The sequence below is a fragment of the Salvia hispanica genome, chromosome 2, assembly GCF_029641045.1.
Source record: "Salvia hispanica isolate PSC_SH4W2 chromosome 2, Shi_PSC_v1, whole genome shotgun sequence".
Lineage (NCBI taxonomy): Eukaryota > Viridiplantae > Streptophyta > Magnoliopsida > Lamiales > Lamiaceae > Salvia > Salvia hispanica.
In genome coordinates this window covers 46,480,599-46,552,687 of record NC_142693.1, presented here as the reverse complement: position 1 = coordinate 46,552,687, position 72,089 = coordinate 46,480,599, and the positions used below count along the sequence as shown (strand labels likewise).

At 35.0% G+C, this 72,089-nt stretch overlaps 1 protein-coding gene, 3 long non-coding RNA genes and 2 pseudogenes across 47 annotated transcripts in view; 4 read left to right on the top strand and 2 right to left on the bottom strand.

Moving 5' to 3' along the window:
• Positions 1-6,331: 6,331 nt before the first annotated feature.
• On the bottom strand, positions 6,332-9,683 carry LOC125201672 (putative metal-nicotianamine transporter YSL7; annotated as a pseudogene). Its single transcript, XR_016135258.1, has 6 exons — positions 9,204-9,683; positions 8,400-8,563; positions 8,228-8,325; positions 8,014-8,148; positions 7,749-7,935; positions 6,332-7,512 (listed from the first exon to the last, which is right to left on the bottom strand). The product of XR_016135258.1 is annotated as a putative metal-nicotianamine transporter YSL7 (transcript).
• Positions 9,684-19,175: 9,492 nt separating this feature from the next.
• Positions 19,176-21,341, top strand: LOC125202358 (uncharacterized). Its single transcript, XR_007173085.2, has 3 exons — positions 19,176-19,332; positions 20,095-20,297; positions 21,062-21,341. It is a non-coding gene; the product is annotated as an uncharacterized LOC125202358 (long non-coding RNA).
• A 14,984-nt stretch (positions 21,342-36,325) lies between these two features.
• Positions 36,326-38,066, bottom strand: LOC148932533 (uncharacterized). The gene is made up of 2 exons (XR_016135156.1): positions 36,670-38,066; positions 36,326-36,584 (listed from the first exon to the last, which is right to left on the bottom strand). It is a non-coding gene; the product is annotated as an uncharacterized LOC148932533 (long non-coding RNA).
• Positions 38,067-42,203: 4,137 nt separating this feature from the next.
• LOC148932532 (ATP-dependent zinc metalloprotease FTSH 6, chloroplastic-like) lies at positions 42,204-44,527 on the top strand. Its single transcript, XM_089065139.1, has 4 exons — positions 42,204-43,298; positions 43,370-43,683; positions 43,794-44,034; positions 44,186-44,527. Exons 1-4 carry the CDS (start codon positions 42,204-42,206, stop codon positions 44,525-44,527), a joined length of 1,992 nt encoding a protein of 663 aa, XP_088921265.1.
• Positions 44,528-53,096: 8,569 nt separating this feature from the next.
• LOC148932531 (uncharacterized) lies at positions 53,097-58,395 on the top strand (annotated as a pseudogene).
• A 10,730-nt stretch (positions 58,396-69,125) lies between these two features.
• The window catches only part of LOC148932530 (uncharacterized), a 16,091-nt gene continuing 13,127 nt past the window's right edge, over positions 69,126-72,089 (top strand). For 40 of the 43 annotated variants that reach the window (XR_016135730.1, XR_016135733.1, XR_016135766.1 and 37 more), the window contains exons 1-6: positions 69,126-69,416; positions 69,833-69,957; positions 70,043-70,373; positions 71,038-71,137; positions 71,219-71,359; positions 71,562-71,668. This is a non-coding gene — a long non-coding RNA (uncharacterized LOC148932530). The remainder of the gene's footprint in view (positions 69,417-69,832; positions 69,958-70,042; positions 70,374-71,037; positions 71,138-71,218; positions 71,360-71,561; positions 71,669-72,089) is intronic. The other 3 variants (XR_016135763.1, XR_016135760.1, XR_016135740.1) reach the window with 3 other exon arrangements.

Below are 72,089 nucleotides of genomic sequence, written 5' to 3'. Positions count from 1 at the left end.
AGACCGCTCAGGATAACCTACAAAATAACAACTTACCGTTTTAGAGTCCAATTTATGCTCGTGTGGCCTATAAGGCCGAGCTTCAGCTGGACAACCCAAACATGTAAATGACCTAAGCTGGGCTTTTTGTCCGTCCATAATTCATAAGGGGTTACGGCAGTTGCTTTAGTAGGTACTCGGTTTAGGATGTATGTTGCGGTCTTAAGTGCCTCTCCTCAAAGGGATTCTGGCAAAGTAGAATGACTGATCATGCTTCTAACCATATCCTTGAGGGTTCTATTTCGTCTTTCAGCAACACCATTCATGGTAGGACTACCAAGCATAGTGTACTGTGGGACGATCCAACATTCCTCAAGAAATCTAGCGAAGGGTCCTGGACGTTGTTCACCCGAGCCGTCATATCTACCATAGTATTCTCCACCACGGTCAGATCTAACGTTCTTAATTCTTTTGTCAAGTTGATTTTCAACTTCGGCCTTATAACTCTTGAACGTATCCAGTGCTTGAGATTTTTCACTTATGAGATATAAATAACCATATCAGGAATAATCGTCTATGAACGTAATAAAATATCATTGACCATTCCAAGAAGCAGTAGGGAAAGGTCCACAGATATCTATATGGATAAGTTCTAAGACGTCTGTAGTCCGATTGGCTTCAAATCTCCTAATGTTTGTTTGTTTCCCCTTAATGCACCCAACACAGACTTGAAATTCTGTCATATTGGGAATGGTAAGAATTCCACCTGACACAAGTCTTTCTATTATCCGTTTGGAGATATGACCCAAACGTTTGTGCCAAATTGTTGCAAAATTCTCACTCATTAATTTACGCTTTGTACCTCGTGAGTTCACATGCAGGGCTTCATTAAATGAAGTAATTGTTTCAAGTAAATAAAGATTATCACCATAAGAAAGAGAACCGGTGCCAACCAAAAATTAATTTAGATAAAGACTAAATTTACTATTTCTAAATGAACAAATATAACCGAATTTGTCCAATACAGAAATAGAAACTAAATTTCGTCTAAATGACGGTACAACAAATGTCTGTTCTAAATCCAAATAACAATCAGTTTTTAGTAATAATCTAAATGTGCCTATAGCCTCCACTTCAACTTGTTTGCCATCGCCCACATTAGGGGTGTCGAAACGGGTACCCACGGGTATCCGCACCCGATTTTGCAGGTACCCGCACCCGAAAATCCAGAAATTTTACTACCCGCACCCGACCCGCAAGGCTATGCGGGTGTCCCGAAACCCGCATCGGGTATCCCGACCCGCAATGGCAGGTACCCGCACCTGTTGGATGCATTATTATGAGCACAATGATCACCTTTCAATATTTATATAGATAGCGGATAAATCCTTTAATCTACCTTCGATGTGGGATTTTCACTTTTTTCTTCAAATTTCTTTCCTAAAGACTATTGGTGCTGTGTGTTGATATATATATAGCAAATTTCTTATTTCTTATTTTCTTATTTCTTATAATTGTAAATGCCTTCTCATTTATCTTTATATATTGTCACTATTTTTATTTATTCGGAATGATTACATAATTTATACACCACTAATTTATCAATTTTTATTCAACGTGGTATTCATAATTCATGTATTTTGCAATGATTCCTAATTTATGGTTTTTATTACTTGATTTTTTCTTTTTGACATTATAATAGAACAATATCTTTAAAGGAGTCGGGGAAGCAATCCCTTTACAAAGGAGATGGATTCATTATTTAATTATTATCCCAGAAGCAGTCAGTATCCTTGTTAATTTACCAGAGAAAATGAGTTCAGATTGTGAGGATAAACTTGCATAATATTAATATGAATTGTAGTGACAAATTTTTATTCGGCAGACCTTGCAAAAAGTTAAGAAACAAAACCAATATATATTCCTTAGTAATTCACATTAATGTGGTTGATTGGTTGCATGATTTGGATCACAAGAATACGTATACGTATAAATATATTAGCATTTCTGGAAGATCATATGAATGAACAAATATTTGTGTTTAAAAGTTAATCCTTTGGAAACATTGACTTTATCATAATCGCTTTCAAAGATGATGCATTATTGCGTGAATTTCGAATGTCCCACATCGATGGTAGATGGATGGTTGTTTAAATTAGTGTAGTATAAGTAATAAAGGCCATATAGTATTAATAGCTTGCAAATCGGGTGTTGCGGGTATAACGGGTATTCCCGATACCCGACATTCCCACGCATAGACTACCTGATCCTGAACCCGTACCCGATTATTTCAGGTAGTAGGTGTCTAATACCCGTCGGGTATCGGGTTGGGTTCGGGATTATCCGATACCCGCTATCCGTTTTGTCACCCCTAGCCCTTATAGATGAATCTTTCAGCATCAATCGGCTTTCGGTACTAGAGGCAACCTTGCATGGACTCACTTATGTGAGTAGTAGCACCAGAATCTATCCACCAAGTATGTCCAGGTACAGAAGCTAAATTAACTTCTGAACAAACATAAGTGAAAAATGTATCCTTCTTCACGCGCCAAGCGTGATATTCTTCACCATCATTCTTCTTGTGTCCACCTTTCTTGCAAAAGAAGCAAACTGAAGCTGATCTTTCCTTCTTAAATTGTTTTGCAGATGGACCCGCAACATTTCTGGAGGAATCGGGGAAGAATCCTCTTCCCCTTAGCGAACTCGGAAAGAATCCTCTTTCCCTTGTCTCTTCCTCGTTTACCCCTATAGCTTGTTGCTAAGTGAGCACTTTCTGTCTTACTTTGCTTCAACCTCTCTTCCTCTTGAACACAATGAGAAATCAACTCATTCAATGACCATTTATCCTTCACAGTATTGTAACCAACTTTGAAGTGCTCAAATTGATGAGGAAGAGATATCATAACCAAATGACTAGTTGATCATCACTGATCGTCAAATTAAGTGCCGTAAGTTTTGAAGCAGTGTTTGACATTTCCATAATGTGCTCCCTAATTTCCCCTCGGCCATTATACCTCATAGTCACAAGTTTATGCATCAATGAAGCCGTGTCGGCCTTTTCATTGCTTGCGAAACTCATATCAATGGCCTCGAGAAATTCCTTAGCAGTTGCTCCTTTCGGGTCAGTACCGCGGAAGTTTTCAGGGATGGCATGTTGCATAATCATAAGACTCATGCGATTAGAGTGTTCCCACCTCTCAAAGTTCCGTTTATCCTCATCGGAACTTTCATTAGTAAGAGGGGTGGGTTGCTCCGTCCGAAGTGCATAGTCTAAATTTGCAATCTCCAAACCAATCAATACCTTTTAGCACATGAATGGAATTTAGAAAACCAATAGCAGATTCTTGAGCTAGTAAAGAACAAATATAACAAAATAGGACAATAATTAGTTCACGTAAATGATAATTAAATAAATTAAATAATGACAATTCCCATTTCAAGATGTCGGCACAACATTAAAATTTTATCTTTGGACAAAATAATTAACTTGCAAGTGACATCTTAATACGTAGTAATCAAATATAGATAATCATTTCCTGTCAAACAATAAGTCTTCCTTTGGGCCGACTTAGTGTCCACAATGACTTAAGGATAATCTCATATTATTACCACAAGGTACACAAGAAACACGGCCAAATAACAATCTTCTTTTGGGCCGATTAACTATTCACATGTATTTCAAGTATACAAATATCCTATATATTCTAAATAAATTAATCTGCACATTAGAGCTCACTTTGGCAAGATAATATTTCAATTAATTTAATTAAAATAATAGACCACATAAACTTTAAGTCATTATTCAATTAATTACTTAATAATCAAAACAATTAATTACTTTAACTGTTTTAAAAAACTTGCGGGCTATTTAGAAAAGTTTTTGCAAATAAAATAGAATAACTAAAGAGATGAAGCTTTAGCCGAAGAATTTGATGGTCTAAAAATAGGCAGCTTAACAAAGAAAATTTTAAAATAAGCATATCCATAATCTGCCACATGACCCAAATTTTGACTTATAAAAAAATAAGTTAACAGCCCACAACAAAATAAGGCCCAGAACCTATCACCCTCCTCAATTCTGCAAAATGAATAGCAGCAGCTATAGTGAAGGAGGAGATGCGACGGTTCGACACGCCGTTTCATTCCATCGCCTGTAACCGCTGCTAACCGTGACGTCACTGCCAACGCCCGACGTCGCCGTATCACCCAAGACAGACAGCAACCAGAGAATTTTCCATAATAATTTTGAAAGAAATTGCTTTCAAAAATACAGAATTTCAGAATGTTTAACATCAAGAATCTAGTTGAAAGTCTTTGGCGAAAAATAAGCAACAGATTTTGAAAGAGAAACTGAATGTTGGAAACAACATAAATATGGATTTTAACGAAAAATTCCATCAACAAAATTACAAACAAGAACCAGTTTCTCACAACCATTCTGTCGGACACAAGGAGTGTATAAAGCAGTAACCAAAACACGTAAACCCACTTCTCTGAACTAAAACCATGATATCCAACAAAATAAAATAATCGAGTCGTGATAAATGAATTCTCAATTTATAGACCAATCAGACATTGGTTTGCGTGAATTGATAATCAATTAACATTGAAACCTTTGTGAATGAATTCAGAAACAATTTGAAATTTTCTTTTCGGAAATTCCTCAATCTTAAAATTTTTTCAAAAAGAAATTCATGTGTTCACAACAGACATCACGAAGAATTGACGAACATCTCAAATAACTGAATCCAGCAGAATGAAAAATCATATTAAACGAATTATCAATTCGTTCCAATATTGGCTCCTATACCAATTATTGGAATCAAATTAATGATTCACATAATTCATCACATAAATCACACATGTGGAATATGATTGATAACATAAAGCGGAAGCGTACATGGATTCAGATTCACGCTCTCTCACAGATTCTCGGTAATCTGTAGAGTCTTGATATTACGTCTGATCAATAGGAATGAGAATCCATTGATCTATTTATAGGTTGCACTTGAGGACCATAACCATGTATTTAGAGAATAAGTCCCTAACTTTATTATAACTTTAATTTCACCTATAACAAAATTAAAGTTATTCAAAGTAGTATCTGCACAATAGTCCTCATACTTTTGTAGATAATCGTTTGACCCTATAAATTATAGGGTCTTAATAGATTACGTAATCGAGTCAATCAATAAATAGCCATAAATATTATACAATCTTTTGACTATTATGTTGGACCATATTAAAATGTTCCAACCCTCCACTCCATACAAAACAATTTGAAATTGAATTTCTGCAGTGTATTTCAAGTTCATAAATAGGTAAGGCATTGGCCTGATTTACGTTTTGATTTTTGGTCGAGGTACGAACTACGGATTCTATTGTTGTACATCTCGAATCACTCTCGGGGTTGGTTGGGGTTCAAACTACATGCTATTTTAATCGTTGTTTTTCTCGCGATTTTGTTCCCTATTCTAGATCTCTGCTACTTTTTTTAATCACTGTTACTACTAAATTTGAAGGAAGTGTTGTGCAAGTCACCAATTGCTTGAATCATGTTTGATTAAGTGTTTGACTAATATTAGGGATTGCATGACTCGTGCTTACACATATATTATATTGAATTGCTTGACTCGTGTTCTGATAATTACTTGCTTCTCCCTTCGTAATTGCTTGATAATAATGGAGTTGTTGCGGTTCTGATTTTTGGTTTGATTTTATCAGGCGATTGCTTGTTTTATGCATTGATATTGCTTGCTTTATGGTTAGTAATTGCTTTCTTTATGTTTGGACGATTGTTCATCATTTTTTATTCTGCATTTTACAAATAATTGTTTTCGTTTTGCAACACATTGTTAGTCACTTTAATGTAAAGAAAAAGGAAGGTTAGACAAGAGTTTAAGGAAAGGGAAGAAGAATAAAGTGGGCAAACGGAAGCTGATCAATCTTTTGGACATGGCAGTAGATTTGTCGATGAAAGCGGTTAGGGGGCACTTCTGGTCAGGTCGAAGGTGTAGTTTCGAATAATCCTATAGGCAAACGGAATATGATCTTATTTTTTATTCTACATTCTTGATTTACAGAATTACAATTAAAAGTTGCTTGCTTCTTCATACGAATTTGCATTTACAATTAAAAGTTGCTTGCTTCTTCATACGAATTTGCATTCTGTTCAAAGTAATTGTTTGCTTTTCAAAACAGCACATTATAGTTTTCCATTATATATGAATTTGCATTTATATTTTGTATAATGATCTTACTTTCCAAAATATATGTAATTGCATATTAGTAATTTTGTGTTGCATCGAGATGGTAATAGACATTGAGCGAGCAGAGCAGCAATATCCCTTCACAAAATTGTTAACATCAAACCAATGAGACCAAAGTTTTAAATTCCATTATTGTATGAGCTCAAATGTATGTCTTGAACTAAGAAGATAAAAAACCTTCAACTCTAGCATTATCGTTTCTGGACAAAAACTTCATGCAAATAGGTGGTTTTACACCTGCAAAACCTAGTAGTGAGCTCGGCAAGGCCCATATCCCGTCTCCGCAGATCAATCCAGAAGCTACTGCAGGCCCGAAGGCGTCGGCCTTTGTCTTGTCAATCTTCTCCCAAATGAACAAAATCAAGCTCCCAACACACATATCAATAGCAAAGTAGCCTCCAAGGTAGAACGGAATTGCCATCGCCATAGGCATAGGAATGAACCTCCCCCGTTTTGGCCCCACGGCGTCTCTTACTACGTTAATAGCCAAGGCCGCTATAAAAAACACACAACACAGAGTAAGGCAATGCTTGGGCAAAGAGGAAACTCCCTCAACGCCCAAGATTGCTATGTTCCGGTACATAAGTGCATAAGGCGCAGGGTATGGCGAAGTGCTGAGTCCGAGATCATCAAAAGCCTTGTAGAAGAGCCAAAACACGCATGGCGTGATCACGCATCCCATAGCAGTACCGATGATCTGGCTCACAAACATGGTCCGTGGAGATGCAAGGGTCAGGTACCCGGTCTTGAAGTCCTGCGTGAGGTCAGAGGCGGTCGACACAATATTCATCATCACACCACACGCGGCCAGCCCTGCGAGGACGCCACCGTGAGACACTCCTGCCCATGCACCAATCATAAATATTGCCAATTTTCCATAACTGGGCGCCATGGACCAATTAGTGAGCCCAGTTCCGTAGGCGTTGCAGAAGGCTAGTGCCGGTGCGAAGATGTATAACAGCACAATGTGGTACCATTTTAGTTGGTAAAATATTTGAGGAATTGTGGCAGATGAGATTGCTGCAATGGCGATGTACCCGGCAATGGCAACCCAATCAGGGACTGGGTCTTTGAGAAAAAAATGAATTCTTCATTGTTCATCGTAAGATAAATCAGGTGTTGGAGGAGAAGTCGTTGTGTTACCAATGATAGAGCTCATGTTTTTGTCACGGAGTTGGTGGTATAACGCAAACAGGGTGCGGCTAAGGATCTTAATGAAGTTGTAAAGGCCATCACCAAGAATCATAGCTATAGCAACGAAGACCTGTCACAAATGTGAAGGATATATGTTAGTTATAGAATGGGAAAGATTGGTCCTGTTAGTTAGATTACTAACTGTTAACTATGTCAACCGCCTATGTTATAGACATGCAATTTTCTTTGTGTTGACATCTACGTATAACATAAGTTGTTGATATACTTAGCGGTTAGCAATTAGCAACTGATCACATCCATACGAAAGATTATATGAAATTGGTTAGCAAAGACAAGAAAAGTTACCCGGTATCCTTGCAAGCCATTAAGGCTGCTGGATGAAAGATGAGCCGAGTACCAATCGCCCTCCTTCTCAATCAGTGGCCACATTATTCCCCATGACAGGACTGCACCGAGTAGCATTGACACGTTGATAACATAGGGACAAATCATGCCTACACCAACATATGTTGCAGAGAAGTCGAAGTAGAACCTGTGAAAATGACACAAGTGAAATACAATTCTATATGAATTAATGAATGTAAGATGGCCAAGGAGGTTAGTTACTGACTTGTTCTGATAGGCTTTAAGGCCAAATGTGGGGAAATTGCTGAATCCACATGTTTCGGTTGCAGCGAAAAACCATTGGAAGAAACCCCACAAGAAGCTTAAAGAGAAGAACTTCCCCAAGAATCTGACTTGCTTCCTGGAGTGAACAAGCAAGACTATGTTGTGAGATCATTCACTTTGGAGTAAGGAATCAAATAAGGGTAGTCACAACTCACTTGGCTCTCTTGGCACCTTTAGGAGTGTGGAAGCTATTGATCAAATGAGCAGCTGCAGTGCCACTTGGAAAGATCAGTTTGAAATCCATGATCATTATCTGAAACATTTTGACATAAAATTTGCATCACAACTCAAAAAACGAAAAAATGAACAAGTTTCTTGAACTCATACCTTTCTGAGGGGCAGAACACAGAAGAGTCCCACAAAGCTAGTGAGGATGAGGAATCCGATCATCCACGAGAGCGAAGGATTCTTGATATTCTCTGGGTTGTTAGCTGAAGTAGATTGTCTTGCCACAACTTGGCTCATGGCTAAAAGGTAACTTCCAAAGCCTCCTGAACATTTTATACAAGTTACACCTTATACAATAAACTAACAACTTTTGATCATTGTATTACTACAAGCTAGTGAACAAGTATTATCAGTTTGTGAAAAAGTCAATGTCAGTTCACTTCTTTCAGATGTACAACCAAGGACATACTCAACAAGACCCACCAAGAACTCTCTTCTATCATTTTTGGTCTTTTTCATACTCATTTTAGTTCACGAATACACTAATATGAGTTTACTGATTCATAAATATTAGTTCCCGACTCAAGATCAGGAATTTATGATTCCAACTAAGTTGAGTCACTTCTTTATTACACTCGTTTTGAAAAAATCATTAAAAATAGTTAAAGTGGATATATAATAAAGTAAAAGCGAGGATAACGTAGATAAGACTATTCTCTATATTCTTCTCGCTTTTACTTTACTATACATCCACTTTAACTATTTATTACGATTTTTTCAAAACGAGTGCGAAAAAGAAGTGACTCAACTTAGTTGGGACGGAGGGATTATGTTTTATGATGTCAACTGTATCAACGAACTAAAATGATTTCAGATCTCATTTTAAAAAAGTTGTCACCCTACACACGAAGTAGTACATTTTATCGATTATATGACATACATAGAGAGTGTGTGTGTACTGACCGCTAAAGGCGATGCCGGCACTGGCGATGACACATGTCTGAACGACGGTATTCTCTTGCCTTGTGAAAGGGTGGTTGAGGAATCCAGCTTTGTGTAGAATCTTTGTCCAAGAATTGACAAAAAGGAATCCAAGCAGGCCAACAGAGACACCGAGAGAGGGGACAATCCCAGTTGTGAGGTTGAGCTTCATCACAATGAAGGTGAACAATATGCTCAGCATAAAGCTCACCACCAAAGCCCTCACTGTCAGCTGATCTTGCCACCGTGGCACCTCCTTCCTCTAAAAAATCTTCTCTATGGACTCATCTTCCATCAACTCTATGCTTCTGCCACTCATATTTTTCAATCTTTTTTTTTGCTGCTTTTGCTAAATGATTATGGCTTACTACTTTCTTTCACTTTTATTTATACTACTATTTCTCCCAAGTCAAAACTACATACCCTTTACACAACATAGTCATAAATAACAATCTTATTATGTACTTTACACTTTTTGTAAAATGGAAAATAGAGATAATTGAGCTGCATATTGTATCATCTGATCTTAATGGTATTGGCATAGTTGGCTCAATTAATGCTATTGAATTATAACCACAATTGCGTCCAGCAAGGACCAGATCTAATTTGACATGTAGTACTCCCTCCGTCCCATTAAAGATGACCCACTTTCCTTTTTAGTTTGTCCCAACCAAGATGATCCATTACCAAAAATGGAAACCCCTTTATTTCTACTTTATCTCTCTCTCTTACTTTACTCTCTCCACTCAACACACAAAACAAAGTTGCATAAAATCCCGTGCCGCCCAAGAAAGGGGTCATCTTGCTTGGGACGGAGGAAGTACTACTTAATACTACCTCCATCCCTGAAAATTTGTCTCATTTTTCCATTTCAGTCCGTCCCTCAAAATTTGTCCCATTTCACTTTTACCATTTTTGGTAGTAGACCTCATATTCCACTAACTCATTTCTACTCACATTTTATTATAAAACTAATATATAAAAGTAGGACTCACAATTCACAAACTTTTTCAACTCAATTTCCATTACATTTCTTATAACCCGTGCCAGGTCAAAGTGGGACAAATTTTTAAGGACGGATGTAGTATTTTTTTTTATTTACTATCACCCTCCTTTCCAATAAATATGAAATATTTGGTTTCCCGTATGTAATTTTATCCAATGTTGTTGTATGAGTTAATGAAGAGAGAGTAAAATAAGAAAGAGTGAAAAAATAGAGGTGGTGTTGTTTCCATCTTAGGAAGAATTTAATTTTTAATGGGACAACTAAAAATGTGAAACATTTCATTTTTAATGAGACACAGAAATATTATATTGTTGTATTAAAAATCCAATACATATATACTGAATATAAATAGAAGGATTAATTTATTTTTATTTTGTGCAATCTTCCATTTAATCAGAATCATCATTCAACAGTCGAATCAACGGAAAATAGGGTTGCAGAATAGGTGATATATGTATGCATTGAGGACCAACCCATTGAATTTCCGATCAGCCATACTCGAGTAGCATGGTAGATGCTTAATAATGTGCGAGCTAATTAGGTTGACATTTTATTATGTTAAAAAGTTTTAATCCTAATCTTAGTATTTAAGAAGATATTCTAGTCAACCTTAGATTCTGAGTAACATTGACATTTGGTAGTCAACATCATATTTTATTTGTTTTTGTTATTTTATGTAATCATTGTACATATTTTATATTTATGATGATATTATTTATATGATATATTAAAATGACAATCCTTTTTTAAAGTGACAACGTATCATCAATCTTGTGATGCCACGTGACACGTTATCCAGCAATATTAGGGGCGAATCCAACAATATTTATTTAGTAGGCATTTACAGATTGCATGATAGTAATAGGTGGATTGTAGTGTAGATTATGAGTATTGCAGTATAGATATAGAATATTTCAATTGCAGTATATATATAGACATATTGCTTTTGTATACGGTTATTTTGCATTATAGACAATAATGCAATACTCAAGTAACTCAACAATCTACACTGCAATCCACGTAATACAATCATGCAATCTGTATAAATCTATCTAAAACGCCTACTATGATATTGCTAGATACACCCCTAATATTGCAGGATAGCATGCCACATGACAGTACGAGGTTGATGGTACATTTGTCACTTTAAAGATGGTATCACTATAACGCACCACTATTATCTATTCTAACTATTAACATAATATTTTATTTGTTTTCATATTTTTATGTATATTCTAAAAATGATTTATTGACATAATCACTACCAAAAAATTGGCCTGTTATTACATTGAATTAGTCACACTTTATTAAAACTGTGAGCATAGATACTCAAACAACACTCTGATCTTTCATCACATTTTTATCATACACTAGCGTTACACTGGAGATAAATGTCATTTCTACAATCATATACTCACACTTCTGCTAAGTAGAATAATGGAAACTTGCTCCTATTATTGCTCAAGGAATATATATTTTCGTAAATGAATATTTAAACATGATTCTAAAAAGGAAAATTCAAATTACTCAATAAGTTTAATTAGTGAAGAAAGTAATCAAAACCACATACTGAAAAGATAATTGATATAAATAAATTAAGTAGAAATTATTTGTTTTATTGTATACTCCATAAATTTATTTTTATATTAATACTTTAATAATAATTATTAAATTATTGATTGATATGATGTGATTTATTTATCTAAATTTGAGTCGTTACATTAATTAACCAATTCATATATATATCGAACTAGGGATGTGTTAAGATGACAACACTTATTATAATGACACCATACCACCATTTTAGGCCATTGGATTTGGAAATCGTGTGCTTATTAAGCTGTCATGTGGCAGCTGATTTTAATTTTTCTGAACCCATTAAAAACGCTGAGGGGTAAAATAGGAATTTTCTATTCCTTATGTGATCACGCTGATTTCCATCCAGATTCTGAATTTCACGCAATATTCAATCCAGATTCTGTAAATCGAAATCAATTTTCAATCCTAAATCCAATTCGATTCTAAATCCAGATTCAGCAATTCAATTTCTCCACAATTCGTTTTCTGCAATTGGATTTCGAATCTTCAATTTCAATCCTAATTTGAGAACCTAGAAATCTCCAAATCGTGTTCTCTTCATAGGTTTCTGCAATTCATTCCACAAATTGATGAGAATATGGGCGACTGGATCATCGATTTTGATTTGGATGTTTTTCTTGAAGGTGAGCATCGACATGTTTAGTTGTAAAATAATGGTCAGTTATTGGACGATTTTGACAACAAATTTGTTGACTGTTTTGACGATTCTTGACCTTTTTTTTGAAGAAGTATGTTTCTATTTATGTTTAATATTGGTTGATGAGTGTTGTTTGATTTTGGTTGAAGAGTAGTTTTTGATTTTGTTAGATTTGTTTTTTTGATGAATACTTGTTTAGTAGAGTACGTTTCTAGTTTTGTTCAATATTGGTAGACGAGTAATGTTTGATTTAATGGCAATACTTTGTTTCTGTATTACGAAATTTGGATGCATTAACCGCTGATTCTGCATCTGTTCAGTAGTTTGTAGTAATTGTTGTCATATTCTGTTTCTTGCTTAATCAAGATTATTGATCTGTATTTTGTATGAAATAATTGCTGGTTTATGTGTATCACATTGTTGTTCACCTAATTGTTTATTGTAGCCAATCGTTTATTAACTAATTTGCCTCATGTTTTATCATTTGATCCAGTTGCATGTGTGCCAGAGATCTCCACAATAAAGGACATGTATGGTAAATCTTGGGTCGTTACCTATACGATCAGTGAGAATTCGTATTCCTGTTCTTGCAAATTGTTTGGGAGGGAGGGAATTCTTTGTAGTCATATATTTTTGGTTTTCAAGAACAGATTTGTGAAGGTTATACCTGATAAGTACTTTCATGTGAGGTGGTTGAAGACTGCCTTAGCCGATGCTATTCGTGGACCAGCTCGAAGTTTGAGAGAAACTGAAATTCCATCAGATCCAAAGCAGCTCTCAAAGAATAAAGCTGTTGACATTTTTTTCAGTTACATGAAAAATTTGATGGTGATAGTGCGATCATTGATATGTTTCAGCTGGAATTGATGAGCTTGGGAAGAGTCTTATGACAAGAATCCCTTAACTATCTTCAGCAGACAAGGGTAAGACAGTTAAAGATTTCTATTTTGCTGAAACGCCGGCTGTGGTTGAAGTACAACCACCATCAGTTGTGTTGACCAAAGGTTCGGCAAGTGATTCTAAAAGCCGTTTGGTGTCCACGAAGGAGAAGGCTATAAAGTTGAACAGCAAACCCTTGCGTCAGTGTAAAAAATGTGGAGAATTTGGTCACCATGACTCTAGGAACTGTGGCCGACAAAAAGGAATATAAAATTGTTAGTTCATTTTTACATTACCATATTGTTGTCGTATACATTGTAAATTGCAGTATTAGGATCGCTATATTGCAGTCTAATTAAGCGAGTGCAGGCACACTATTTGCTTCTTTCTATTACTTCATTATTTTCACACCATAGTAGGATTAAATATTAATTTTATACTATTGTTTCCAAGTTGCCTTTCATTTCAATAAATAGTGTAACTTCAATCCTTTTTAATTACAAATTTTTGCATTACTATATTGCAGTCTTATTCAATGAAGGTTGCAGTGTTACCACAACAATGTTGCAGTTTACATATGATTGTAATAATTTTTCTTTCTGATGTAGTTTAATGGAGGTAAATTGTAGCTCACCACACTATATAGTTCTTATTCATTCATAGAGTGATTTAGAAAATTTCCAAATTTCAAGATTTTATATCATTCATATAATCTTAATACCTTAAATAGTTTATATCTTTAGATTCTTCCTACTTACACTTGTCAAGTGCTAATTAGTGGGACACACCACGTCATCATGCCACGTGGTGTGTCTAGACCACTGAATATTTTCTCCACTTGGTGTGGCTGATAAAAGGGAATATAAAATTGTTAGTTCATTTTTACATTACCAGATTGCAGTCGTATACATTGTAAATTGCAGTATTAGGATCGCTATATTGCAGTCTAATTAAACGAGTGCAGACACACTATTTGCTTTTTTCTATTACTTCATTAATTTCACACGACAGTAGGATTAAATATTAATTTTATACTATTGTTTCCAAGTTTCCTTCCATTTCAGTAAATAGTGTAACTTCAATCCTTTTTAATTACAAATTTTTACATTACTATATTGCAGTCTTATTCAATGAATATTGCAGTGTTACCACAACAATGTTGCAATTTACATATTATTGTAATAATTTTTCTTTCTTGTGTAGTTTAATGGAGCGAAACTATAGCTTACCCCATTAGATATTTCTTATTCATTCTATTAGTTTTCTCATTTCATACCACATTAGGATTAATGTTCTTATTCATTCTATTAATTTACTCATTTCATACCACATTAGGACTAATTTTTACTGTTATAGTAATTCATGTTTATTAGTGAGAACAATTTAGTTTGAGTCGAGATTGATGTACATGGCTATATAAGTTGCAGTGCAACTAATAACAATTTGTTGTATAATGTTTTGAGATATTCTTTACCTGTAATTAATCTCAACCATGCAAGCAGAATACCTGTAATTAATCTCAAGCGTGCAAACATTTTATAAGTAACTGACATCAAAATAATTATTGATAAAAATTCAAATCAAATTAAGTCAGTCACATTGTCTACCCAAAAATAAAACTATAAAACTTAATGTTTCAGTACGAGTTCATTCAAACAGCCAAGACTTAATTCATCATTGCAGCAGCCATAGGCCCTATTGTCATTGTGAGGTAAGCCAAGATGGTTTATTGTTGTATTTTGCGACCATCTTCTCCACATCTATCGGTCCTCTCTTTTTTGCCTCCGCAAACTGATGTGAGGCAAGTCTCAACACACAACCAAAGACCCTATTGTCGTTGTTATACAATATTGATGTACAATATTTGGCTTGGAATCTGTCCCAGGCCCTCCTATAGGTTGAAGGATGCTGCAAGCCAGAACCTCAGTTTGGAGGCATGTAATTTAACTTGAAATTCAGAAGTGCCCCGAAGCCCAATTCTATTATATCCCACTGCTGCTTCACATTTAAATATCTTGTTATAGAACAATACTGCAATATTCTACATGATGCGCTACAATATATAACAATCAATACTGCAATATATATGTATCACAATACCTAAACCTCCTTGTACAGATTGTGGTTCATCTTCATTCATGCTATTGCTGATTTCTTCAAACTCTTCTTCATTCATATTCCATTCACTATTACTTGTTTCAACCTCGTCCTCATCGGGTTCGGTTCTTGTTCTCTTTCTTGCCATTATAATTCTTCTATCACAGAATTAAACCAAGAACATCAATCAAATATCATCCATCATACAAGTAATATCCAAAAACATTCCGTGTCTACATTTTAACAACCAATCAACAACCAAATCATCCACAAATCGAGATTAATTGAGTAAAATTCGATGGCACATCAACCAAAATCGATGGTTACAGTTGCTCACTGATCTAGAGTTTCCTAACCGAACAACACCTCACAAATCGTGATTAATTGAGTAAAAATCTGTGGCACATCAACCAAAATCGATGGTTACAGTAGCTCACATCAACCAAAATTTCAAAACATCAAATTAAAATTTTGTTGATCAAGGAAACATGAACAAAAATCAATAAACACATACATAAATCTGCATACACAAGCAGAATAACATTCTCGAAACCTATTTCGATCAACACCAAACGGTATCCGATTAACAGACCTTGTGAACTGATTTCACCGTTTAGTTGTTGTAGGCGTTCGAAATTCCAGAAATTAATCGTAAATCGCGCGATTGACGGTGTAGTCGTGGCTGGATATCGAAGTTTCACGGTGCAGAGGCGGAGGCGGCTGGAAATCGATTTGTGAATATGGATGCGGCGGAATGAGAGTAATTGTTGTATGGAGTCGGGGAGAGAGAGAAGAGCCGGGGAGAGAAAGAGAGATGGATTTGGAGAGTGATTCTATTTTTGGCGAATATCCCCAATTTAATTCTATATGAAATGACTAAAATGCCCATGACTGCAATTCGTAATATACTAGACTGCAATCTGTATTATGTTAGTGAAATTTAATCTTAAGCGTTGGATTTCCGGATCTAACGGTGTATATTGGTGTTATGTCGTTATCCTAACTATAGTGGCACCCTAATACACCCCTATGGAACTATCATTAATTTTACATTGTAAGTTAAAATATTTATAAAATGTTAAAAAATTAACAATGCGTCAATTATAATAGTACATTGAATACTAATTTTTCTGCTTAAATTAGGGAATTAGCGATTGATTATCAAAAATCTATACTACTTAAAAGTGGCAGTTTATTAAAGTTACTATAATACCCTTTTTGGAGGGAAAATGGTAAAACTACTATTTTTTATGTGAAGAAAGAGAGAGAGGGGGACAGATTAGAGAAACGAGAAGAGAGGGATTGGAGAAAAAATTGGTCTAATAAAATGATAGCTTCTCATAGAAGATTAAACACTTATATAAATACACTTTCACACCATTAATCTCCATTTTTTTTTACTGATTTCTGATTTCTTCATTTTTAATTTTGATTGCAGCAGGGAAGAGCTCTTGGAATCCGGCGACAGCTCCGACGATGGATGACGAGCGCGACAAGACTGAGGGAGGAGGGGTGGTGGCGGCAAGGCGGCGGTTGGCTCATCGTCGGCGTCGGAGGACAGGAGCACCAGCCAGCACAGGCCGTGGAGGTGCCCATTCAGACACAAAGAACTCCACGGCGCCGTTGAAGCAGGGCGGTGGAGCTGCGAGTCAGGCGGCATGGCCGGCGAGGCTGTGCGGAAGGAACGCCGGCGAGGCTGGCCGGTGCAGGCGGGCTGCGAAGTAGCGAGGCGGAGGGAGCACCGATGAGGGAGAGACAGAGAGAGAGAAGAGGAAATGGTGGTGCCTCCGCGTCCTCGGCTGTCTTCTCTGGGCGAGCAGACCGGCGGACAGAGGAATGGAGATGGAGAGTGAGAGCCAGCGCCAATTCGGGGGAGGGGGAGAGGGCGGCGCCGATTTTTCACGTGGGGTCTGTAGGGAATTTTAATTTATGGTGTACTATTATTTGGGCTTTAATTGTGCTGGATATTAGTTTAAGGAGTGTGTTATTTGGGCTTTATTTGTGTTGAATTTTATGATTGAAAATTTATAAAAATTTAGAGTTCCAAATTGGGTGTTATGGCTATATCATTATATTTATGTTTTAAATATTAGGTTTTAATTTGGACTATTAATTTATAAGACTTTGTATTAAATCTTTTTAATTTAAATTCTCTTTTGTAATTAAATTTGTATATTATTATTTTGCCTTTTATTAGACTTTTAATTTAAAAATATAGGTATGATTATTGGAAATTGTTGTATAGTAAAATGAATCTTTAACTTGATGAATTCAATAATAAAGTTGGAGGTTTTCTATCTAAAAATAAAAAATAAAAAAATAATACTTGGAACTAAAATTATTTAGTTATTAATGCATACTCAATTGTTTGCAAATTATGTTTATATTTTTCATAGATTAACTTATGAAAATTCTTTAAAGAGATCAAATCTCTTGAATTATAAAATTCAGAAAAAAAAATACTACTCCCTCCGTGTATTAAATGTTTAATTTTTCATTTTTCGTCCATCCGCCAATAAATGTCTCATTTCAGCAATAATGCATATGTTTTTAAATGTCTTATTCTAATTACATTTTCTGAAATGGAAACATCGTTATTTCTACTTTATCATTATCTTTTTATATTCATTCTCTGCTCAATTTTTTTAATTTTAACATATTTAACATACTTATAAATATATATTTATATTTAAGATATATAATTTATAAATATATTTATATTTAAATTACTAGAAGTACACGTAGTTATAGTTGAGTTGATTTTGATTTATTCTACTACTAGATAAGATCCTTTTGTTTATGACTTTGAATTCTATTTTTTTTATAATTTTTAAAATATTATCATGTACTATTGAATTTAATTTTGATGAAAATGCATTTATTAATTTTGATTTTATTTTATTCATTTTATCATGTTTACTTAATTCTAAAAAAATATGTTTTTAGTTATAAACAATTATTATGTTGCAATTTCAAAACTTATGAACTATAGTGTTATTGTTATTCTTATTTTTTGTTTGCATTTATGAATAGTTATACTTTGTTAAACGAAACAAGTGAACTATTTATTCGTTCAAATAGTTTGCTTTTATTTTTTTTCTTTTGTAAATAATAGTATTACATTTTTCTTTATTTGTATGTCTTATTCTATTTCATCCACACATCTCTTTTGTTATTTCTTTTATTGTACACTATTACACTCATATCAAATATTAAAATAGTACTCATTCTGTTTCATAGTAGTTTATTCATTGTCATTTTGATACATTTCATAGTATTGGAGTCATTTCCTTTTTTAGTAAAGTCACCATATTCTTCTCACTTACTTTACTCTCTCTTACTTTGATCTCTCTCCATCTCTCTATCTTTTTCATTTCTTACTTTATCCTTCATTTACATAACTCACTTAACACAATTTTTGTTAGATTACGTGCCGAAAATAAACATCTCCATTACTATTGGACAGAGGGAGTATACAATCATCTGCTAAAATATGAAATGTTTCATTGAGAGTGGGTTGAGAGGAGTACAAATATCTTTATGTTGTTGTTTATAATATTTTCAATTATTTATAATATTACAAATACTTATTTTAATTAATTTTTATTTCTAGATATATTTTTGTACTTATATACTCTATATTCTTTATTTTAAGTTAATATATCTTTCTTATTTAAAAATCTTTTGTCTTGTGCATAGCACAGGTGTTAACACTAGTGAAAGAAAAAGCGGCAGTCTCGGACTCAGCCTGCAATTTTCCCAAAAAATTTTCTCTACAAACCCAAAACCCTATCCCTCTCTCAAATTTCAACATCTCCTCGTTGGGAAAAAATAGTGGCAGTCTCGGATTACTCAGCAAAGGCGAGGCGAGGAGTGTATGCTAGCATGTTCCGGTATTTTGTCAACCTTGCCCTATCTATAGATCTATAGATTGTTTTAACACTTCTCTTTAATTCTCTACATTTTGCGGTGTAATCGAATCTTCGAATCATTCAATTCGTATATGAATTTTTTGGTGTACGCTATTCTTTTCCAATTGGGGTAATTTACGCATTACACTGCTGTTTGTGGATAGGTGGGTTTAGTGTTTTGGATGTTGATGGTTTGTTGATTGTGTCTAGTGAAAATGAGAGTGATTCATGTCATGGGTGTTTTTGTGTTATTGTTTGATCGGATTTGGCTGTTTCTGATTGCATTTAGTGTTTGTGTGAGAGACAGAGAGTCTTGATTAGGATTAGTTTCACAAGTTTTGAAGAAGTGAATGTTTGTTCATTTTCCAGTTTACCAAGTGTTCATTGATGTTGTTTGATCTTGTGTGTTGTGTGTGGATTATAATAAGTTTCTCAACTCTCAAGAAAGGGAACTAGAAGGCCTGTTGAAATTCCATTTCCCTAAGTTCTCTGATTTTGTTCAATCGTATTGGAAATAAATTTCATTTATTTGAACATAACTTTTTATAATGATATACAGATTTTACTACTAGGACTCCAATACGTAGAAGAATTTATAATAGAAGCATACATCAAGAAGCTTCAAACATAGCCCCTCATTCAGACCATAGCCATTCATCGTCGTCAAACAAAGCTTAGTTTGTTTAATTTGTCAATTATATATACATATTTTTAACATTAGTTTGTTTACTTTGTGTCATGTAGTTACGATTCGAGGTCCTTATCATTGCCGAGAAGTGGGTTTTGGCCTCCGTTTGGGCTTAAATGGAGAACTTGGAAGAATCATTTAAAAATAAGGTATTGGGCTGACGTACCTATCGAGCATTTAATACATGACAGAGATCGATAGAGTTTTTGAAGATCAATGGATCAACTTTCTTGCTTATTGGAGAACAGAAAATGCAAAGGTATATTTAGTGTCTTCATATAATATAATCATTTGATTTAAGCTATGAATTTGCTTATCATTTTTATTTCTATTAGGGCCCGTTTGATAAGTTAGTAATGCCTAGATATAAATACTTATATGACTATTTCTAAGTGTTTGATATCATAGTTAACATATTATGTCAGCCCGTGGTTTTCTCTCTGGCCCATCCGAGCCCGCAAATTTTTCCTTAAAATACAAAGATATGTATCTCACAAATTTGGTCGGATAGCATTTCTACCTCATTTATTATGATTTATTAGTACAAAATCTAGATAATTTCTTGACTACCAAACAACAACGCAAAAACCTTCATCCGAACTTATCATGACACGAAGCCCGCATTTCTTATCTTATTTAACAAATCTTGTTATATCTCATCTTTCTTATCAAACGAGCCCTTAGAATACAAGTAAGAGAAACCAAAACGCTTGAGCGGAAAAGGTAATGGTCATGTGATTGCTTGGATTTCAGGTATACTATTGTTATTTAATTATCTATTTATATTGTTTATGATCGATCTTGGTTTATGCTTTTTTTATTATTTTACTTGTACTATAATTCATTTTACGTCTTAGTTTTTTTCACTAGTTTTATTTGTGACTATTATTTTATATTCTTAATAATCTCTTAAGTGTTATATCCTTGGAAGTTGATTCGTTTGAGGTTTTTATTCTATATAACACGTAACTTTTCTGTTCATGGTAGTAACTCTTTGAAGTTGATTTCTTTGAGGTTTTTCAGGGCACGTTGAAGAGGGACTTATTCTTTTGATAAATAGAGAAGAGGCTCACGTATATAAAGAGAGAAGCATTTTACCTACAAATATGTTATGCTCTTTATATTAGATTAGACTTTAAAATTTGTACTAGTACTCACTTAGTTTAAGAAGAAAATGAATTGACATTTCATGTTGTTTGGAATGCATGGTTAGAGTTAGAGTTTCGTGTAATACCATTGAATATTTTGGATTTTTATACATTCAAATTTTGTGGAGTATTACACAAATTTGTTCGATTATTAATTACAGGAGTTTATAATGCATTTGTATATTGGAAGTACAAAACTAAGTACTCCCTCCGTTCCTTCATAGTTGAGTCATTTTTCCATTTCGGGAAGTTCCCTCATAGTTGAGTAATTTCCATTTATAGTAATTTTTTCCTCTCTCTTACTTTATTCTTTCTACTTTATTCACTTTTTACTTTATTCTCTTTACCTTTTTTCTCTTTCTTACTTTTTTATCTATTTATTTAACACACTCAACATTCATTTCTTAAACTCCGTGCCGAAAAGTTCCGCCTCAACTTGAGGGAACGGAGGGAGTATATATTTATAGAAAGATGCAAATTAAGTATCTAAAGGATGAAATTATAATTTATTAGTATTCAAAGGATTAGTATATAAATTATGGAAATTTATAGGTGGAAAAGGGCAATTGCATACTACTGGAGGGCCGGGTGTAGTTAGAACTATTTGTAGGTAGTATTTTGTAAATGTTCACATGTAATAAGTCAGTGTATTCTCAGATGACATCTTATCACACTTTCTAGTGCCACTACAAGTGGTTTTACTTGACATTTTTAGGTTAAGTAGTAGACACTCTGTCCTTACACTAAACCTATTATTACATCTTATGTTAACACACTTACATCAAGTGTGATTATAGACGAAGTGTAACAAAAATACATACTATATCATCACAGGGGAGGGGATCAATTGCTAACTAATTAATAATTCCAAACTAAGATTAAATCTTATCCATTAGATTAGAAGATCTAATGGTTGAAATAATGCCACATGGATTATATTTTCAATTAAGAAAATTAATAAATAAAATTAGAGGGTATTAATGTCAATTCCCTCTCATTAAAATCATCTTAAAACTTTAAATTTACGTAACTCTCTCGATTTAAATTATTTTTTCGCAAAAAATATATCAAATTAAAGATAATTGTATAAGGATTCCAACAAGATCACAATTGCATATGTTCCGACAACGTTCGGATGATGAAATTTGATATTTTTTATTTTAGTTTTCGTAAATGTTGATAACCAGATTTTTATCAACAAATACATCAAAAAATCTCAATAAATATGTGTTGATATTTTCTTGTACTAGTGTTGATATTCTTATGTCATATTGTTGATATTTGTAATACACTAAGTTGATATAAAAAAACATTCACGAAAATTATCATATGATAACATAATGACGATATTATCCTTTTATTGATATTTTGTCTACTATTTATTAAGACTCGTAAGATTTAATTTCATCCGCTCATTTTAAAATCTAAGGGTTTAGATTTGGTCTTGATTTTGGATTAGGGTGCTATAAGCATTAGAATATGACCCTATGATCACATTTGAAGTGTGATGAAATGATGATTTTCTAGTAGTGAATGACAATGCCATAATGGGGTTGAAATAGTAATTATATATTATATTTTAATTTAAATTAAATTCATATTTTGTGCATGTACTTTATTACCGTTGCATTAATGTGTTTATTATATACATCTGTAGCTTATGCATATGTTATTCACGCAATGACATATGTGTTTCATATACTCTTTCTAAAATATGATTGGATAATATATTTTATCCCATCCCCTAATATTAACTCATATATTTAACTTTTGAAAGCCATGTATTCTTTATATTCTTACATTTTAACTAATTCGTTGATATATGATACATTAAAATAATCTAAAATGATAAAAGTGGATTCATCAAATTATTTTTATATCAAACAATAATTTATTAATTTTTAATTTTTGAAATGTTACACTCTAAATCTCAATAAAAAAATAATTGTATGCTCTTAACTATCTGTTTGATATTTGAAATTTACATATTTATATTATCTTTTTTTAATAAAAATATTAGAGTTCCAAGTTTAATTAAAAAAAATATATATTACATGTAATAAAAGCTAAGGAAAATAACACAAAAATGAAAAAGATAATGCAAAAAGGGTAGTTTTGATGAAATTAACATGAATGCCATTTTAGTTTAGAAGTTATTTATACATATATAAAAGGGGAATTTTGATGAAATTTACATGAATGTCATTTTAGTTTTAAAATTGTTTATTAATTAATATTTTTTTATTAATAGATTATTATGTGAAAGGTCAAAAAATTATGAGGCATTTATCATGAATTTTAGTTTGATAACAAATGACATTGGATTCTAAAAGTATTAGAGAAGAATGCCAAATTAACATCTTTGTGAGAGGATTTTTTGACATATATACTTTGCAGTATTTCACTTGATTTCTCACATTTTGATTCCTTTATAATTTGAGAAGTGTATAGAAGAAGCGTTTACGCCATTTACATGGAGTGTTTGTTGTATTATGTTCTTAAATGCTCCATATGCACTGGTTGTGTTAGTTTCACTATGCTAGCGGTTGGAGCTTTAGTTTTCAATGTTTGTACTTATATGTATCTGTCATATTACTGAGAGGAAACGTTAGAATGCAAGGTGGCTATATTTCTATAATGACAATCCAATGCTTAAGTTTTCAAGTTGGTATGAAGTTTCTCCCAATTCTGGTAAATGTCAACCTATTGCAATTGCTACTACTCAAATTTTGTAAAATGCATTTTTAATTTAATCCAAAAATTAGTTCAATTTGTAATATTTCTGTTTTATTTTATTTTATTTATTTATTTATTTTATCATTTGAATTTGTATGATCAGATCGTAGTTTCCTGCTACTCATATGACAAACGCTTCTCTTATATCGTAGTTTCCTACTGTTGTTGACAGCGAAGTTCATTAAGTTAGATGATACATATCTTTTCTATTCTATAAAATACCATCTTTGTTAAAAAATATAATTTAATGTAAATTGATTTTTGTTATTAAAATTATGGATCTTAATCGGACAGTTTCATATATCAACCTTTTCATGCCTAATAAAAATTATTGATGGTAACTGCTATAGACACGTTTTCTTGCCTGATAAAAATTAATGATGGTAACTGCAATAGACACGTTTTCATGCCTAATAAAAATTAATGATGGTAACTGCAATACACATGTCTATATTTCTTTTTTGGTGAGATAGACTTTGATGCTCAAAATGGATTAGATCATTAGATGCATTCTCTAATATCTATTACTGCAGTAGTAGTTGTGATAAATGATTTGAGGTCGGAAATTTTTCAGTATTATATATCCGGCTTCATTTCTATATATGGAGCATGTATACTATAGAGTATATGTATTGATCTCCCGGAGTTATAGGTGCACGTGAAATTGTAAGGGTGAGCAGAGAAGGTAAACCAAACGACTTTCTAAATCCTAATAACCATTTTAAAGAGTTTTGAGAAAATCTATTTGTAATTTAATTAATTTAATTATAGCCTTTAATAGAGAATTAACCGCTCACTATGGCTTTCAATTCAAATCTTGATGGTCAATTAATGATTGTTATTAAAACGTATATTATGTTAGTACGTTTTTTTATAGCCGAGTAGAGTGAAAATTTTATAAGATTCTTGTGATAAATGAGGGAAATGAAAAGGTTTTGGGAGTCAAAATGTTTTAATATAGGATCATTATAAATATATGATTTTGGTACCTACAAATCCGATCACTCATTATATTGTATTTTATGCAAAATTGTGATGTGGTGTTTCTATTCTTACCATTGGGAGAAGCTTTGCATCAGGTCATGATTCTTTGTATTGATCGGCGTCATTCAAAAAAAAGATGAGTTTTAACATTAATCTTCTTCAACAAGGACTTAAAGGGGAAGAAGAAGGAATGGATTGTGAGCTTCAATCTAAATCTTCTTCAACAAGGATTAAGAGAGGAAGAAAAAGAGATGTATTGTGTGTGGTTGCAACAATTATTGCACCGATAATGGCTAGGCGGCGATTTCTGAGGGGAAAGTTTTTCACCAAGTAAAAAAGAAAAAAAGAGAGGAAGACGTCAGTTTCAATTTTGTGAAGATGAAGGTCGGAACGCTTTAATTTTATTTCAGTTACCGTTGAAATCATACATGCATTAAACTTCCTATCATGTTTTTCACAGACACATGTTCTCAAGGTCCACATCCACTGGCAAGGTTGCATGCGTAACTGAAGAAAGTGCTTGAAAAATCCATTAGAAATGGGCCACTCACCCCTTAAAAGGCTTCATAAGGGGGAGGGTTATCCACACTTATATAGAGGAGCTAGGATCATCACCAAGCCGATGTGGGACAAGGATTTGGAGAATTTAACAAAATCCAAGGTAAATAGCCGTAAATACATTTCTAACTACAAAAGATCGAGTGTCGAATGAGATAAGGATATTGTGTTACCTCACCAACTACAAACTGTTCAACCTTGCTTTTTTACATTTTATCTGAATGGATTGATGGTGCAGGCGTCTACGAAGTGAATACTGATGCAGATGAAGCACACAAGGTGACCGTGTTGGGAAATGTTGATGGCGAACACTAACATATTTTACTTTGTTGGAAGACTATCTTAATGTAGGGTGCATGATATTTTTTAAAATTACTACTACTAATTTTGGAAAGAAAAAATTATATAGAAAATTATGTTGGTAGCGAATTTTGAGGGCTGATTCTAGAGATGTTTTTCTTATTTATTACTATATTAGTTTAAATTGGGCGCTGATTTAGGGTTGGGATGTATTGATCAATTACTTTAAATATGTTATATGCTTTGTGTAAAATTATGGGGTGATTGAGAAATTATTTAAAGTTTATTGTGCATTGAGTCCAACTTACCGCCTATATTAGTTTTTTAACCATAAAAAATGCGCCCATGAGGCCATGAATATAACTTATGTTCCAATTAGTTAATATAAGTACTACTGCTTTTTTATGCTTTACAATACTAATAAAGAACTTGAATTATATTTGATTAATTTTACATGTAGTGTAGTGTATAACAAAGATTTCCAAAATTTATAGTTGATTTCTCTTTTATTTAATTCTTTAATATAATAGGTTTTTATCTCTTAGTATGATTTAATAATAGAATACTGTAGTATTTGATTAATTGTTTCATATATATTATTATATTTATTATATACATTTTTGTTTATCATTTTTATATGATAATATTATTTCTAATTTTATTTAATTAATTACAATATAAAGCAATGTTTTGGAAATATCTCATCAATCCTCATGAAAAACACCAAAGCTTGAGTAAGTATTGATGTTTTTAAATATTTCAACCAATGTTTGAGAATTCATAAGTATTGATATTTTTAAATATTTCAACCAAAGTTTGAGTGATCGACAAAGTAAAATTGAATTGGGGCGGAAAGAAAATTTTATTGATATTTGGCTCATTTGTTAGTCATGATGAGTATATTTTAAAGTTAAGGGTTTAGGATTTAGGTTTCAAGGCTTGGGTTTTTAGTGAATAGGGTCACTATATTGCAATGAAATGAAGCTCGACTAGGAAGTGTCTCACCAGTGCAATCTTAAATTATTGCAACGTAAACTTGCCCCTGCAATTATAACTTAACGGCTAATTCATATTTTCACAGAATTAAAATTCTTTTTAATTTTAAGTCTGATATTTAAATGTCAATATAGTTTATTAAAATGATAACACAAATATGTGTTGAAATTTTAACGTGATCGTATTGACATTTTTAAGAAAAATTAGCATTTAAACACACTTTCTTGTGGCCATGTGGGGTTAATGTGATCGGAAAAGTATAATCCAAAGTAAGAGGATGTCGAATATTCTTTTGTTTATCATTTCACAAACTTTATTTCGCATAATGAAATAAATATGAAGAAATTAAAATGACCCGTGCATCGCACGGGCGTGTAATTTTTCTGTTTTATTTTATTTATTTATTTATTTATTTATTTTATCATTTGAATTTGTATGATCATATCATAGTTTCCTACTACTCATATGACAAACGCTTCTCTTATATCGTAGTTTCCTACTATTGTTGACAGCGATGTTCATTAAGTTAGATGATACGTATCTTTTCTATTCTATAAAATACCATCTTTGTTAATTCAGTTTAGAAAAGAAGCAAATTTTTCTATATGTACAATAAAAGAGGAGTTTTGGGGAAAATAATAGAAATGCTCTTGAAATTGTTTAAATACATATTAGAACTTATATGAAATACTTAAATACAAATTGTAGCCGTTTATGTTGACATTCAACTAAATATGGTATCTATCCGGAGGTACAAAATATTCCATCCGTCCTTCTTTAGTAGAGGCGTTTCTTTTAGGCACGAAATTTAAGAAATTGTATTAAAAATGAGTTAAGTGAATAAAAAATAAAGTAGGAAAGGGAAAAGGTAGAGAAATGGAGAGGGAATAAAATAAGAGAGAGCAAAGTAAGAGAAGAAAAGTGAGTGTTTTTTGCCAAAATAGGAAATGACTTAGCTACAGTGGGACGGCCAAAAAAGGATTACGACTCAGCTAAGAGGGACATAAGGGAGTAATTCTTATAGATTATTGTTGTTTTTTTTTTTAATTTAATAGTACTCCCTCAGTCCCAGAAGAATATGAACTCTTTCCTTTTTAATTCGTTCCACAATAATATGCACCTTCTAATTTCAAAATTCTTTTCTCACTGATGAGTGGGGTCCATTCTCCACTAACAATACTTTAATTACTTTTTCTCTCTACATCTCTCTTACTTTACCAAATTTGCATTAAAACCGTGTCGAACCCAAAGTGCATATTCTTTGGGGACGAAAGGAGTATCAATGCATATATATTTGAATTTGTTAATTTCACTATTAAAAAGTACTACTTCCGTCCCATATATCACATTTTGTCATTTTGATCTTTTCTACAATAAAAATCATATTTGCATGTGAAACACTTACCGAAATATACGTTAAAATTTGTAAGTGAAACTCTTAGAGAATAAATTCCAATTTAAGTTCGACAATTTTACTCTTATATTTCTATTTATTGATTTATTAAATATTAGTAATATTTGGAGTAATTTCTAATTTGCATTAGGTTCTGTAAGGTATCAAAGAATTGGGGCTATGGAATTGGAATTGGAGGCTTAAATATCAAATCCGATGTTTGCTACCGCACAATATCTGAATTTAGAATTAAATTATAATTCCATTTTCACAATTTGAATTCATATCAAAAGTAGGAAATTAGAATTCCAAACAATTATAAAATTAGATATTTTCACACACTACATAAACAAAACACACACAATACACACAGTCATACACAATCACACAACACACACAGTCATACATAATCTCTCACACACACACGCACACACATATACAGGGGTGTGATCAATTGCTAACTCACTTCTTAGTTGCTAACTACAACTAATTTAAGACCATATGAATTAAGAGATCTAATGATTTATAATTTGTCATGTGTAATTTTGTTTTTCATATTTTAATATTAAAAAGATAAGTTTAACTACCACATGTAGGGTTTTGAATCGCAGTGTCAATATAGTGTATTAAAGATATCTACACAATGCATTGGATATGTCAACACAATTTAATAATTGTACACATTTTATATTAACATATTGTGTTATCTATATTGATATTAAGTTGGCCGTCGAAAATATGAAAAATTACGATATTCTTTTTCAAATGTTGATACCGGAACATATGCATTTAAGATTTCATTGGAATCATTATAAAATTATTTTAAATTTGATTTATGTTGTGTGAAAAAATAATTTAAATTGAGATATTTGCAATAATTTAAGGTTTTGAGATATTTTTTAAAAGTTAATTATACCTAACTTTTTGAAAATTGACATTAATACCCCAATTGACATTTTTTTACAATGTATTTATATTCGTGGTTGTATGCATATACTGTATCTGCATACAACCACGAATATAAATACTAATATTTGAGATTTATGCAAAATAAAACATAAACATCAAGAAATTTTAAAGCATGTTTTAGAAATTTAAATATATTTTTTAGTGAATTTGAAGTTTCTAATTTATATATCTATTATTATGTTGATAAAAATTTAATATATAATTTATATATTTAATATATAAAATTGAAAGTTATGTTTTTAGTAATCTATATTATAAAATAATCAATGAAGTGTCGAATTAGAGTCAAACAAATAGAACGATAGAAATTTTATCGGGTTTTCGGGCCAGCCCATCGGGTTTTCGGGTCTTGCCCTAACGGTTTGTAGGTTAATCGGGTGCGGGCTAATCGGGCTGTAATTTTATCGGGCTAGAAATTTTCAGCCCTAACCCTGTAAATTTGGCGAGCTATTCGGGCCGGCCCATGGGTTGCGGGCTACATTGACATTCCTACATATACATATGCAAGGTTACACACACAGTGGCGGACGACGGGATTTTGATACTGGGGGTCCAAATTCCTAGTACTTCTTTCGTCCACAAAATAATAGTTATATCTTTCCATTTTCGTCCGTCCACCAAAATTAGTGTCATACTAAAAATGGAAAGTCATTCCTAATTTATACCTACTTTACCTATTACGAATTAAAACTCGTGTCGTCCACTAATGAAAATATTTTTTACATATGTGAGGAATGTTAACAATTGTTGTACTCCATATTTTTTGTCAAAGACATCATAAACAGTCCAACAAGTACATTATAAAGCTACTACAAGATAGAGATGGATGGTGAAAGATAAATAATTTAAGAATCATCAATATAATTAAGTTAAAGATACATTACTTTATAATTTTACGTCATAAACAGTCCAACAAGTACATTATAGAGCTACGAGATAGAGATTATGATGAAAGATAAACAATTTAAGAATTACCAATATAAATTTAAGATATATTACTTTATAATTTGACAATAACAATATTTATATAAATACACAAGTTTACATAAAATTACTAGGGTGAGAAAATAAAAAATATACTATAAATAAATTAATTAGTATTTAATGAATTAACTATGAGAATCATAAAAATAAATTGATTAATAGAGAAGAAAAATCTAAAAGAAGGCCACATTATAAAAAAAACACTGCTAGAAGTAGTTGATCCCAAGTCCATTGGTTCCCAGATAGCTCAACTAACCGAGTAAGGATGGATTTATATTATTTTTCATGCATATGTATAATATAGTAGCACCAAAAATTGATGGGGAATCCTTAGAACCCCATCATACAACATAGGCCCGCCTCTGCACACACACATACACATAAGCAAACACACACAGACGCACAAATGCATGCACGAAGTTACACACACACTTACACACACAACACAAGCAAACACACACAGCCGCACGCATCCATTTACACACACCCACTCACATCCTCATACACATACACACATACAGTTACACACACTCACACAATTACACAGAGTCACATTCTCACCCACATACGTATACAAAGTTAAACACACAAACAAACACACACAGACGCGCACACACATTTACACATACAAACACACTCACACACTCACACACAGTTACACACATTCACATATGCACACACAGTCACACACATACATACACACACAGTCACACACACTCACACGCACATACAGTTACACACAGAAACACACACTACACATACTATGTGAGTGTGTGTGCATAATTTATATAAATACAATTTCCTATAATTTTAGCAAACAAATGATTTGGAATTCAATTCCAATTCCATGCACCGAGATCCCTAATGGCTTTTGATATGGATCAAATTTAACATGGGAAAGAAGCGCTTAGAGAATTAAGATATGCCAATTTAATATTCCATTTAATTATTGCTCACATATAGGGGTGGGTCGATACGATATATCGTATCGAAAACGTTGTATCGTGTATCGTATCGAAAATATCGATATGAAAGAATTTCATATCGTTATCGTATCGAAAGTTTCGATATATCGAATTTCGATATATCGAAAGTTCGATATATCGAACTTTCGATATAAAAAAATTTCATATCGTTATCGTATCGATATTTCGATATATCGTACCGAAATTCGATATATCGTTAAATATCGATATATATCGAAAATTTCGATATATATCGAAAATTTCGATATATATCGATATATATATCGAAAATAAAATATCGATATATATCGAAAATATCGATATATAGAAAATTTTCGATACATATCGTATTTTCGATATAAAACGATATATCGCGATATAAGGAAATTCATATCGTTATCGTATCGAAAACTTACGATACGATATCGTATCGTATCGAAAATTACGATATATCGAAAATTCGATAATTTTTTGATATTTTTCAATACGATACGAGCGATATATCATTTTTTCGATATTTTTTCCCAGCCCTACTCACATATTTATGATAGATGTACTTTTAATGTCCCACAAATAATCTAATTAATTTAAACTTTATAATACTAACATATACGGAAGGCTTTAGAACTACTAATTACATCTACGATAATTAAAATGACTCTTAAAACTCTTTCACTTCCATTTCTCTTAATTACCATAAGAATAAATAAAACATTTAATTTCACTAATTTTATTAAAAAACTTATAATGGCAATCTTATTATTTGTTTCAAAATTTCAATTTTGTATATGTGTATATATTATTGCAGTGAAATAGATAATCAAATTAAACTATAATTTATACTCCCTCCATCCCACAATAAGATTTGAAACTCCTAAAAGCTTCTAAGACTCTCAAGATGCCTCCACTCTCAATTAACAGTCCCGTTTTAAGGGAAGCTAATTACTGTGTCAACTAAGCTCTTCTAACTCGCCAACCTCCTCTTACGATTATGTAGCAAGTCAATAAATCATCACAGAATGTGTCACTCAAACGTAAAGCGATTATCCAACACTTAGAATAGAAACGAAGTAAAGAACAAAACATATATTAAATAAATAAGAACTGTATAACTAAAGTCGCTACTAACACATTCCTAGAATTCTATGAATTTAGTTACACATGATTGAATAATCTAAAGACATAGTAGTTTTTAGGGGAAACAATAAAAACATAAGAACTAAAGTAATAAAACCCAAAGGTTGAATCCTTGTAGAACTCTTGCACTTGATGAACTAAGTAGAACTATCAAAATATTATTCTCTAGAATTATGCAACCAAAAAAAGATCCTTAATGATGAAGTTTGAGGGGGTATTTATAGCCCAATTTTTGTGTACCATAATTATGGTAAATATTCAGCACAATATGGTAAATTTTGGGGAGAAAGTAGGTCAAATCTGTGCGCCGTATTTTTCCAGCAGACCGCTGCACATTGGCCAGCGGTCACTGTATAATGGTCCGTAGCTTTTGTCTCTTGATCAGCGGTCAGCGGTCGCTGGCAATCATCCCGTAGCTACTGGATCTCGTGGAGCGGTCGCTGCGCACACTCCAACGATCATTGGGCGTGTTCCTCTCTTTATTACCACCCTTTCAGTCATTCTATAAGTTTATGCATCAATCATATTCTTCTTTCATTCTCTCTTTTCACTAAAATATGGTATTGCCAATGAAATTTCTTGTGTAGTCAATTCTTTTATCATTTGCTTAAGCTATTACTAGCATATCATATGCGTTTGATTTTTATAACGTCTTGGAGAGGGAGGATTTCTAATGAGATCCAAGATGTTATTAAAATCAAAGGTTTTGATATGCTAATAATAGCTATGCAAATGATCAAAAAGAATTAACCATGCAAGAAATTTCATTGGCAATCCCATATTTTAGGATAAGGGAGAAGTAAGAAGAATGATTAATGAAACTTATAGAGAATGATTGAACTGACTGGAATCTTGGCAATCCCATAATATGATCAGTCTTAATTGTCATGAAACTCTCGACCAACTCTAAACAAATTAATAAACAAAAATTACTTTTAATTAAGTTAGTTTTTAACCTAAAATTTCAGTTTGATAAATATTCCGAAAACCCCACATAACTTATTTATGGGAAAACTTGATATTTTAACTTTTAATCAATCCTATAACTTATAAAAGTAACTCGTTAAATCAAACACTAGCATATTTATCAATTTTCTTATATAATTAAAATCCTGTGTCATACTAGGTAAGAATCATCTTTTCTAGGAAGGTGGAAGTACAAAATGTTGGTCTACATATATAATTGTTGGTCTACAAAATGTTGGTCTACATATATAATTGTCAGTTATTAATATCGAAAATCACAATACTTATGTAAAATGTGCACGTTTAAAATTTTATTGTATTTAAATATTACTCTATAGGGGAGCAGCACTACACTCCCTATACACTTAGACTTATAACATCCTACTGATAAGGCGTTAGATATATAGATGTGGGGTTGTGATTTCATCAACTGAGATTGCATTTTTTAGCATTTTCATTGCATTAAAGGGTAAAGTAGTCAGTTCATGTATTTAACGCACGCTCTTCTAATTTGATGAGCGAAATTTGAGTGGGCACTCAATTACACCATCTTTCCACTCTCTTCAACTTCCTTCAAATCTTTACGGTCTCTTTCCAATCGAATCAACTTCTCATTACGCCGCTTTCAACTCCAAAAACCTCCAAAAACACATTTCCAATTGAAAACCCTAACCCAATCCCGGCGCTCACCACAGTTCCGGCAACAGCAAAGTCCAACGCTTCTATCAACACAACGTAAACCGCGTCCATCAACCGACCAGCAATTCGAAAAATATCCAAAAGACGAGAGATTTCGAAGACCACAGAGCCTAACGTTGAAGAATCGTCGCGAATTGGTAATTTTCTGATTGGCCCGGTTCTTGTTTCGTGAAGTTATGTTTGTTGATTTCAATTGCTTAATCTGTTTAATTTCGTTTTCGTGTGTGTTTAGATGTCCACAATTTTGGTGTTTTTGCATAGTATTGTTTTCAATTTGCTTATTGCGATGGATTTGTTGCTTAATTCTTCTTGTGGTTGCTTTATTCCGTGATAAATATTTATTTTTGGAATAATATTTGTTTGTGAAAATTATTTGCTTAATCATGTCGAAATGTTGCTTAATTTGTCTTTAACTATGCATAAATGTGATTAATTCTTGTTTTGTTTGCTTAATTTAGTGTAAAATGTGCTTATTGTTGTGTAATATTTGAAATCTTGCATTTTGGGTAACAAAAATTGCTTATTTGCACTAAATTGTGCTTACATTTGAGGCGAAACTTTTCGGCACGGAGTGTTAAAAATAAATATCGAGTGTGTTAAATAAATAGATAAAAAAGTAAGAGAGAGGAAAAGTTAGAGAGAATAAAGTATAAAGTGAATAAAGTAGAGAGAATAAAGTAAGAGAGAGTAAAGTATGAAAGAGAAAAAAGTTACCATATAAGGAAATGACTCAACTATGAAGTAACTTCCCGAAATGGTAAAATGACTCAACTATGGTGAAACGGAGGGAGTACATATTTAGGTATGTGCTCCCTCTATACAATGTTTACTTTGTTGAACAGTTTGCTTATTCTGGTCGAGAATGTGACATCCCTAGCCCGAAACCTGCATTATTTTGCATATTATCATATTATATTATCATGACATATTTTATTGTCGTTTATACTACAGAGATATGGGTGTGTCATAGAGAATATATTTATGGTTATGATCGACTCGGTATAGTCGAATATATAGATAGTTTTGATTCACGAGAATATAAAATATGAATGTGTATATATTTTATAATTAAATTAGTATATATATGCCATAATTATTTAAATGTGTGTGTGCGCATGTACTAACGTAAATGAGTGCATGGAATTGTGGAAGTATTTTGTGCATTAATTATATATATATACACGTTCTTATACATATAGGCACAAAATTAAGTATGACTAATCTCCTAATTACTAACTCTATTTATATATTTGAATTTTGACTATTAAATGATTTTTGTAAACTCATGTTGGAGGACACGTAACACCACCTGTACTTAGGATTGCCACTTGGAGTAATAACATTCCAAATTGTTGGTTTAAGTCGGCTAGTGCAATGTGAACATTTGTATACAATTATATATTTTTATACGCAAAAAACTTTTAGAAAAAGAGATATTAGAAGGGGTTAGAAGAGGTTAGCTGAAGAAAAGAAAAAGTAAGGAAATATTTTGGGCAAATAGGTGAGAAGTTTATTTAATCTCAATTTATACAATACACTTTGATTTTTAATCATGCGTATGATTTCGACTTTTTTTTAGTCATGCGTATGATTGCATCTATATATTTGATGTATATATATTTTTGGTTATATGTAGATAGTAGTTAAATAAATTATTTTCTCCAATTAAATCTTGCTTTTATAATTTATAGGATCAAGGGTTATAAATTATAACTCGGATTCAGGGATTCAGTGAGTTTTCCTATCATAATCAGGTGTGTATAAATCACATTTTTAATTTTACATGTATTATGTGGTTAATTGCTATGTGTTGACTTAGAGTGAATATTTGGACTATATGATACGAACATGATATAGTTATGTGTTATTTGATATTGACTGTGAAAGATGATATGAATATGTAATTTGTGCAATGGATATATGTCATATATTATAATGGTATTATTGGATGAAATATGCTAGAAATATGTACTTGATGCAATTGATATGTTTTCACATGGTTTGGAATTATTTGAATAATTGAATTAAAGAGGATCTGTGACAATCATTCCCTGGGTCTGATATCAATGGCAATGGACCTACGGGTCATATACAATGGCAATGGACATACGGGTCATATATATAATGACAATGGACCTTCGGGTCTTATATATGTATACAATGACAATGAGACCTACGGGTCATATATACAATGGCAATGGACCTTCAGGTCATATATATATGTACAATGGCAATGAGACCTTCGGGTTAGATACAATGGAATCCCGGGCAGATGTCAGGCTTGATCTATCACAGAATAATTGTAATACCCGCACCCTTACTTTTCTTTTCCCTCGTTGTTTTTTTTTATATATAGATGTGAAGTTCCCCGTTCATGAAGAAGTTTTGAAACTCGAGCTTTTGTTGTGAACTTTTAAAAGCCTTTAGTTACAAGTAAAAGCTAAGTAATCAATTGAACTAAGAAGTTGGAAATTTACATTTGTAGAATATCATGAAATTTTCGAATAACATTTCTAATACAACAGACGAACAACTAATGTCAAAAATACTACAATATGTGGATCAAGGCTTCGAGGAAAGAAAACAAAGAAAATAAAATTTAGATGCTATTCGGGCCTTCCTCCTCAGGCCCAAATCGTGGCCCGTTTGAGCAACCCACCGGCCGAACGACGGGCCGAGCCCGCGAACATCAAACAGCCAAGGTGACCCACCTGCAAAATGAGAAAAGAGCCTTAAGTTTCAGCTAGGGACAGGAGGTTAAATGGAGTTTAGTTTAAGGAATTGAGACAATCCTACCTTAGTGATAAAGGACTAAGGACCTACCCAAATGTGGAAAGCCAAATCTGCCTTGCACTCACCTCCAAAACAGCCTGCACATCAGCTTTTCCTAGCCACACAAACCACCAAAATAAGTATATGAGAAGCCCTTTGTCCTTAGCAAAACACCAAGTTCCTTCAAACAAGAGTAGTGGAGATCAAGGAAGTGAGAGATTGCCTGCAACTTGCAAACAAATGAAGTTATGAAACAAAGTACTATGAGAGCATGTGAGAACAAGCTAAATTAATTAGTCAAACTCTAGTACTCCAAGTAGCACCAAAATGTGTCATGTAAAAGGCTGCTTTGGGATCAAGAACAAGAGATATGCTGGGCAATAAACCAACCAAAGTCAGCCTCATTAACTCCACTAAGGTACACAAAATCAGCCTATAAAGCAAGGGCCTCCACACCATATTCGAACTCCCTCCCACACTTCTCAAATAACCAGCAAATTTCAGAGAGAGTTAGAAAGCTTGGTGCCTTAGGAGCTGATCTCAAGCAGCAACAAGGGTAGCCTCACCCCTTCACTACATCAAGAGGTAAACACCTCAATACCCCAACACCTTATCTGCATCATGTTTAGATCAATCACCACATAGCACAAGTGTTAACCATACTAAATCCAGCCTCACAGCAAGTAACGAGCTTTAATAATCAAGAGACCAACGTTTCTTAACCAAACTTATAGGATAACTGCAGATTTGTAAAGCCCCAGTAGAACTCCAACTCTTAGAATCGAAGAAACAACATTTAACATAGCAAGATAATCTTTTCAAGCTCATTCCAGTGAGTTAAGCTCCACAATAAAGTCTTTAATCACATAGCTACTGCCCAGAATTTTTAAACAAAATGCTAAGGAATGAAGGAAGTGAAAAGAACTTAGCTTTAAAGGAATTTGTGCTTGAGCTGCCCGATCTGGACAACGACGGAGGGCTGCGAGAAGGCGGCGGCGCCGGCGCTGGTCTGAAAAGCAGATTTTAGCAGCGTCGGCGACGGCAATGGGAGGCCGCGATGAGCAGCTTCCAAGCTCTCGGACAACAGCCGCGTCGCGGAGGAACCAGAGGGAGAGATAGATGGAAGGCTGCGACGGCGAGCCGCCGCGCGGGCAGCAGCGGCGGTGGAGTGAGCAAGACAGAGAGGGACGCCGCCGGAGGCGGATGGCGGCGTTGGATAGAGGCGCCGTTTCCGAAACCTCGCGCGACGGCGAGACTCGCTGGCACCAACCGTCGGCGACTCCGTGCCGCCGAGGAGCTGAAGCCGGCGGCGATCCGGCGACCAGGTGAGGCGGCGTCTCCGCCGAGAGGAAGAAGGGGGAAGAAGTTGGGGATTTCAATTCTCCAATTTAGGGATTTTGTCTTGTGATTTCTGAGAGAGAGAGGTCGATAGAATTGGGGGAAAGGGAGTATTTTGGGCCTCTTCTTGGGCCTCTATTAATTAAATGCATGGGCTAAGGTTTATTCTAAAGAATGGACTAATTCTTTAATAATCTAAGAAGTTGGGCTAATAATTAAAATAAAATGGGAGTTTGCTTTAGCCTAATTAAATCATGAGCCCACTTATGTTGCTCAATCAAATAATTGAGGTTAAGTAATGGCCCGCTAAATTATTTCCACGATGATAAATTTAATTCCCGGACTTTAGTATTTACGCTCGAATAAGTTATGGTACGAAATGATGAAAAGACCTCGAGTCCATTTTAGTGCTTGAATAAAATACATAGGAGGCAACGCTCTGTCGTTAAGCGAATAATTGGTAGACCTCCATACCAAACTAAATCGCAAGATTTATTTTAGTGCTCAAGGACTTTTTATGAATTTAAGAAAAAGGAATAAAATGACCACGCACTTAGGATGCATCCATGTTTAATCTTAATGGATATCTCAAAAATGTAATTAAGTATCATTTTATTTCCTAAAGGGACGTCTTCGAACGTCATCTAGGACCAAGTTAAGGAATTTCGGAAGGAGCTTTAGCTTTTGAGGTGGGCATTCTTTTAAAATGTGTTTTTAGTATGAAAATGTGATTCTTTGCTCAAGTATGTTGTCATGCCATGTTTTGTTTTATGATTACCTATCTGCTTGGCTATGCCAATTTAAGTTAAATCGAATTCGGGTCCCAGTAGGGCCGCAAACCCTACTCGGACTAGTGTACACATAAGGGGACCGTGAGCTAACAAAAGGGGTTGGCCGGTCCAGTGACCGTCGTGGAATGTGGCCACATTCTCGGTTCACACAAGGTTCAGATATGGTATATCTATGTTACGTGATTGCGCAATCAAAATCTTTACTAAAGGAAAAGTATTTAGTGACTCGGGTCCTTTAAGTAAAACCCCGTGATCACTCAACTGTGGCATTGACAATTAAAGATAGAACTATTTTGGCAATGTGCCCACTGAGTATATCAAATACTCAGCCCTGCATGTTATTTTCAAATGTGCAGGTTGAACGTGGACGAGCAGGCGAAGGTGTTGGGACAAGCATATTAAATAAGTAGCTAGGTAGCCCAAAGTAGCATGTCTTCATACGTGCTACTTTGTCTTGGACTCTTCCGCTGGAAAAACTTAGAATCATGTACTAGAAAGCTTTGAACTTAGTCTTGATACTCTGAACACGTTTTGACTATGTACCCATATGCCTTTGATACTATTGATTTAAGTGATTTCATCCTTTTTATGTTGTCCCTTGATTATTGAGAATTGTTTAGTCGCGAAATAGCTACGCTCACTAGCATTAGGGAGTTGTGGTTGTGACAATAATAAACTAAACAGAGTGGCATATGCATATCTATATGGAATCATCTTTTATTTTGTTGAACATATTTCATATATATATATATATATATATTGGTTAAAGAATATAATTGATTGTTTGGGCTGTGGAATTAAAGGTAAGATTTATATACACTGAGTTGTGGCTCATATAAACCACTAATATGTTTTAGGAATAAAATATCAATGATGCATTGGTTGATGTGAGTTACAGTTATTATAAGGGTCGGCGGCTGACACATTTTGACAACCTTCTCCTCCTCATCGTTTTTGCATGTAGATAAATGTACAATAAATAGAGTGGTGAGAGGGTCCCACTACTGTTCATAATATTTTGAATATGTACTTGATAAAAGAGTGGTTTTTGAAATTTTATAATATGTGTGCTTCTGAAAATTTGAATTTATTTTTGATAAGTGCATAAGTCATAAGAGTTGGGGTGTGACAGAGAAGATGCTTATTTTCTTGTTAAATGTGCTTATTTTTGTTTTCTGGTTTATGTATTGAATTTTTTTGGTTGGTGATATTAGAAGTGTTGCTTTTTCTGTATAGAAGATTGTTTACTTTGTTCTTACCTCTGCTTAATTTGGCTATTTGCTCAAGCTATTCGAAATATTGCTTAAGTATTGAGATACTTTGCTTACTTCCAAAAAAAGCCTCCTATCTTGTTCTGAATCGATTTTTTTGTGCACCTTTAGTTCACAAAAGGAAAGAATCCAGCTGCTAGCGACGCTGAACAATTGCAGCATTTTGAGAACGAAATAAAATCACTCCATTTCAGGAGTTCTCCTAAATATTTTAGTTATTCGAAATGTTGCTTACTTTGTTGGACAATATGGTTAATTTAATCTATTGTTGTTTCATTTGTTTAAGAATTTGCTCAATTTCGCACTTATATAGTGAAAATTTTGCTTATTTTGTACAAAAGAATGCTTATTTTGTGCTAAACTATGCTTATTCTGGGTACGCCAAGTTTCTTATTGCTTATTATGGACATTGCTTAATTTGTTGAATTTTTTACTTATTCTATTCGAGACTGTGCTTAGTTATTGAGATACTCTGCTTACTGGCTCAAGAGTTTATTTTACACCTGTAGTTAACAAGTGACGGAAAGGAAAGAATCCAACTGATGAAGCAACTGATCCCGATGCTGGATAGATTCAGCCTATTGGAAAGGAAATAAAATCACTTCATTTCAGGAGTTCTTCGGAACATTTTAGTGGTCTAACTGCTAAACTTAATTCGAAGTAGAGGAATAGAGTCCGAGGGATGGGATTCGAACAACTGTTGCATTTCTCATTAACCAACATTTTTGTTTTACAATGTCAGTTACTATCAATGCAATTTTTAACTTTTTGTGCTGCAATCGTTTGATTTTTGTGCTGCAAGTTTTTTATTATGAAAATATATTACACAAGAAATGCCTTATCGCAATAACTGCAACGCACTTCAAAACGCGATGCAACATTGTGATCAAGAAACGCAAATGTTATACACGCACAATCGCAATCATTGCAACGTACTTCAAAACACGATGCAACATGTTTAATGAGAATTTTTTTAGTGCAAAACGAACTTATGTGTAATACAAATTACATATTGTTATAATACAAATATTAAAATATAAATGTGTATGTATTTTACGATATAATAATGAACGCTACAAAATTTTGGCCAACAAATATTATTACAAACATTAAAATACATTAGTTATAACACTTTTCGTAATGGATGAATTATGAATAGCGGAATTTTAGGAAGTGGAAGAACCGAGTAAAATATCAAATACCAAATATAACCTTGAACCATATATTTAGTCTAGTTTTGATTGACACATATCGATGACATGACATTATCCTGACCATTTGTTTCAGAAATCGAATGGATTAAATTGGTGGGATGATATTAATTAAAAATGTGTTACTACCTCCGTCCCCCAAAATTTGCTACACTTTGACTCGACACGGATTTTAAGAAATATAATGAAAAGTGAGTTGAAAAAGTTAATAGGATGTGAGTCCTACTTTTAAAGTATTAGTTTTATAATAAAATGTGAGTAGGAATGAGTTAGTGGAATACGGGGTCCACTACCAAAAATGGTAAAAATGAAGTGTATCAAATTTTCAGGGACGGACCGAAATAGTAAACTGTATCAAATTTTCAGGGATAGATGTAGTATTTTTGAAGTGTTTCCCTTACTCCGTATATGAAATTTTTAAAGATTTAATTTGTGGTTTGAAATTGAGAGTAATTCTATTGTGCAAACAGAACTTGTTATTCTATTGCTTATTTTTTATCGTGTTGGAAAATTTAAAAGGAATTTTAATAAAACACGTGTTACAAGTCCATGCGTGGCGCAAATCACAAAAAATTCACAGCCATTTCATGTTATAAACAATATGAAATTGTGAGTGTTGGCTCTAGAGATGTAACTCAGAATTGTTTTACTCCTAAGTTTCTGGACATGTCTAGTATTATTACATATAATCAAAGTATTAGCAAAATATGAAACTATAATTCCAAGTGTGTGGCTATCAACAAAAGCTCCACAGTCCAAACAACAAATCCCACATGGCAACACCCACCATTCTGGACAGTTCACGAATTCAACCAAAATCCACTAGAAACATCTCATTCAAATTCTCGTTAATTAGTTAAACTCTGCACAAACTCTTCCCTCCAAAATCGTTCAAACCAAACCAAACCAAAAATTAACCTCTGTTTCATTTCATCCATTCAAGTAAAATGTCCCCTGCTGTTGCCGTGTCGGCTTCTTACATCCCCATTTGCAAGCTCCCCATCGACGATCACAGAGACACGAATCCTGCCCCAAAACTCATCAAATTCAGCCGGCGAAAACTAATGACCACTTCCACCGGGCTCACGCTGACCGCAGCGCCGGGGAGAGCAGTCGCGGAGCCAGAAAGCCCGAGCGAGGCCGCATCTAGCCGTATGTCCTACTCTAGATTCCTCGAATATTTAGACCAAGATGTTGTCAAAAAAGTCGATTTATATCAGAACGGGACAGTCGCAATCGCCGAGATATTCAATCCCGCGATGAACAAAATCCAGCGAGTCAAAATCCAGCTCCCCGGATTGCCCAAAGAGCTCCTCCGAAAGCTCAAGGAGAAGAACGTGGACTTCGCAGCCCACCCTGTTGAGACGAGCGTCGCAGACGCCATTCTTGATCTGTTAAGCAACTTAGCTCTTCCATTGATTCTGTTAGGAACTTTCCTTTTAACAAGGCCACCTTCGAACATTCGCGGTGGTGGGCCTAACTTGCCGTTTGGGCTTGGGAGGAGCAAGGCTAAATTTGAGATGGAGCCGAATACAGGAATCACATTCGATGATGTGGCGGGAGTCGATGAAGCAAAGATGGAATTCGAAGAGATTGTCGAGTTTTTAAGGACTCCTGAGAAATTTGGTGCGGTGGGTGCGAGGATACCGAAAGGGGTGCTGTTAACCGGCCCTCCGGGTACAGGGAAGACGCTGCTGGCGAAGGCTATTGCAGGGGAGGCTGGGGTTCCCTTCTTCTCGCTTTCGGGGTCAGAGTTTATTGAGATTTTTGTTGGCGTTGGAGCTTCGAGGGTGAGGGACTTGTTCAATAAAGCCAAGGCTAATTCACCTTGCATCGTGTTTATTGATGAGGTGGATGCCGTTGGGAGGCAGAGAGGGACGGGGATTGGCGGGGGCAACGATGAGAGGGAGCAGACGCTTAACCAACTCCTCACTGAGATGGATGGTTTTAGTGGAAACAGTGGCGTGATCGTCATTGCTGCTACGAATAGGCCTGATGTTCTTGATTCTGCTCTGCTTAGAGCAGGAAGGTTTGATAGGCAGGTTAGGTTTTCGAATTAGGATTTTTGTTTGATGATTTGTCCATTTTCTGCTCATTGTTTGTTTGTTTTCAGGTGAGCGTAGGGTTGCCAGATGTTAGAGGGAGGGAGGAAATTCTGGAGGTTCATAGCAAGGGCAAGAGGTTGGAGAGAGATGTTGATTTAGGTGGTGTTGCAATGAGAACTCCGGGTTTCAGCGGTGCGGATCTTGCGAATTTGATGAACGAGGCCGCCATTCTTGCTGGCCGGAGAGGGAAAGGAGCGATTGGTTTGAAGGAGATCGATGACTCAATAGACCGTATAGTAGCAGGAATGGAAGGAACCGCCATGACCGATGGGAAAACCAAGATCTTGGTCGCGTATCACGAGATTGGCCACGCAGTCTGCGCGTGAGTACATTATATAACCCTCCCCCTTATAAGGTCTTTAAAGCGTTGAGTGGCCATTTCTAAAACTTTGAGATATTAATTTCTTGTGTTGTGACTTATGACAATGGCAGAACCCTAACTCCGGGACATGATCCCATGCAGAAGGTGACATTGATCCCTCGAGGGCAAGCGCGTGGCCTAACATGGTTCATTACCGCAGATGATCCCACCTTGGTATCTAAGAAGCAATTGTTCGCTAGAATTGTGGGAGGCTTAGGAGGCCGAGCAGCGGAGGAGGTTATCTTCGGGGAGCCCGAGATCACAACTGGTGCAGCTGGAGACTTGCAGCAAGTAACACAACTAGCCAGACAGGTAAAACAATTTCAATCTAATTCATGTATCTTAGCCGTATGATTAGAAATGAGATACTCACCCCTTAAAAGACCTAAAAACTTATATACGAGACAAAATCATTACTGAAGAGATTTTTAACAATGATTATTAATTTTGTGAGTACATTCAGATGGTTATAGCATATGGAATGTCTGAAATTGGGCCATGGACATTGATCGAGCCTGGCGTGCAGAGCAGCGATGTGGTGATGAGGATGCTAGCGAGGAATCAGATGTCGGAGAAACTAGCCGAAGACATCGACGAGTCTGTGAGGCGGATAATAGAGAGTGCATATGAGATTGCAAAGAACCATATAAGTAACAACAGGGAGGCTATTGATAAGATGGTAGAGGTTTTGTTGGAGAGAGAGACTCTCAGTGGAGATGAGTTTAGAGCACTTCTATTTGAATTCAGTGATATCCCTTCAGAAAATGTTAACATAAAACCAATCAGAGAGTTGATCGAGACTTGAGCATAGAAAGTTTTAGATTCCAGTTGTAATCAGCTATGTAAGTATGTCTTTGAACTTAGAAGATAAAGAACCTGTCAAATCTAGCATTATCTTTTCTGTGACATCAATTCGGGTAATAATTCTTTTCCATCTCCTCTTCCTTACAAAATCTCTCACGCATATACAGAAAGGCGCACAAACAGAAAGCTAATGAGCTACAAACTATAACTTACCAGAAATAAATACGCAAGTATTCAAATGTTAAGATCTAATAGAAATACGATAGTATAAAAAATTATAGTACTACTATATCAATCTCAATGCATACATACATGTGATTTATTTCGGTTTTCTACCACGAATACCACCTATCATGATAATTTAAATAATTTTAGGTAACTGATATTACTTACCTCCATACCATAAAAATACACCCTCATTCTTTTTTCGTGCGACCCATAAATTAGGTTACCTTTTTTTGGTAATTTTTTCTCTAATGAGGTAAGTTATTCTTCACTAATAACTTTTTCTTTCTATCTTTCTCCTTACTTTACCAATTACTCCCTCCGTCTCCCAAATTTTGACATAGTTTACTATTTCGGTCCGGCCCCCAAATTTTGACACACTTCACTTTTTACAATTTTTGGTAGTGGACCTCATATTCCACTAACTCATTCATACTCACATTTTATTATAAAACTAATACTTTAAAAGTAGGACCCACATCCCACCAACTTTTTCAACTCACTTTCCATTACATTTCTTAAAACCCGTGCGGGGTCAAACCGTGTCAAAATTTGGAGGATGGAGGGAGTATAAGTTAAAACTCGTACTATCTCAAAAGTGTCTATATTTATAGGACGAAGGGAGTAGGTGATTTGTTTAAAATCATCTATATAATTTTGTTTTGTACATTTTTAATTGTCGAAAGATGTACTCTCTTCGTCCCAAGGAAGATGACCCATTCCTTGGACTACACAGAGTTTATGCAGTTTTGTTTTGTGTGTTAAATGGATAGAGTAAAGTAAGAGAGAGAATATAGTAGAGATAAAGGTGTTTTCATTTATAATAATAGATCATCTTGGATGGGAACAAACCAAAAAGAAAAATGGGTCATCTTTAGTGAGACAGAGAGAGTAACTTATTCACTAAGTGTTTGGTCTACAGGGCCAAAATAACTTATTCACCATTGATCGCGGTCACGTTATAATGTTTTATTGTCAATGGATATAAATCCCCCATACAGTCTTATGGAAAGAATAAATCCACAGTCAATAGTCGAATGTGTATAAAAGGGTCGAATTACAACTATGACGAGGATGACTTCTATGGCATTTTAAAAGAGGTTGTGGAGGTGGAATATTGCGCAAGAGCAATAAAGAAATTTTTCTTGTTCAACAATGTATGGTATAATCCGGCTCCACCTCCACGCGATGGTACAATTGTTTATCCGAAGTACAAAATTACAGAAGTAAATATTCTGAAGGAGTACCCAAAATATGACCCCTTCATCTCAAGTTTATTTAGTACCTTTCCTGTCACGACCGCACTTTGTTAAGGATAGCAAAGCCGGGAAACCGTGACCAGGGGTGGGGAGAGGGAAATAGAAAGGGGATAATAATGACGAAATATTCACTTAGAAATAAAGGGAAGACACTATCAGATTAACTTTTAATAACAAGAACTTGAATGGAAATCTTACTATTCAATAAATAATTATTAGAGTATAGAAGAACAATACGCAGCGGAATGAACACGGTCACATGTATGGAGACATACACCGTCGAGAGCCTATACTTAAAATAAAAGAAAAATCATAACTTTGCTCAGCATTCTCCACTGTCACTGCTCAACCTGCACATTTAGAAATATATGCAGGGCTGAGTATAAAAATACTCAGTGAACACATTGTCGAAATATACACATACATAAAATGAAAATATTGTCATGCCATCATAGTAACACTCGAAATTTTTCTCTTAAAAGGCCCGAGCTTACTAAATTCTTTGTGAGCTAAAGTTTGACTGATCAGTCTAAGTTCTTTTTGAAATTATGCCATATCTGAACACCAAGTGCCGTGGAGATGGTGCTCTTCCACGGTCACCTACATCTTTCTCCAGCTGGGGAGGTGGCCACCTCCCAACGGCCTCCACTATATCATCTTTGTGCCGTGGAAGGTGGTCACCTTCCACGGTCACCTGTGTACACTAATCCGAGTAGGAACACCATCCTCACTCAGACCTGAATTCAATTTTTAAGTTCCAACCAAACAGATAGGCTCTATACACATAAAACAAATCATTTATGGCAAGACAACACCATTTGCATAACTAAATATTATCTCAAAATATTTGACATTTTATCCACATTAGTATGTAGGATAGAAAAGTTCACCTCTATTGCTTTCCAAGAATTTTAAAAATCACTCTCCAATTCTCAACATGACTTTCCTCGCAGGTCTCCCTTTTTTAAAAAATAGAATAGCAAGCTAAATTTAGTTTTGAGAAAGATAGTAACTTGATGACATGCATTCTTTTTCTGCTCCTATCTTCTTAAGTCTTATGATAATTAAATTGAAGGATTTTATTATTAAGAGAATTAACTTATCAATGAATTTGTTTATTCTTGTCGGGGTTCTCTTTAATCATTTTGAAAATATTTCACATTTTATTTTCATAATTTAAATTCCACACTAGCTTATCAATCTGAAATTATTTAACTCTAATATTTAATTACAAGGGAAAATAAATTATTTTAACTCAAAAATTTAATTCGGTACTAGCTCGAGGGATTGTTTTGTATCTACTGACAGTCTGACATTTAAAGCATCATTACTTAATTAATGTGGTTATAAAACAATCCAGTGCTTAATTAATGAGGTAATTAGGCTCCAATAATTTCCTTTCATCCCTTGTCCAAATAATTTTGAGTTGGACTCTTAGTTTTAATTTCAATGCAAGGAAGCAAATCCCTAGTCCAACCCGGAGGCCCAAAAAGAGAGAGCTAGACCTAAGACCCTTCTTCTTCCCCCTCACTTTTCTTCACCCGAACCCTCGTTTTGGAGAGAGATGGTATTCCCTCTCTCTAAACCTCTCGCCGTCAGCCGCCGGCGACACCTCTTCCTCCGGCGATCATTCACCTTCGATCACTTCTTTCTATCAACCTCTTTCCCCTTCTCTCTTGCAACGCCTACCGCCACCACCACACCTCTCGCTCGGAGAGCCGCTTGCATGCGGCAGTTGAGCCTATCGCCGTCGCTCTCTCTCCCACAGCGCTCTCTCGCTGTTTTTACTGCACAAGTGATATCTCTCCCTTCCCGACGTCGTCACACGGTGCGTGCGGTGGTTGCTGCGGATGCATGACAGCAGTGACCATCGTCGCCTCCTCTCTCAGCCCAGCTTCGCGCCGCCTCCAAGGATGTCTCCGGCGAGTTTAAATCCTTCTCTACACCCTTTCTTTTGTATTTTCATATTGCTTTATGTATATATTTAGATATTTTGGCTTTTTCTTTCGTAGACTTGTATCGATTGTGTGACTACCTTCTTCCTCTGGAGTAGAATCTTAGCTTTCCAACTATCTAATTGTTATAGTCGTAGGTCTTGTTTCATGATTCTGGGATAACTTATGTTGATTATTTTGAAAGCTACTCCCTCCGTCCCGGCTAAGATGACACATTGCTTAGCCGGCACGGGATTTTAGGAGTTATTGGTTAAAGTGTTTAATTGGAGAGAGAGAAGGTGTATGTAAGTATTAAAGTAGAGAGATAAAGAAAGATAGATATTTTAATAGGAGTGAGAAAAAGTGGTTGAGTGTATTAATTGGAGAGAGAAAGTTACCAAAAAGGAAAATGTGTCATCTTAGTTAGGACAAACTAAAAAGGAAAACGTGTCATCTTAAGCGGGACGGAGGGAGTAATTGTTTCATGGAAGATTTGTTCTTAATTTCTTCTCTTAATTGAGGAAACTTCTAAATTCCTATATTCCTATTATGATGCACATGATAGCAAGAATTGATTTCTCTATTTACTTACTTGGGAATGAAAGTCTTGGTTCCTTAGCTTCCAAAACAGTTGGGAGTGAACGTTTTTTTGGTGATAGGGTGGAAGAAGAAGAAAAATAAATTGAACTGCATATGACATGCAATCTTCCTTAGTAAGTCTCATGGGTACAGCTCATTGTTTCAATACGTAGCATGATTTTGAGTAGTACACCAAAGTGTATAATTGAGGATTAGGGGAAAGATTACATATTTTCTCTCTCCTAATAAAGAATGAAAAAGATTAGGGGAAAGATTATATATTTTCTCTCTCATAATAAAGAATGGAAATTAAGTAGAGAATGAATCTCTCTATCTCTCTCATTTTCTTCAAGGGTCTTAGGAGATTTTCGGAGTTACGTGTTAGGATTGACAACCCTAATATTAGTAATCAACATTTGCATCGCATGAACATAAGCTAGGTGACTCGTCCTATCAAAGTAATAATTGTGCTAGAGTATTGTTGTTTGGAAATTGTATAACCATAACTGTGAGCGCATATCCCTGGAATTCCCCTTATCTCTATCGTTTATCTTTGTGTTTTATATGCATTAAGTTGTTATTTGCTTTCAATTGTTTTCAGTTTTCAAAAGTTTCCAAAATCTTTTGGTTCTCCAGATAGTAATTGAGCGTGTTCGATATCCGGTACTGACCTTTGGCTATACTATTTCTATTCTGTATACTTGCAGGTAGGGATGTCAGTCGGGCCAGCCCACCAGGTTCCGGGCCAACCCTATTCGGGTTACGGGCCAATCGGATGCGGGCTAATCGGACTGTAATTTTTTTCGGGTTATAAAAGTTCAACACTAACCCTAAAAGCTCGGGTTTCGGGCTAGCCCAGCGGGCTAATCGGTTTGCTACCGATAAAATTAACATGCGTTCAATCCAATAAATAATGGTGAAAATTAGTTATATTTATAAAATGTAAAATATTTAATTATGATAAATTTGAAATATAGGCTTAAACTCAAACATAAACATGATCAAATACCAATATTTGAGATTTATGCAATATAAAACATAAACATCAAGAAATTTTAAAGCATGTTTTAGAAATTTAAATATATTTTTTAGTGAATTTGAAGTTTCTAATTTATATATCTATTATTATGTTAATAAAAATTTAATATATAATTTATATATTTAATATCTAAAATTGAAAGTTATTTTTTTAGTAATTTATATTATAAAATAACCAATGAATTGTCGAATTAGAGCCAAACAAATAGAATGATAGAAATTTTATCGGGTTTTCGGGCCAGACCATCGGGTTTTTGGGTCTGGCCCTGACGGGTTGCAGGTTAATCGGGTGCGGGCTAATCAGGCTGTAATTTTATCGGGTTAGAAATTTTCAGCCCTAACCCTGTAAATTTGGCGAGCTATTCTGGCCGGCCCACGGGTTGCGGGCTACATTGACATCCCTACTTGCAGATATTAATAGTGCTAAAAAATAGTGCATCAATTGTATCTACTTTTTCTCCACATTTCTTATACTTTACCACAATAGGACTGCCGCGGCGGCCGCCGTGTCGCGCAGTTGCGCCACAAAGGTCGCGCCGCGGTGGTCCTTCGTCAGCCGAGGACACAGCGGAGGCGGGTGGGAGGGTGTAGATCGTGCGGCGGAGCCGCGGCAGTCTATTGTGCACCGCTAGACCACCGCGGTATGAATATCCTATTTGTTTTTTCTTAATTTATTTCTATAAATTAAACCTCTTCCTCATTTTTTACTTCACACATCTACACTATAAACCCACAGCCATATTTTCATATTTCTAGAGTTTGCACAATGCAAAGCCACGACACTGATTCCCCCGGCACCAAAGAATCGCACTACCCGAGCAGCGGGAGCATATATCCATGCAGTGGGACTCAAGTCTCAACTGCCGGCAGCAACACCGCACTTCTATCGACGTGAACGGCTTAGCTGGATGTGGGGCTTGGGGGTATAGGGTGCCCCTCCACCCCAGATGTGGGGTCCTCCCTCCAACCAGAGGACTTAGGGTCGACCCGAATTGGCATTTGGGGACTACCAGCCCAACATGGATGCAGTAAACAATCTAGTGATTGATACCACTACTCCTCTGCCCCACCCCCAATCCCTCGCTGATTTTGATTCGTTAACATTTGAGCATATGTGTATCCGTCTAACGCGGTGGGAGAACCTGTACCGCCCCCGTCATCGGCACCGGTACATGGACGCGTGCAGACGCATGCGCCGAATCGGAGAGCAGGTGGGAGACGCGGTGGCTAATCAATGCAGGAGTCCATTGCTGTGGCAAAGGAGTGCAGTGGCGGACGCAGGATTTTGACGGTGGGGGATCTAAACCAGGGTTCCTAGTACTATTGGTATCTTTTAGCGCCGGCAAATTAGAGCATCAATTATAAACGTTAGACATATATTAAGGTGATTATTAGTAGATGCAAAGAAAACATAAAAGAAAAGAAAAGAAAAAACCTTATTGGATAAGAGAGATTTAAAAAGATAATAAAAATAAATATAAATTATTGAAGAAAAGAAAGATTTGAATTGAATTCTAAATTATAGCAATGTAAAATGTAAAAAAAAAGAAAGAAATATAAATAAGAAAGCATGAAATAGAAAATAGAAAAATGAATGTGAAATGTAAGGTAAAATTTTGTAATTGCACTTATAGTGAGAATTTAATTCTCAAACAAAGAAAACTACATAATAAAAAAGGAAGAGTATAATAAAAAGGGTAAACTGCCTTTAAAATCGCCAACTTTCACAAAAGGTTGGTATTTCCCGTGAACTTTAAAAGTTGCACGTAAAATCGCAAACTTTGCTCTGTGTGCAAATTTCCCGAGTCGGGTATTCCGGCTAAGTAGAGTGCTGACGTGTGTAAGTGTCTGACGTGGATGATGTTGTGGACGCTGATGTGTGTAATGACATGGATTTTAAATTTTATATTTTTAAAATCATATTTTAAAATACAAAATCCCCAAATTGCTTAAACACATCTAACCCTAAAATAGAATCACACGGTTTCTTTTGCACAGTGCGGCGACGCGAGCTCTTCCCCGACAACGACCGTGACGGCGACGGTGACCGCAACATCCGATGGCGCCGGCGACTCCGTAAGTTCCGCACTCCGTAACCTCCGCTGCTCAATTTTTTGTTGATTTTGTGTAGGAAGAATTTTGGTTTCATTAATTTATGTTATTTGTCCCAATCCTTAAAAAAGTAGTGGAGAGTTTGAGAATTCGACGGTGTTTTATAATGAATTTTGGTAAATTCGAGAGTTTGAAAATAGTAAACTTCATGTGCTTTTTTTTATTTATGCACTTTTCTGTTAATTGCAAATTGGCTTCAAGTAGTAGTGCTCAATGATTTGGCCATTCGATGTCATTTTACTATTTCTCCTGGAAAAGCTTAGTATCTTGGTATGCCTAGTTTGTTTTTCTTAATGCTATCACTTGAATTATTTGAAAGGGTGGATAGAGATAAGGATGATTAATTTGTTTTTCAAAGTTGGTTAGTGTGAAAAAGAATCATGAAAAAAAATAGAAAAAGCAATCTGCTTTGTTAAAGCACCATTTGTGATTTGTGTTTAGATTGGCTCCACCGACTGTATGTGCAGTCTTAATAGTGCTACTTTATTAAATAATATTATATGCTACCATACGTCTAAACCTGGCTTTTTAAAATAAGATTTAGAATAAGATTTGAATTCAATGGTTTTTACTGAACATGAATTCACAAAAAATGTGAACTCAAAGTTGAAATTTGGAATTTGAATGCAGGGACGATATTTTTGGCCTATATATTCATCATGGAGGACATTTCAGGCCAAATGGAAAGTTTCATAAATATATTGGTGGTAAGTGATCTAGACCCAGATAGATTTGGGTATTTTGACTTAGTTGAAGAATTGAATAAAATAGGAATTGACACATGGGGTAGACTCACCTTTGTGAATCCTATGTCAGCAACCCATGTGGATATAAAAAGTGATATGGAGGTGATGGAGATGTTATCTGCTACTCTAAGAGATAGTTTTAACATAATGTGTAGTATATATGTTGTTGATGGGAGAAAGTCTACTGAAGGCATGGGTAGTGAACATGTGGGAGAGAACGGGGTGAAAAAGGCTGAAACTGTGAGTAGCAAGAGTGTGGTTGAAAAGAGCAACTTTGAATCTGCCAAAAAAATTAGAACTTCCACTTCTATGAGCAAGAGTAAGAGTGTGATTGAAAAAAGTGTGGAGAAAGATGTGATTGAATCAATGGAGAAGAGTGTTGTTGAAAGTGTTAGTAAGAATGTTGCTATATCTTCTGATAGAAGTGGCATTGAGAGGGTGGCTAAGTCTACTGAGAAGCAAGGTAGTGAGAGGGTAGTTAAGTCTACTAAGAGGCGAGCTAGTCAGAGGGTAGTTAAGTGTACTGAGGGAGCTAGATCAGCTAATGAGGTTTTTGGGGAAGATTATGAAAGTTCAAGTGATGACAGTTTTATACTATCAAGTGATGAGGAGACCGATGATGAAATGGAAGCCGTTGAACTAGAGAGGATGAAGAATATGAGGAATGCAGAAGGAAGATGAAAGAGAGAAAGAAGCCCATTGTAATAACTGATGAGATGTTCCACGGTATATTCAATGGAGGACAAAGGATTGAGTATGTGTCTGAATATGAAAATTCTGAAGAGGATGATATTTATTCTGACTTCACTGACTTTGAAGATGAAGGGAGACGAACTAAGCAACGACATGCCAAAGTGATGTATGATCCAACATGTGATCATAAGCTTCTTACATTCAGTACTGGTGTGGGATTTATTGATGGACACCAGGCTAGAGACGCACTGGCAGATAATGCAGTGTTGAATGGATGGCAAATTCATTTTAAAAGAGCAAGTAAGGAGGAACTTCAAGCAGGTTTCCAGAGTCCTTGTGAATGGATGATATCTGGGAGTAAAGTGAGCAAAACTGGTGTACTTTTAATTAAAAATTAGGAAGGGGTTCACACTTGTCCTAGGGCTATGAGGAATAAAATTGCTACATCAAATTGGATTGCTAGAAAATACTTTCTTGTCTTCAACCTTAAACCAAATATGAGTTATAAAGACTTAGGTAGGGATTTGATGCAGAGGTATGCTGTTGAGGCTACAAGGTGGAAGTTATACCATTCTAGACGAAAAGCTATTGATTTGTTGACAGGATCTGTTGAAGATCATTATGCCAAGTTGAGGAGCTATGTACTAGAGTTGAGTAAAGCTGACAAAGAAGGCAGGTTTCAGCTACATGTGGAAGTAGGTGTTGTGTTCAAGGCAATGTACATTGGATTTAGTGGGTTGCGAAGAGGTTTCAAGGAGGGGTGTAGGAGGGTGATTGGACTAGATGGGGCTTTCTTGAAGACTTACCTAGGTGGCATTTTGTTATCTGCATTAGGAATTGATGGGAATAATCAAATGTATCCCATAGCTTGGGCAATAGTTGAAGTTGAGAACGAGGTTTGCTGAAGTTGGTTTATTAACATTTTAGTGCAAGAGCAGAATTGGGTGAAGGAGTTGGAATTACTATAATTAGTTATCAACAAAAGGTATAGACTAAACTGACACTTTACTTGTGCATTCACTAAATACTTAGATTAAAACTTACATGAATATTTATTATTGTAGGCGCTTGGGGCTTGAGAATGCGGTCAAGGAGCTTATCCCATTAGTTGAGCATAGAAATTGTGCCATACACATATATGCCAATTGGAAGAAAGTCCACAAAGGTCCTAAACTGAAGCAGCTTTTTTGGAAGTTGGTTAGAAGCACATACAGGCAGGAGTATGACTTGGCATGCAAGGAATTAGAGAGTGAGGATGGACAAGAACCTAAGCAAATTCTGTAAGGCATTCCTCACCACAACACAATGCTCTTATTCTATTTTGAACAATGTATGTGAGTGTTTCAATGCGTACATTTTGGAGGCTAGAAATAAACACATAATTGAAATGCTTGAGGAGATAAGAACAACGTTTATGGAGAGGTTGTATAGAAAGGCTGTCGAGATTTCATCTGCTGGGAGTAGTTCAACCGTTTGTCCAAAAAAAAAAAAAAAAAATCAATGCAATGGTATATGAGAGCAGAAACTGTACGACAATACCTGCATTAGGGGGAAATTTCGAAGTTACTCACTTCGATGACAGATTTGTAGTGACTCCTTCAAAAAGACACTGTGGTTGTAGAAAGTGGGATATAACGGGCATCCCTTGTTTGCATGGTATTGCTTAGGGGTGGCAAATCGTGCGTGTTGTGTCGTTATCGTGTCGACACGATAACGACACGACACGATAACAACAAACACGAACACGACACTCGTTAAGAAAACTCCAAACACGAACACGAACACAACCCGCTACTCTCAGACACGAACACGACACGAACCCATTAACGACACGAACCACTTCGGGTCAATATGACACGATAACAACACATATATGACACAACACAATAACGACACTATAATAATAATATTATAATATATTAATATTATTTTTAATATGAAATTTTAAATTTTAAATTTTTTAAAATAAATAAAAATAAAAATAATATTATAATATACTTAATGTAACAACCCGTCTTCCTAGGATATAATAAATACGGCGACTGCTACCAAAAGGACTTAAAAGCACCAAACATCAGCTAGGGTTTCATTAAAAGAGATTTGACCAAAGTATTTAAAGGAAAATATCAGAGCAATAAGTCAACGGCTTAACCTAGAAGCCTCAATAAATAAAGGAAGATACCATAGACTATGATAAAAAAATATCAAGGTTCGACATAATTCCAACGAAAACCAAAACATGTATCAATCTTCTTAAACCAAAGGGAAACAAGTTCAAAATGACCAAAGCTACTAAAGAGTTTCAAAAGTTCAGCGGAAAACGACCAAGAGAAAGGGCAGCTATGTATGAAGACACAACTACGCTTGAAGTTCAAATCATCCATCTTAATTAATTAATATGCTCAACACCCGCCACCGCTTGTCATCGTTCAACCTGCCCATAAGGAAAACACATGCAGGGCTGAGTATTTTGAAATACTCAGTGAACTCGTTGCCAAAACGTTTTATAAGTTATGCCACCCTTACCATAGTGAACTCGAGGTTTTACAGTTATCAAAATAAATATTCTACGAGTATTACAAAAATATTTTCCATAGACTGGTCAGTCAAACAATCTCCCCACTTTTCTCATCAATTTCCACAATCACAACATTTCCATGGTGCGACGAAAGTGTGGCCACACTTTTCGCCCACGAGACCGGCCGACTAGCAAGGACGGCTCCCGATCCCACCGTGTACACAACCTGGTAGGGTTTGCGGCCCTACTCAGACTCGAATTCGTTTAAACATATCCATAGCCCTATAGCCCAATGGAGCGAACTCACAAACTAGGCATCAGGCGCACAATATCACAACAAAACAGTAATAGGCATGGCATAACAGTTAAACCACCCTTATCTCTCCACATACATAAATTTACAACATAAAAGAGTTTAAGAATAAAGCCCACCTCGACTGCATAGATTTCAAGTATGTTCTTTCCCTTGTTATCCTGCTTCGCAACCGAGGTTTCACCTTTTAATCACATAGGCATATATCACAAATCAGATTCAACACAAACTCCTAACTCATGCATGTCTCAACGCTTTCCCTTTTCCCATCGATTTATCTTAACATCATCAATCAAAGTCATGTTCATCACATAAGTTCCATTCGCATCTCAACTCTAGATCTAACATCAACATATGTCACACATGAGTGTTTTGCCAACACACACACACGCACACACTCGCAACACACACACACACGCCACACACGACGCACACATGCATACATATATTCCATATCCCCTTTATCCCACTTTCACTCAAACAAGATGCATGAGGGTTCAAGAATATCGATTAATCGGTCAGATGAAGAAGAATTAATATAAGAATACCTTTTTGAGAAAAACGAACGGTAGAAACGAAGTAAAGACTTGGTTCTTCAAAAATCTTGAGGCTCAAACTCTATCTCTTCTCAAAGGATGGAGGATTATAGGAGAAAAGTAGAAGAAAATTGAAAGAGTGAGAAGAGAGGGAGAGGCCGAGAGTTTGGGGTGGGGGGCGAAAATTGTGATGGCTAGGGTTAGGGGTTTCTCTTATTTATAGTGCTCAATAAAATCTTTAGGTAAATAGAATAGAATATTTGGTAAGATTTGATTCTCTACAATTAAAACAAATATTGTGGAGTAAGGAGGAAGAAATAATAAAACAAAGTGAGCTAGGATTCAAGCATGGGAATTTTCGAAAACTGTGGCTTTTAATTAGCTAAGATTTCGTTTTGTATATTTTACGGAGTAGAATAAAATATCACGGAGCAAAATAAAAATAAGAATTCTCCCAACTAGGGATTGGAAATAGGCGTGTAGTGTGCCTTTTACATAAAGAATGGGTTTTTAATATTAACTAAAATAAGATATGGCAAGATCTCTTGAGGTATGGAAAGATTTGGTAGAATATTTAAATTCTAGGTATGGAAGGAAATCAAATAAGGGATCAATAAAAATAAAATAAATTCTTCCTTCCCAAAGATAGGTGATTTTCGAAAATCACCTTAATAATAATATGGTTCGATTTTTCCCATTAAGAAATAGGGAAATAATTGGGTTTTGGATTTAATTTGGATAAATATCCCAAGAATTAAATTAAATCCGGAAAAATAGAATTCTCTCTCCAAAGAGTCAAGGGGTTCGAAAATCTCAAGAATTAGGTGGCTAGTATTTATGGAAATTTTCCCTAATATTCTCACTCACCCTTAACCAATAATTCACCTCATAATTTAATTAATCACATGCCACATCACATAATCAACAAGTTTGACTTTTCAAACTTCCAACGCAGCCCTAGACTCGCCTCGGTCATAGCAACTCATGCAATAAATTCGTTCATCAATTAATTCACGTCTCCCACGTCATCAATAAAAATTTTAGGGCTCTACAATTAGGGTTCGAAAATCTGGGGTGTTACACTTAATGTGTAACACGAACACGACACGAACACGACACGAAATAATATTACTCCCTCTGTCCCCCATTAGGAGTAACACTTTGACCGGGCACGGGTTTTAAGAAATGTAAAGAAAAGTTAGTTGAAAAGTTTATTGGAATGTGGGACCCACTTTTTTATATTGATTTTATAATAAAATGTGAGTGAAATGAGTTAGTGGAATGTGAGACCTACTTACCATTTATGGTTAAAATGAAGTGCTACTCTTAATTGGGGACGGACCAAAATGAAAATTAGTAACTCTTATTCGGGGACGGAGGGAGTATAATATACTTAACGTGTAACACGAACACGACACGAAATTTTCATGTCGTTATCGTGTCGACACGATAAGGACACGAACCCAATAAGCTTTGACACATACCCATTAATTTCGTGCGGGTTCGTGTCGTATTATCGTGTCGTGCGAAATATTGCCAGCCATAGTATTGCCGCTATTAACTTTCTGAAGGAGGATGTCGATGAATATGTCAACCAATACTTTTCAGTGAGCAAGTATAAGTTGGCTTATGGGTATGGCTTGCCAGCTGTGAATGGGGAGATCCTATGGCCTGTTGCTGAAGGTTATCCCGTCACCCCACCACCTGTGAGAAAGATGCCTGATAGACCTAAGAAAGTTAGGAGGAGGGACCCATTTGAGAAGGATCCGGACAGACCAAACATGCTAAGGAAGATATGTGTGATGACTTGCCAAAACTGTTTCCAAGAAGGCCATAACTCTAAGACCTGCAAGAATGAGACTGTTCGTCTGCCAGTGTTCGTCTGCCAGAGCAACCAAAGGTCGGTTTTTGTTTGACTTTAATACATTGATTTGTGGGAGGCCTCGCAAGACGCCACATAGTGGCACCACCACGGTTCGACGGAAGGGTAGAGGAAGAGAGCGTGCTGGAGCTGAACCGAGTGCAGCAAACCCGGATGGAGTAGTCACTACTCAACAAAGTACAACCTAGAGATGTGTCATGAAGATGTTCTTTGTTTGGGTTTGTTCATTTTGAGTTATTTGGCTTGTTTTGATGACAATTTGATACATTTGGTGTGTTTTGTTGACATTTTGAGCTATTTGGCTTGTTGGTCACAATTTGAGACATTTGGAGATATTTGGTGTGTTTTGTTGACATTTTGAGCTATTTGTCTTGTTAGTGACAATTTGAGACATTTGGAGATATTTGGTGTGTTTTGTTTTGTTTACATTTTGAGCTATTTGGTTTGTTTTGGTAACAATTTGAGATATTTGGAGATATTTGCCTATCATCTGCCACTTTGCAAGTTTGGTTTGTTGGTCAAGAATACAAGAAGGTAAACATCTGCCTCAGTTATGCAGATTATATTATTTTTTTCTTTCCTCATTCTGAACTAAAATATCAACTTAATGCAATAAAACGTCTACAAGCTAAGTAATTTCTGAAGCACCAAAACTAGTTTCTCTACTCAAAGAAATCTTTTCTTCATGGATGATGGTGAAATGATCCCCATCTCTGCATTCTATATGACAAAACAACTGACTTTTCTCTTCAGACGATTCCTCCAAGTCAACTGCAGAGCTCCTTTCCTTTCCTTCAAAATTTTAATTTCAAATAATGTTCCCATAGATATTCATATTGCTTACAACACCATTGATAATATAGTTTAGACAAAGATAAATCTAATCTGTTGAGCATTAAATTAATAAAGAATACATGAACAAGAAGGATAAATGAATTAAGTTAACATTGCATCTGCATTGAAAATTTCATAAAGTCTACAACGAAGATAAAGTTGGGGATACATTAGAAATTCAATGTAAAATCCTAGACATAGGTGACATACATTAGACTATTACATAATCTGGACTATTATAGTCTAGATGAGAAGCCACACCACAACACATAAACACAAAATGGTATACTTCAATTTCCGGTTCTGTCAACGCAAATTTTCAGCCACTATTTGGAGTAATTCCAATTCAACCTCTTTGGAACGGACTTTCTCTGTTAGCATATCATGCATAGCAACTCTCGCTTGCAATGCTTTTTGCATGTTGTCCTTCTCCACTTTCAATTTTTGCATATAGTTCTCTTGATTCGGTGACAAAGATGGGTCAATCCAGCGGAAGAACTTGCAGTCGTCCTCCTTCCAAATATAGCACCGGTAGAAACGTCGTCCAGGATTTGCATCCGTCTTCGATGTTACAACTTGAGCTTCAATTCCATGATTGCAAACCACGACTTCTGGCGTTGGCCAACTCCTATGGCTCATATTACACGACGATGTGGACATCCTACACACACACAAATGATAAACACAAAACACAAACAAGAGAGAAAAAATGACTCTAAAGCTCAATAAAATCAGACAACACAAGCGTCTGTAATGAGATTTAAAAATCAAGTCTTTGAATTACTGCATCATGTTTTGTCTAGAAATATGATTAATCTCATGGTAAAGTCGAGCAAGTATGTATAATTGGCAATTTGGCATGAATTACCTCATTAAAAATACATACCGCACACATGAGATGCTCCAAATCCAATTAAATCACTAATAATGTGCTTCCATGGTTACAAGAATAAACGCAAGAACAAGAATAAACATACAAATTGGAACAAACTAAATATAACCCTATATCGATTTGAACTCACAATTCGAATAGAATCCCAAATCGATTTGAACCCACGATTCGAAATAGAACCCTAAATCGATTTCAATAAAAGTAGAATCAATGCAATTCGAAATAAACCCTAAATCGAATTAATGCAATTCGAAATAAATCCAAAATTGAATCTGACTTTCAAGAAATCTAACCTCATTTTTGTCGAAATTGTCTGGATGGTGATTTTCGGATGTTGATGTTCTCTCGATGCAGATTAGCGCAATTTTTCCCAGATATCAGCGCGATTTTGGTGAAGATAGAAATTGTAGTTTTATTCTTCCAGAAATACGTATTGAAATATAATATGAGGTTTTTTAATATTTTTTTTAGAATAACACAAAACGACGTAGTTTTGTGTTCCGGCTGCCTAGTCATGCTTCCAGCTGCCACATAAGATAAGTTAATACTAGAAAATTTCAGGGACGGGTCACCCAGGAAATTTGCACAACCCGACAAAGTTTGCGATTTTTCGTGCAACTTTTAAAGTTCACGGGAAATACCGACCTTTTGTGAAAGTTGTCGATTTTAGAGGCAGTTTACCCTAATAAAAAAGTAAATATATTACTACTACATAATAAAAAAAAGGAAGAGATGTGAAAACAAACTTGAGTTTGCTGACAATCGATCTCTAACCATCACTACAATAGGCTGAGATGGAAGCCAACTCCACTACTAGATTGTTTGGAAAAATCTTTACTATGAATAATACATAGTCATTCTTAAAATAGTTGGGGGTTCCATGGGTCCCCCATGTCCCTCAATAGGTCCGCCTCTGAAGGCGTGGTACTTAATATCGGAGGATTCAGCTGTTGGAATAGATTAGACGAAAAGTGGTTTCTGGGCCTGCGTCGTCACCGTCTACGATGAGTTCAAGCCGCGAGGCACGGCAAACCGGAATGAGGACCAGCTCCGAAAAAAATGGAAAAAGGATTAAAACCGCCGTCAGCAGGTTCTCGGGTATCCACCCAAACAATCCCTGCCTAGCTGAGAGTAGCCGCCACAAGGCCGACATAAAGGCTCTGTCGTACGAGATGTATAGAGAGAATGAGAAATATCCCAAATTCACCTACTGGGAGGGATATCTCAATCTCAGGGATTCAATGAAATTCAAGGCCGTTTGTGAGGAAGAGGTTAAGGCGCCGCCAAAGCGGACGAGACTCGGAGCATCCGGGCACTACAGAAGCAGAAGCAGTAGTGGCTCACAGTCTATCGACCTCAATGAAGGGGTCGAGGAGGAACTCCCCGCCATACTTTCTCGCCGCCGACGTCCACCCAGCCAACAATCCATTATTCGGGACGCGAGAACCAGTTCTTCTTCTTCTGGATCCCGCGTGGGAATGTCTGCCCATACTTCTTCTTCTAGAAGCAGCTGATCGAGATCTGTACCGTTTGACCAGCGAAACCAACCCGAGGATCAGGCAGACGTACGAGGCTCTCATAAATCGGTTGAAGGGCCAGCTGAGGTTGCCCATTTCCGATGACGAGGCGAAGGCTGCTGGGGATGCAGGTGTTGTAACGGATTTCGGGGATGACACCAAGTGAGCCGACGATGTTTTTATGTAATTCTTGTTGTATAATTTTCCAAAATTTATAATATAACGAAGATTTGGTTTTATTTTTTTAATGTATTATTTTTTTTTCAATTTATTTTTATACAATTAATTTTGTTCTAGTCCAATTAAAATATATCAACAACTAAAAAAAATGTGAGGCATGGCTGTGTTGTGGCTGTACGTGGTTGGACAAGTTTTATGTGGCTGAGGCATGGCTGTGATGACCGGGCGGACAAGTTTTTCTTGTGGCTGAAGCGTGGTTGTTTCACTATTGTGGACACAATCTTATTTTACCAAATTTCTCATTAAAACCCGTGCTATCCACAAATAGGACTATTTTTTGTGGACGGAGGGAGTAGATGAGATACATGTTTCCCTGAATTATGATACTTACACCACCACTCCCTAATTCATTCCCATATTAACATACTCCCTCCGTCCACAAGAACATGCACTCTTTCATTTTTAGTCTGTTCCAAAAGAATATGCGCTTTTCAATTTTGGAAACTTTTTTCTCTCTAATGAGGCCATTTCCCACTAACAATACTTTAATTATTTTTTCTCTCTACCTCTCTCTTACTTTACTAATTTTGTATTTCTCTCTTACTTACTAATTTTGTATTAAAATACGTGCCGCACCCAAAAGGCGTATTTTTTGAGGACGGAGGGAGTATTTAATACACCATTCATTCTCACCAATAGGGCTGTCAAAATGGATATCGGAAATTGGGTACCCGATATCCAAACCCGAAATATCGGGTAATTGGATACCCAGTACTCGATTTTTTGGCTTTCGGGATCGGGTTCGGGTATAGGATTTTTGGATTATTGGGTATCGGGTAATCCGATATCCGATCGGGTATACCCAAATTACCCGAATTACCCAATTTTTTAAATTTCCTTTAAATTTAATAAATTATGTATCTATTTTATTATTTAAAAAATCAAATGTACTCCCGAAATCCTTCACTCTTAAGTCACATTTAGGGTTAATTAAGGTATAAATTGTAATGTTTATTATGGAGGAAAATTTGAATTTTTTAGTTCTAATAATTTGTAATTTTTTTTAACTTAAACTCGAACTACTTCAAGTTTGTATTTCTAAAATTTTGTAGTTAATTTTCTTAAAAAAATAATTTAAAAAAATATAGAAAAAAAATCCACGATCGAGACTGGATACCCGATTTTTTGGGACTGAATACCCGAGTCGGGTAACTGGGCACCCGAAATCATTTCTCGGATTGGGTATCAAGTATTAGATTTTGGGAAATTCGGGATCAGATACCCGAAATTTTTGGATCGGATATCCGCGGATATCCGATTTGACAGGCCTAGCATCAACCTTCAAAACTCTAAATTAAATTAGATCACAAGAATATCAAATAACCATTTTACTCGAAATTTAATTCACTGACTTCACAACATTAAAGACATTAAATTCAAAAAGAATTAGAGTTCGAAATTTATGATTCAAAAAGTGGGGTGTTATAGTTTGAATGTAGTTTATTGTAGATGTGCATTAATTGTGGTATTGGGTATATATTTTACTTCATGATTTTATGGATATGAACAACGGTGGAAGATATTCAAAGATATAATTCGGTTAGATGTTGTACTTTCACATGAACACGTAAAAGAATGTTCCTGATTTAATTAGTGGGAGTTTATGTACTATTCTCCTTGTCCAATAAAAATAGAGACTTTGAGAATGTCATACGAGTTTTAATGCAAAATTAGTAAAGTAAGAGAGATGTAGAAAGAAAAAATGATTGAGGAATTATTAGTGCAGATGAGACCCACCTCATAAGAGAGAGAAAATACTAAAAATGGAAGATGACTATTTTTGTGTGATGACTCAAAATAAAAAAGAAAACTATTTTTAAGAGATGACGGAGTACTACTTTTCTAAATGTTCAATGGTGTGACTCTCCAGATACAAAGTTGTACCCTAATGCTCTGCTAGCCAAAGAACCTGCAATTTTAGTTGTAAATTAACAAGCATGATAGATTTGATGATTTTTTATGTACTTTCTCCATTTGTTATTTATAGTCCCATTTTAATTGGGCACAAATTTTAAGAAATTACTCCCTCTGTCCTCGATTAAGAGTCACACTTTTCCATTTCGGTCTGTCTCCAATTAAGAGTCACACTTTATTTTTACCATAAATAGTAAGTAGATCCCACATTCCACTAACTCAATTCACTCACATTTTATTATAAAACCAATATAAAAAAATGGGTCCCACGTTCCACTAACTTTTTCAACCAACTTTTCTTTACATTTCTTAAAACCCGTGCCCGGTCAAAGTGTGACTCCTAATCGGGGACGGAGGGAGTATTTGATTTTATAAAGAAAAATGGAAAAAGGACTTAGTGGAATATAGGCCCCCACTTTTATGTACTCCATCTGCCCCAATTAAGATGACACACTTTGCTTTTTAGTTTATCTCTAATAAGATGACATATTTCTGTTTTTGTTAACTTTGTCTCTCCAATTAATACACGCAACAAGTTTTTTTTTTCTATCTCCAATTAAATATTCAACTCTCTTTCTCTCTCTATATATAATACTTACACTCACTCTTTCTCTCTCCAATTAACCGCATTAACCAAAACTCCTAAAATACCGTGTCAATTAATAAATGTGTCATCTTAGCCGGGACGGATGGAGTATTTGTTTTATAATAAAATGTGAGTATAGTGGATTCGTTGAATGGTGGGTCTATTCATCCAAAATGGGAAAAAGCAAATGAGATTCTTAATGATGGATATCCTAAAATAGTAAAATGAGACTTTAAATTGTGTACGGATATAGAGAGGGATTCATTCATCAAATTTGATCCAATTTGAATCTGAATTTTATTTTGTAAATCATTGCAATAGTCAACTGAATCATGCCATCTTTTTGTTCACTTAATTTGTGTTTCTACTTCTGAAATTTACCATTATGTCACACACACATTATATATGGAGAGGGAGAAGAGGAGAGAGAGAGAGGGATCACCCATTTATAACTTTTCTTTTTAACATTCGAATATAATAATTTAATAAAATATAATATATTAAATGAAATAACAAATGAATAAAATTAAAGAGTGAAACATAGTTAGATAGTTAAGTGAATAATCAATATATTTTAGATTTGATAGTAACACATCTAGAAGTGAATGAGTGATGAATTGTAGATTTGATAGTAACACATCTAGATAGTTTAGTGAATGAGTGATGAATTTTAGATTTGATGCTTTAATATGGACCCAACGAGGAATATGTTAGGAATTTAGGATCTAGATACAGCAGTGGATGCCGTGCTCTAATACACACATTTTATTCATAAAGAAAATGTTAAAATATTAAGTTTATTTTATAAAAGATAATAGCTTGTTTGTAACAGCACTCCTGCTGTGGCTTTGAGCACAGCAGGGGATCCAAACCTAGGAATTTATTTCTAGATTTGATGCTTTATTATGGGACCCAACTATATGAATATGTTAGGAATTTATTTTAGAGTTGATGCTTTATTATTTGACTCATGTATATGTTAAATTTGATGCTTTATTATGAAATTTATCATTTTTTAGCCAATTTGGATCACAATTATAATTTGTAAATCATTGCAATTGTCAATGCATCCAAAAGTATTCCAATCGTTTTAGTTTATATGAATACTAAAGTAATTTTAAGATCTCTTTAGTTCATACGATCTGATGCCTCTCGTGCGAACTAAAATGATCTAAAATTAACGTACATGATGTTAAAAATGACCAAATAACAGGAATTCATATTTACGTTTATTATTCGAAGGTAGAAAAGATAGAGATGCTAAAAGAAGTACTCCCTCCGTCCGGCATTAGGAGTCCCGGTTGACCATTTTCATCCATCCGGCATTAGGAGTCCCGGTTAGACATTTCCACAAAAAGTGAAATAAAAATATTATAAAATAAAACACTAAAAATCACAAGTAAAAACACATCCAAAGAATAAAACAAATAATAATGCAAATGAGTCTCATATTCCATTATCACACACTCCAATTATTACACACTCAAACATTTCTTAAAACCCGCATCCAACTCAATCGGGACTTCTAATACCGGACAGAGAATCCAAATATGGATATGGTAGAACATAAAAAGAAATGGGTATGATTACATCTTGTTGTTGGTGGTGTTGGTGTTGGTTCCATAGATTTGAACATCTTTGCCGTTGTTGGAGTGTGTTGTTGTTGACGATGATGAAGCTTGATTTTTCTGATAGACTTTGTCGCAGCAGTTGCAAAATTAGTACTAAGTGTTGATATTGCTATCACTTTGATTGAGCGTGGAATGACCAAAAACTGCATCAATTTGTGTTTTCTTATCGAAATTGGAGAGGCAAGGGTTTGAAGAATGGAAATTATTATTCCCATACACTAAGTGCCCCATTATTCAGTGAATCAATTAGACTAAATGTAATTGATTTACGAAGCTGTTGATATTATAAGCCTATTTATAAAGTGTGATCGAAGTAAATGTCCAACCCCCCCAAAAAAGAAATAAAACAAGCAAACTAATAAATAAAAGATAAAACTTGGCTACGTTACAAACCTTGGATATGCTATCATGACTATGTATAATCAGCCAAAGTCAATATATTAGTAGGTGGGAAAATTGCTAAGATATCATTGCGTTAGAATGAAATTCTAAGTATTTCCTAAGGATACTATGGCATGTATGGTCACGTGGATGCATGGTATATAGATACGGTAACGCATTAACGCCTTTTCAAGATGCACATGTAATTACGTAAAGAGCTGAAAATCAGGAAGTTTAGATTCATCAGTCCCACCGTCAAAATCTCATTCATATCGTACTCAACCATCACCATAAATTCATTTCATAAATATTAGACATTGTTATCAACTACAATAAAATATGAGTCTAACCGCGATTTCTTTAGTACTTTGACGTAATCAAATGCAAATTCTAAATATTGTATAAATTCTAAACTATGATCTAGACTATTAGTAGTTAACAGATTACAAAAATAACATCAATAGAAAAATATTAACACAGTGCCAACGGTTGATGCTGTGTTAAAAATGTGTCGAAACTGTATTCAAAATGAGTCACTCGCCCCTTAAAAGGCCTTATAAAGGGGAGGGTTATCCATACTTATATAGATGAGCTAAGGATCATCACCAAGTTGACGTGTGACAAAATTTAAGGGTTTTATAACACGTCCCCTCACGTGTTGGCTAGAATGACACATCGGACTTCCATCACGTGGGTAGGAAAGAGAAGAGATAAAGACATAAAATCCATCATCGATTTGGGTCCGCTCTGATACCATATTAGAAATGGGCCACTCATCTCTTTAAAGGCCTTATAAGGGGGAGAGTTATCCATACTTCATCACCAAGTCGATGTCAGACAAGATTTACGAGTTTTATAACAAACTGTGTTGACATTTAATGTTTATGTTATTTTGTCATTTGTTGACATTTTCTAACGATCCAGATCATAGTTTGGAGTTTGTACAATATTTAGAGTTTGCATTTTATTTATTTTTAAGTAATAAAAATCAATTCTAATGGTATTAAAATTAATAATTATGAATTCATATTACCTAATTATCTACTACACTTTAAAATCAATTTTACGCATTATACAATGGTATTAAAATTAATAATTATGAGTTCCACGTATTATCAAAATATGTAGGAATTATTTAATTACTATTAAACAAATGCATTCTCGCTGTGGCCGCGCCCAAGGTTTATTTGAGTTTCAAGTTCAAGGAGTAGTTGTAATTCAAATTGAGGAATGCGTCTGTCGGACAATGAGGATGAACGCATGAGAAGAAAGACGAAGGCTTTTGGCAAGCCAAGGGTTGTACCTAGTAGTGCTGCCCGGGGACGGTACCATAAAATTTGTAGTGTTAATCTTCCTCCCTCTATTTCTCTAATTTTCCAATTTATTCCCTTTTTCATTTCAACTTCGAGCTAGAGTTGCCGTGGGGTCGAAAGCGAAGCTGTAGTGGGACGACGAACAAATGAATGGATTTTTTCAGCATCACCAAGGACCGACAGTGGGGTCAGCCAACCCCGCCCAACCCCACCTCAGTCCATCATTGGCAGCGACATAACCATAAATTTAAAGAAGTCGTTGCTGAAATTTAACAAGAGTGCGACACTGACAATTATATTATTTTCGAGCAAATAGCCTATTCTAAAAGTACTAATTATCCACAGATGACATATCTTGATTGTAAATTTTTGGATTCGAAGTAAATATTAGTATTCCCTCTGTCCTCTATTAGAAATTTGATTTGAGTTTGACATGAGTTTTAAGAAATGTACAAGAATGTGAGAAAAGACCGGAGAATGTGGAATCTATTTTTATATTACTCCCTCCGTCCGCGAATAGGAGTCCCGGTTGGCCATTTTCATCCGTCCGCCATTAGAAGTCCCGGTTAGACATTTTATCTTGGGAGTATAAAAAATGACCCCACTTTTCCCTTAATTTAGAAGCTGCAATTAATTTTAATCCACTTTGATAGCAAATAATAATATAAATGGGTATCACATTCCACTATCACACACTTAAATTATTACACTCAAACTTTTCTTAAAACCCGCACCCAACTCAACTGGGACTCCTATTCGCGGACGGAGGGAGTATTAGTTTTATAATAGAATGTGAATAAAATGAATTAGTGAAAAGTAAGACCATTTAGTGTTCGTTTGATAAGAAAGATGAGATATGAGAATATTTGCAAAGTAAGATAAAAAAATGCAAACTTTGTGTCAAGATAAGCTCAGATTAGAGTTTTTTTTGTTGTTGTTTGGTAGACAAGAAATGAGGCGGAAATGCTATATGACCAAATTTGTGAGATACATAACCTTGTATTTTGAGGAAAAATTGCAGGCTTGGTTGAGCCATATAGGATAACACAAGCTTACATGATATGTTAACTATGATACCAAACACTTGAAAATAGTCATACAAGTACATTACCAACTTATCAAACAGGTCCTTATAGTAAAATGAACCAAGACTCCTAATGACGGATGAACTAAAATGGTAAATCGGGATTTCTAGTGGTGGATGTATGGAGTAATACTTTACTACTATATTATTAGTAATATAGTAGATATTATAATATTGTAGAGTATTGGAAAATAAAATAGTAAAATATAAATAAAGTATATATGAAATAGTACTAATAATTACAGATACAATAAATTATTGTACTCAATTACCGTATTACTACAATTATTATACTGTAAAATTAATGACAAATTTTCATATAGTAATTGAAAATTTGTATTCTCTCAAATATCGAAACTTTGTCAAGAAGGATTAAAATTTGAAAAATAAAATTACGACTGTTTGCTCTCTCTCCTCTCATCTCTCTCTTTTATGCACTGTCCCTTCCACCTTCCTCAGTAAAAACTGAACGGCCGGTCCTCCTCTGTGTAAATCGGCGGACGGCTCCGGTATGTTGGTTCCGTCAGTCGCGATTGGGCTGCCATGGTGCTGCCTCGAATGAGTAATTGAGAAGATGGTGTGGGTTCATGTTTAGAATGGAGACCGAGAAGCCTCTCGCTAAACCTCCGCCGCCGTTCCTCTCAACAGCCACCGCGTCTTCAGGTAATCAAATTGTATTTTCTTTTTTCTTTATATAGTTTACGTCAATTTGATTCATAATGTTTTTGCTATTGTGAATTTAGAGTTGATTTTGAGAAGAAGAAAGGTTGATTCGAATTTACCAAAAAAACCCTCTCTTGTTTTTGAACTTCCTAGGAGCCTCACTTATTGAGTTGGAAGTAGTTTAAAAATTATGAATTTCATCTGTGTTTTGCTTGATTGATTGGACTAAAACAGAAAAATAGAAGCTAAATCATTCATGCAGTTGTCAGTTTGGTACATGGTGATGTTGCTCATTTTCAAATATACATATTGATATCATGTGTGGTAAGAATGTTGACGCTTCGCATGAGGCGCTGAACTAGAGTTAGATGTGTAAAGTCGTGTGACATCTACGTTTGCTTGTGTCTTTGTTACAGACTTGGTTATAATTGTATGCCGCCCCTGTCATTGCATCAGTGGCTCAAAATGTGGCCGAAACTAGAGGAAAGCTTTGGAGATTGTGAAGGGAGATACACTCTGGGGCTTGTCAAGAAAATATGGGGTATGTTTGCTTGAGTTTTACTCTTTTGTTGGATGAAAAAATTATATTCCTGGAATTTGATGTTTAATGTGGGTAATTTGTGTAGTACCTATCCAGGAAATTAAGGAAGCTAATGGGCTTACAAGTGATACCATATATGCTGGGAAGAAGCTTGTTATTCTCCTTCCAAATGATGACTTTTGTTAATGTTTCATGAGCACACCTTGCTACCTAACAAAAGTCAAGGATAATGCGGATTCAATCTCTATCAAATTCCAACAAAATGCACTGTTGCAATATATATGTGAGCAAGCCTCAATGTTGTATCCCACAAGTTATCTTTACAACCATAACCGAGAAAGAGTAAAAATGAGGAAAGGAGAAACAGGGGGAGATAGGAGCTGCACCCATTAAGGTCATAGATTCAAGAAGAACAGGTAATCACCACAACGTTCAGTTCTACCTCTTGCATAGCAATACCGATAATATGTGGAAATGAATTTATGCTGTTTCTAAACAAGACCAAGTGCATTTCTTATATTTCCGTCCTTTACCCTCTCTCTTTGATCTTGTTTCTTGACGAAAAGTTAATTAAGGCTTTCTTGTGACTTTTGTTTCACTGGTAGGTTTCATGATTTAGTTTAAATAAATTCGGAAGCCTTTATCAAGATTAAAGAAATACATAGGCCATGCATGTTTCCGTGTCATGTAATCATCGATGCATATCATGTCTGAAAAACATACTTACTTTTAACCAACTGGATGATGAAGTTCCTTCCAGCGTATATTAAGTGGATCCTAAATCCTGATGGTAAGACCACATGATTTAGATTTGTGGAGAGTTACAATGGTCTCTTGATATTTTCACTGTGCTGAACATGGATTCTGTTGATGTTTTTTTCTGTTGAGTGGGATTTACTTATTAGAGAAATAATACTAGCAAATAACTGATAAAAATTTGGTCAAGTGCTGTGTTAATTTAGTCCATTATGTATAGGTTTCGAATACATATTGTTTAATTTAGTCCATTATGTATGTGTTTGGAATTAATATTGTTTGTATTTTTTTCCTTGTTGCATTTTTAACCTTGTTTACATGCAGTCCAAACCATTGATGGGGAAAGACATCAACAACTTTCTATTAGGAGAAAGCAAGAGACAGTGTTGTGCCACTTTGTTTAATGCTAGCCTTTATGCACAAGGTCAAATGAGCCCTTTGATATATAAACCCCATTGATTGTCAAATCTTGGCATCTTAATACATCTGTTAAATGTTTTCACAGCCTCTATCCCAAGTACTTGCTAGATATGTTTCTTTTTACTTTGGCATTCGATTTGCTGTACTTGCATCTAAAAAAGAAATCATGGGCCTTGGAAGCTGGATGAGCACTCAATTAGTGTCAAGTAAAGATGCTTTCTATGAGGTTAGTGTTTTCTCTTTTTTAAAATCCCTCCCTATTAAGATCCCCAAGACAAAAAAGCAAGTTAATGTCTGTTGTGGTGTAAACAAATCATTCTGTGAGATATTATTTGCCAAGACTAATTTTAGAATTTGCATCTGCAAGTGCCATCTTGTGGTCTTTTATAATTGTAATTTCATGCTCTGGTTTATGTGCATGCCTCCAGGAATATATCAAGTTTCTGAAGGATGTTCAGGACCTCTCTCCTAGTCACATTCAACCTTCGGGTTCACTTTTGAATATCTTTTTGGAAGATTGGCCATTATTTTAAAGGTAATAGTGCGACATACATTTTCATCACTTTTGCAGTTGTTGTTGGAAGCTTGTCCCACTATTTTAAATGAATACGTCATTGGAAGATTCTTGCTTGTAAGAGATCCATATTTCGAAGTTCTATGTGTTGTTCTTTATGGCCAAATACTGATGCTATGATGGAGATTACTTGTAGTATTTTAGCATTCGGTTAGTAAATGCATAATATGTGAAAGGATGAGGCCATTTTTTAAATAGGGAACAGTCTATATATGAGTATATGTTTGCTAATCTTTTGAGGATTACAATTTTTTTTCAAAGTAACCTGAAAGCAGTACTTTTTGGTTAGATCTTATATACTGATTGTTCTAAATTATTATTCCGGATATATTTTTTCTGTTCAAAATAGTTCGATGTTTTTTCTGGTATGAATCTGGGCATG

Bases quoted from the DNA above. Each gene is read 5' to 3' on its own strand.
- LOC148932532 (XM_089065139.1), top strand. From the start codon at position 42,204: ATGTCCCCTGCTGTTGCCGTGTCGGCTTCTTACATCCCCATTTGCAAG. The intron at 43,299-43,369 runs GTTAGGTTTTCG...GTTTGTTTTCAG, and splicing joins CAGGAAGGTTTGATAGGCAG to GTGAGCGTAGGGTTGCCAGA. The intron at 44,035-44,185 runs GTAAAACAATTT...GAGTACATTCAG, and splicing joins TAACACAACTAGCCAGACAG to ATGGTTATAGCATATGGAAT.